This window comes from Eschscholzia californica, unplaced genomic scaffold (genome assembly GCF_041429995.1).
Source record: "Eschscholzia californica isolate CP2 unplaced genomic scaffold, dmEscCali1.0.p SCAF_1, whole genome shotgun sequence".
Taxonomy (NCBI): Eukaryota; Viridiplantae; Streptophyta; class Magnoliopsida; order Ranunculales; family Papaveraceae; genus Eschscholzia; species Eschscholzia californica.
The window spans coordinates 56,941,566-57,013,175 of NW_028238198.1; the positions used below are offsets into that span (position 1 = coordinate 56,941,566).

Here is a 71,610-nt window from a genome sequence, read left to right on the forward strand (position 1 = left end):
AATTAGAGTCACAAAAGTAGAGTTTACCTCTTTGAGAAGTTTTCCTGAGCTGAAGAACCTCTGGATAGCTTCCACAAAATCATCTCCCACGATGTCCCAACACGCCTTAAAAAAATGGGAAGAGAACCCATCCGGCCCCGGCGATTGATCAGAACCAATAGTCTGTAAAGCAGCAAAAATCTCATCTCTAGTCACCCTCGTGATAAGAAGAGCTCCTTCAGCTTCCGTAAGCGGGCGTGAGAACTCCACATTAGGTATGGGATCTAATGATCCATTATCCTCGTCCTCCCAACCAAATAAGTCTCGATAGAAGTCCACACACATATTAGCTATCTCCGCTGGATCCTCAGCCACCGAACCATCCTCCCTGGTGAGTCTAGTAATAGCATTCCTAGACTTCCGCTCTTTGATAGAGTTGTGAAAGTAAGCTGTATTGCTGTCATCAAGAGTAAGCCATTCAACTTTAGCACGTTGTCGGAGCATTGCCGTTTAAGCCCGAACAACGTTACTATATTTTCAGTAGCTTCTCTCTCTTGCCTCCGTAAAACCGGGTTTGCTGGATCACCCTGCAATTGGACCTGCACTGAATGTAAAAAATTACCGTTAATGGTTACCTGATTCGTCACCCCATTGAACCGATCTTTCTTCCATTCATTTAACCGAGCATTCAAAGCCTTGAGCTTTGTCACCATTCAAAATATCTGGTTACCCCGTACTGACTCCTTGTATACATCAGCAACAAGAGCTTTAAACGTGGGAACCTCCGTCCAGGCATTAAAGAACCGAAACGGAGTTCGCCGGTGTATGTTAGGTGCAACGAGCAGTATAATAATAGGTGAGTGTTCTGAGTCCCCTGCCGGTAGAAAGTCTGTTTTAGCTAGAGGAAAACAAGTCAGCCACCCACTATTAATAAGTGCCTGATCAATCTTGGAACTGATGTTCGCAACTCCCATCTGCCTGTTAGACCAAGTATAAAAACAACCTGTATACGAGCAGTCGAACAATCCCAAATCGGTTACACAGTCAAACATCTCATTAGAACCTTGAGATGGCGAGGTATTACCACCTCTTTTCTCAGTAGCCAAGATCGTGGTATTAAAGTCACCTAGCACCAACCAAGGAGCCTCGGAGCCCATCATAAGAAGCTCAAGGTCCCTCCATAGCTCCCGGTGATGAACAGTAGTACTATTACTTCCGTACACCACTGCCAAACGAAAACCCGAGCCATCTGTGAACCGAACACCACCTGCAATAACTTGCCCTCTAACACAGAACACAGTAAAATCGACCCTAAAAGGGTCCCAACCAATCCAAATCCGGCCTCCCGAAACAGCCGTATAGTTATCAATAAAAGTCCAGTTGGAATTAAGACTTCGCTGAATACGAGTCTTATTAACCTCCTGAACATGAGTTTCTAGCAATCCACACAAACCAATTTTATTCAATCTCATAAAATCACGCACACTCTTCGTACGGAGAGCGTCATTAAGACCTCTCACGTTCCAACATGCAAGATTAATCATTTAACTATTGGGAGGTATCCTCGACCTCCGTAGAAGTCTTGGTAGTGTTATCCAGTCGCATACTAGTCAAATCGGGATTGGTTGCCTCATGTGTGTCATGTAAAGTGGGACTAGTTCCCTCATGATGGGAACGGTCATTTGCAGGTAACCTCCCCTCCGGCTCACCCTCATGTGCATCAATGTCTAAATTTCCAAAAGTGGAAAGAGCCGAGAAAGAATTACCTTCCTTGGTTGTTGATCAAGCTTTTCTGGTTGATCTCCACCGAGATAGAGCTTGCTGCCCTTAGATTTAACCACCGACCATCCTTCATTGTTATTTCTGTTATCCTCACGCGTTTGCTGAATTTCTCGAGCTGGGACCATTGCCGGACGTTTCCTCCCACCATTTTGACCACCCGAACCAAACCCCTTACTAGATTTAAAGTTCGTTTGCTTCCCATTAAACTTTCTCATTTGATTTGTTGTTACCGTACCTTGCTGGTTCGCCCGAGCCTTAGGGTTACCATCCGGTGCTCTGTCTTCTCTAAGTTGCTAGTTTTTGACGACTTGGCCTGTAACATTTTCAGCAAGTTTTGGTCGCTTAGGACACGTCGAGTCATCATGCCCAAACACATGACACATCATACACTTGCTGGGTTTCCATGAATATTCTACTTGCACCTTTACTATATGATCTGAATTACCATCTTAACTCGAACTTCAATCTCGTCGGGTAAACCCCTATTCACTTGAACTTCAACACACACCCGTGCAAAGGCCATTCGCTCCTTGGATTCCGTACGACTATCTTGCATAAGAGGAATACCCAACACACTAGCAATGTGTGAAATTCCTTTGGAATTCCAGAATAGAAGAGGAATATTTCTCAAGCTTACCCATATGGGTATCGTCTTCATTTCTTGGAGTTCCTGTTCAATGTGAAGCTTCCATGGCCTTACTATAAAGACCCGACCCGCGATAAAGATAGTTTCGTGTTCCAATGCTCGTTTCCTGTCTTCTAAAGATGAGAACTTAATAACATAAACTGAACTCCCATCTACTGTGAGTGTCATCTCACCCTTCGGTTGCCATTGTTTCACTAAGACACTCTTGTACCAAACCAAATCCCATTCTCTCGCCGACGAAACTACCAATGAGTATGTTGTCGAAGGACTGAAATTCGTTTACAAAATCTGAGGTATTCAATTCTGCCATGAAACGACCTTCTAAGACAGTGGGAGGGACATAGTTCAAAGCAGCTCGAGTGGGTTCTATTTTGTTGCTGAATAGTTCTGTCCAATGAGAACGAATTGGGGTACCCTCTCCCAGATTTCTGGAGGCACCCAGATTCATATGATCAGTTTCACGTGAATCTGTTCTTGCCGGAACCCTAGCAGCAGCCGGAAACCTAAAATCTGGTGTTGCCGTCGCCGGTTGCTGCCTTCCTGGATCTGCTATGTTTGTGTTAACCAACTCCATTGGATTACGAAGAATACTTGAAAACATGTTGTTTCTAATAGATTCAGCGAAAGTGTTAGTACCCATCATCTTCTTCTTGTTCGTCCCTGAACTTGTTCCAAGAGCCGTGCCTCCTTCAATATGAACAACATTCTTTGGAGTTGATTTATGGGGCTTAGGAACTCCTTTTGATAGGCTAGAAACCTGGTTTGCTGTTGCCTTGAAAATAATGGGGACAGAGACATGATCAGTCCTACCTATGCTCGGTTGTGTCTGTTTAGCCGCCATGGAAGCATCATCCTCCATTTCATCTTCTTCACCTTCACTGATGACACGGTTTCCAGTCAACAAGAACCGCCCCTCTCCTATCTCTCCATCATCTCTTAAGCTAGTATCTTTGCCGTGAGAAAGCTCCTTCATGGCCGGAAAATCCAACCAGCAGCCTTTCCGATCAGCAAAACCTTAGAAAAACCCTAAAAAATCACTTTTCACGTCACTTTCTCTCTCCTCACGGGATTTTCTCAGAAACCAGCAATGTTTCCATAAGGAAGGAGAAAAACACAGACAACCACCTAGTGTCGTCCTACCTTCACCACCATGAACTGAACTCTTTTTGAAGGTTACCATTAACTCGTGGAACACACCCCTCCTTTATAACTTTCGGTTTTGCTGTAGCTTTGAAACACAAACTAACAGAACCGAGATCATCTTTTGGTGATTCATTGATTGTGATCGGCTTTTTGTGTTGCAACACTATAGAAGTTTCGTCCATGTTTGCTGCAACCGAGTTACCCTCTATCATCTCATCTACTTCATCTTCACTTGGTATTCGGTTAGCAGCCAGCAGGAAACGACCTTCTCCTATCTCTCCTTCATCCCTTAAACTAGTATCTTTGCCGTGAGAAAGCTCCTTCATGGCCGGAAAATCCAACCAGCAGCCTTTCCGATCAGCAAAACCTTAGAAAAACCCTAAAAAATTACTTTTCACGTCACTTTCTCTCTCCTCACGGGTATTTCTCTCTCCTCTCCACTTTTCGCTCTGTTTTAAAAAAAATATTAGGGTCTCCAGTTTGGTGCAGTTTCATATTGCTACAGTTTCGTTTACAATTTGACGGGTCGATACAGTTTTGTTTACAATTTGAGGGGTCGAAATTGAGGTAAAAGTCCAAAAACATCATTTGGACTGGATTTTTAGGACATATGAAACATTTCCGATGATAGAAAACTACAACTCATGCAAAAAAAAAATTTGTTCCACAGTTTGGTGCAGTTTCATATTGCTACAGTTCCTTTTACAACTTTAGGAGTCGATACTGTTTTGTTTACAATTTGAGGGGTCGTAAAACCCAAAAAACATAAGATGCAATGGAATTTTAGGACATATGAAACATATTGGATGAAAAAAATCACAACACGTGCGAAAACATTTATTACACAGTTTAGTGCAATTTTTTTTTTTTTGATAATGATAAGCGGGAGGTGCCCGAACCGAATACAAAGGAACAAAAATTCAAAAAAACAGCAAAGAAATCAAAATTACATCAAATCATTAGCCCCACCCTTTCCTCATCCGCACTGTTCCTCTCGAGTCCGCATTAACAATATTGACTAATTACGCCGGTAGTTGACTAATATTCAAGTGAGTTACACCCGGTCCAAGCTTCATCTTCGACAAGAAATCAGGAGCCTGATTGGCTTCTCTATAGACATGAAAAACCCGAAAACTCCGAAATTGGCTCCGAAGCCTCTGAACTCTCTTCCACAACCGCCTTGCCCTCCATGGTAATCTCTGATGTGGTTTTGCAAGAAGTAACTTGATATTCATCGAGTCAAGACCAAGTTCAACGTCCTGCAGTCCGGCACTAAGTGCTAACTCCAATCCCAACTCAACACCCTGCAGCTCGTGTATGAAGATAGTCTGTCCATCAACCTGACCTGTGGCTGCTCTGACAACAATCCCCTCCGAATCTCGAATAATGGCTCCATACCCCCGCTTCCACCTCGTTCAGTGCACCATCAGTATTAATCATATATCTCCCTACCGTCGGCCGAGTCCATTTACATGGAGTGTAGACTGGCTTTTGGAGAGAGATGATAAGATTCCAGCGATCAATGGTTCTCCGATTCTCCTCTGTATCTTCAAACCGTTTGGTAGCAGTGTTCAGCTTGATCCTCACTTCATCACAGATAGTGTGTATAATCAGCCCCGGTGACATGACATTACTTCTAAATACCCTGTTATTCCGCTCCTTCCAAATATGATAGACATAGGCATTTAGAAGCAAACGACCCACTCAGGCAGCGATAGAGAGCCCACCAAAGTGATTGATACACCACAGTAGCTCCCCTTCCCAATCAGCGGCACATCTCTCTGAAAACCCATCTTGAGTAATAGCGATTCCCATATAATCTTTGTGACCGAACAACCAAAGAATAAGTGGAAATCCGTTTCTTCATCTCCCCCACAGAAAACACACGTAGTGTCTATAACCATACCCTAACTAGCCAGAAGCGATCTAGTTTTGAGGCGTCTTCGAAAAGCAAGCCACGTGATGAAGCAATGTTTGGGTATACCACCCGGTGACCATACTAATGAGGTCCAGCTCAATCGAGTTCCTCTAGGTCGAATTGCTTCATACGTCTCTTTGAGAGTAAACTCTCCATTCTGGCTAGGCATCCAGATCACCTCATCTCTGAAAGTACTATCTACCACAACCTCTCTAGCCTCGACTGCGATAGTCCCTAGCATGGCTGCAACATGAGTAGGGAAGACCCAACCTGACTGCCCAATAAACTGAGAAACCCGGGCATCCAAATTAAGGTGAGAATCATATCTGTGCGTCTCCTCAAAAGCATCAAGTAGAAGACCGCGAGGATGCCATAAATCAGTCCAGAATTTGGTATTATGACCATCCCCCAAAGAGGTAAAAATGAGTCTCTGAGATGTCGGCCTGCTGGCTAGAATCCGACGCCAACACCACGAACTTCTACTCGAAGCCGATAAAGTCCAGAAGTGTTGATCTTTGATGAGATTATTTCTCACCCATTCAGCCCACAAGGTCGTCTTACCACTAACCAGATCCCATACATGACGAAGGTTTGATGCTTCGAAGAGCATCTCGATATTGCGAAATCCAAGCCCTCCTTCGTCAGTTGGGTAACATAAGTTTTCCCAACCAATGGGAGCCCTCTTACACCCCATATCAGCACCTGACCAAAGGAACTTACTGAAGATGGAGTTGATGTCGTTCATAACCCCTTTGGGAATAACAAACACCGCTGCCCAATATAGTAACATGCTGTTCAAAACCACCTTAATGAGAAGGACACGCCCCGCAAACGATAAAAAGCGACTCTTCCAAGATTGGATTCGTCCCTTGATTTTATCGATTAACGGGATGCAATGACTATAGGTAAGACGAGAAGATATGAGGGGCAATCCCAGGTATCGAATAGGCAGAGAACCAGTACCAAATTCCAGGATAGTGGTGATATCACTTTGACCTTGAGCCGAAAGACCAGCAAAGAAGATAGTGTCTTAAGCACGTTGGCCTGCAACCCCGTTGCCCGATGAAAACCAATTAGCACACCTTTTAAAGCTTGAGCCGAACCCGTGTCTCCTCGAAAGAAAACCATGAGGTCGTCTGCAAAACAAAGGTGAGTAACCTTCGGGACTAGACACTGAGGGTGTAACAGGAACCGACCTGCCCTTTCCTCTCGATCAATAAGAACCGCAAATACCTCCATCATTAAAACAAACAAATATGGAGATATCGGACAGCCTTGCCGTAAGCCCCGTTTCCCATCAAAATAACCATGGGCTTCACCATTGACCAGAATAGAGAACTTAGATGTAGTAACACAAGCCCGTATCCATTCTATAAATATCCTTGGAAAATGAAACTTACCGAGGACTGAGAATAGTGAAGACCAACGGACTGTGTCATATGCCTTCTTAAGGTCAATCTTAACCGTACACCGAGCTGGACCTGTGGGTCGATGGTAATTCCGGACAATCTCATGGGCTAACATGATATTGTCCTGAATGGTACGGCCAGAAATAAAGGCTGACTGGTTCGGACTAATCATCGAATAAATAACTCCTTTCAGTCGTATAGTGAGTATCTTGGTAATGCATTTATACAACACATTACAACAAGATATAGGTCTAAAGTCTGAAATTGAAGAAGCATTATCGATTTTAGGAATAAGAGTCACAAAAGTAGAGTTTACCTCTTTGAGAAGTTTCCCAGAGCTGAAGAAGTTCTGAATAGCCTCCACAAAGTCATCTCCCACGATCGACCAACACGCCTTAAAAAAGTGAGAAGAGAACCCATCCGGCCCCGGCGATCGATCAGAACCGATAGTTTACAAAGCAGCATATATTTCATCTCTGGTCACCCTCATAATAAGAAGAGCTCCTTCAGCTTCCGTCAGCGGGCGTAAGAACTCCACATTAGATATGTGATCTAATGCTTCATTATCCTCATCCTCTCGACCGAATAAGTCCCGATAGAAATCCACACACATATTAGCTATTTCCACTGGATCCTCAGCCACCGAACCATCCTCTCTGGTGAGTCGAGTGATAGTGTTCCGTGACTTCCGCTCCTTAATAGAGTTGTGGAAATAAGCTGTATTGCTGTCATCGAGAGTGAGCCATTCAACTTTAGCACGTTGTCGGAGCATTGCTGTTTCAGCCCGTACAACGTTACTATAGTTTTCAGTAGCTACTCTCTCTTGCCTCCGTAGAACCGGGTTTGCTGGATCTCCCTGCAATCTGACCTGCACTGAATGTAAAAAATTCTGGTTAATGGTTACTTGGTTCGTCACCCCATTGAACCGATCTTTCTTCCATTCATTCAAACGAGCCTTAAGTTTAGTCACCATTCGAAACATCGGATTACCCCGTACTGACACCTTCCATACATCAGCAACAAGAGCTCGGAACGTGGAATCCTCCGTCCAGGCATTGAAGAACCGAAACGGAGTACGCCGGTGTATGTTTGGTGCAGCAAGAGGAATAATGATAGGTGATCTGAATCCCCAGGCGGTGGGAAATCTGCCTTAGCTAGAGGAAAACAGGTCAACCAACCACTATTAATGAGAGCCCGATCAATCTTGGTACTCACATTAGCAGCTCCCATCTGCCTGTTAGACCATGTGTAGAAACAACCTATAAACGGGCAATCGAACAATCCCAGGTCGGTAACACAATCAAACATCTCATTGGAGCCTTGAGACGGTGAGCAATTACCGCCTCTCTTCTCGTTGGCCAGCATCGTGGTGTTAAAGTCACCTAGCACTATCCACGGAGCCTCAGAACCCATCATAAGAAACTCAAGGTCCCTCCAAAGTTCCCGACGACGAACGGTGCTATTGCTTCCATACACCACTGCCAAGAGAAAACCCGAACCATCTGGAAACCGAACACCACCTGCAATAACTTGTCCCCCAACATGGGACACAGTGAAATCAACCCTACTCGGGTCCCATCTAATCCAAATCCGACCTCCCGGGACAGCCACATAGTTATCAATAAAAGTCCAGCTAGAATTAAGGCTTCGCTGAATGCGAGTCTTATTAATTTCCTGGACATGAGTTTCTAGAAATCCACATAAACCAATTCTATTCAATCGCATAAACATACGGAGAGTCATTAAGACCTCTCACGTTCCAACATGCAAGATTAATCATTAAAACTATTGGGAGGGCTTTTCGACCTCCGTGGAGGTCTCTAGGTTGTTGTCTTCTCTCGTAATACTCATGTGAGGGTCTAGTTCAGATTGTGAGCTATGCATCAAGTGATCTTCTTCATCATGAAAATTGTGATCTCTTCCCGAGGCCTCCCCCTCTGGCTCTCGGAGACGAGTTTCCGAGTCGGTATCATCTGAATTTGACAAGGCTAAGAAAGAATTACCTGATAAGATACCAGCCGAACCATGTTGTGCAATTGGAATCAACGCCTTCTTTGCCATCTTTCTACGTGGTTGATCTGACTTTTCCATTTGACCCGCACCTATAGTGAACTGATTTGATTTCGATGGAACCACCAACCAATCACCATTTTGTCTCGTCCCTCCTCCACACTATGTTGGCCTGATTCTCGGTTTGTTAATGTTGCTGGGCGTTTACGACCACCACCAGCTCGGTTTGCTGCAGCCCCATGGACGTTTTGAGTACCTTGTTGCCTCTCAATTAAGTTATTGTTACTCTTCCCCGAGGATATCAAAACCCGTTGGTCAGATTGTTGCTTATGAGAACTTGTTGTTCGGTTATCACCCTTTGGTTGGTTTGTATCGCTAGTAGGGACAGTAGGGTGACCAAAAGATTTTGGTTGTTTAGGACAATCTTAATCAGCATGACCGAATACTTGACACCCTTCACACCTATCCGGCTTCCATGAATACTCCACTTGCACTTTTACCATGTAATCGGAAGACCCCTCTTTAACTCGAATGTTTACTTCATCCGGTAAACTCTTATCAACTTTTACCTCCAACACACACACGTGCGAGTGCCATCCTCTCTTTCGATTCCGTACGACTGTCTTGCATGAGAGGTACACCCACCACGCTAGCAATATAAGAGATTCCTTTCGTATTCCAAAGCAAAAGTGGAATGTTCCGAAAACAGACCCAAATAGGTATAGTTTTCAATTCTTGAAGCTCTTGTTCAACATTATGTTTCCATTGTCGAACTACAAAGAGTCTCCCCGCAATAAATATCGGCTCATGTTCCAATGCCCTTCGTCTATCATCCGACGAAGAAAACTTTATAACGTAAGCTGAATTACCATGCACAGTGAGCTTCATATCCCCTCTCGGTTTCCATTGTTTCAACAGCACACTATGCACCAATCCATACCCCAACCTTTCACCAACAAAGCTGCCAATAAGAATATCTTCGAAAGTTTTAATTTCATGTGTGAATTCAGTAGCATTCACTTCAGCAACTAGGTTTCCATCTCTCTCCTTAGGTGGGAAATAACTCAGTTCAGCACGTTTTAAGACTTGCTGTTTTGTAAATAGAGAACTCCAATTAACAGGTCCGTGTAAATCACCATGGATATTTTTAGAAGCACTCACCTGATCAGGCCCAACACCTTGTCGTCCCTCTCCATTGGAAAACCTAGTTTCTGCCAAAACCCTAATTCCCTCTGAGTTTTCAATCGGTGTTGCACATGGTGAGTATTCAGTCGAGTTTGTTATGATTCTGGTTGTTTCGCTTGTTGGATTCCGAAGAACTCCTGAGAACATGTTGTTACGTATAGCATTTGCTAGTGGACTATTACCCAAGACCATCTTCTTCCCCATTACTGTTCTTTTTTCTTTTGCACGAACAGGAGTTGTAGTTACTCCTTGCTGAACTTGTGATGTAGACCCATCATCATTCAGTTTTGATTTTGATGTTGCCTTAAAGAGAAGACCAACTGAATGAGTAGTATCCATGACTGTTTCTGGTTGTTCTTCACATGAAACCAGTGAGGTTTCCTCATTCATCTCTTCCTCTTCATCTTCACTTGGTAAACGGTTTGCAGCCAATAAAAACCTTCCTTCACCGATTTCTCCTTCATCCCTCATACTAGGATCAATTCCAATATGAGAATCAATCATTGCCGCAGAGAAACCAGACCAGAAATCAAGATTTCTGATCACAAAAACCTAGAAAACGTCCAAAAATCACCACTTTCTCTCTCCTCACGGGATTTTCTCTCTCCTCTCAGCTTGTTATTCAAAGAAGTATTATTGCTTTTTTAGGGAAGAATATCACAGCCATACTTAACAGCTAGAAGGAGCCCTCTTTCCACCCCCTGAAGCTCATGGTGCACTACAGACACAGGATCAGCAGCACCATGAGCAGCAGCAAGTACCTGACCTCTATGGTCCCTCATCACACAACCATAACCTGCTGAATCCCTGCAAAAGGAGCCATCAACATTGAGCATAACAAACCCAACAGCAGGCTTCTTCCATTCACACAATGTAACAGCAGCAACAGCAAACTCAAAAGTTAGATTAAAGTTGAGAGCAGTCCTCCTGCTCCTCTGATTATCTTTTGCCTTAACCTTCAACCCAGAACACTTCATCCTGATATCAGCTACAATTCTCCTCAAAACTTCCCTCTCTGATTCAGCTTTACCAGCAAAGACCCTTCTATTCCTCTCAAGCCAAATATGATAAACATAGGCATTAAAGGCCAATTTACCAACAAGAGCAACCATATCCTTTCCAGCAAATGGCTTGACTAACCAGGCCACTTCTTGAGTCCAATCAGACTTAGATATCTTAGAAACAGCAAGAAGTTCCAAAATAGATTTCCAAACAACACAAGAAAAGCTGCAAGAGAAAAGAAGATGAAAATCATCCTCCACATAACAAGCACATAATACACAAGTATTGTCAGGGATAACACCCCACTTATGAAGCTTATCCTTGGTCTTCAAGGCCCTTCTCATAGCTACCCAGGTGATAAAACTTTGCCTAGGTATGTTATGAGAAAACCACACAATAGCACTCCAAGGAACAACTTCTTCTTTTCTTCTAATGGCCTCATAAGTTTCTTTAAGAGTAAAGAAGCCAGATTGACCTGCTGTCCACACCCTCTCATCATCAAAACCAGCCTGAATACCCACCTCAGGTAATCTATCCAAAATCTCAACCAAAGCTCCTTGAAGCATATGAGGAACAATCCATTCACCATTAGAGATACAGACACTGACCTTAGCTGAAGCATTAAGCCTGCTATCAAGCCTAAAGAAAGAGTCCAAGAAAGGATAAAGAACACCCAAGGGGTGCCACACATCAAACCAAAAATCAGTGCTCTTACCATTGCCTATAAGAACCTTGGCAAGGTTAAGACCTTGTTCTCTGCAATTCAATATACATCTCCAACTCCATGAAGAGTCCCGAGGAACTTTCATGACCCAAAAATCATTCCCTGAAATCAAATTGGCCTTAACCCAGGAAACCCACAAAGTATCCTTACTAATGAACAACTCCCATATATGTCTCGGGGTAGTAGCAGTGTTAAGAGTCAATAAATCCCTAAGGTTCAAACCACCTTCTTTATAGGGCAGACACACCACACTCCTACTAATAGTAGCCCTCTTAGCTTTCAAATCAGTACCAACCCAAAGGAAGTTATGAATGATAGAGGAGAGCTCTTGAAAGACCCTCTTAGGCAGAACAAAAGAGCTAATCCAAAACATAACCATGCCATTGATAACAGAAGTAATAAGAGTAACTATACCAACATATGAAAGGAATTTAGACTTCCAAGATTGTACCTTCTTAAGCACCCTATCAAGCAAGGGCTGACAATCAGCATAGGTCAATCTAGAAGAGAGCAAGGGAACCCCAAGATATCTAACTGGCAAGGCAGCTACATCAAATCCCAACACAACCTTGATAACCTCAAGGGTGCCAGCATCCACACCACCAGCAAAGATAGAGCTCTTCATGTGATTAGCTTTCAATCCAGTGCATAAGGTGAAGCTCTCTAAAGCACCAGCCAAGGCATTAGCAGACTCCACATCCCCTTTAAGAAAGACCAAAAGATCATCTGCAAAACTAAGATGAGTAATAATAGGACTAGAACACTTAGGATGCAAATGAAAACTACCATCCCCAACCTTCTGCAGCAAGAAAACATTAAGGACCTCCATAACCATCACAAAAAGGTAAGGAGACATAGGACACCCCTGTCTCAAGCCCCTCTTCCCCCTGAAATAGACAAAAGAACTCCCATTCACCATAATAGAGAACCTGGAAGTAGAAACACAGATCCTAACCCAATGAACAAACTCCATAGGAAACCCAAAAAGCTGCATAATCTTGAATATAGCTTCCCATTCAACTGTGTCATAAGCTTTCTGAAGATCAATCTTCACAGCACACCTAGGAGGGCCTCTACCCCTGTGATGATTCCTGGTAAGCTCATGAGCTAAAAGGATGTTATCCTGTATAGCTCTTTCAGCAATAAAAGCAGACTGACAAGGACTTATCAACTCAAAAATCACCCTCTTCATCCTCAAAGTGAGAATCTTTGTAATACATTTATAAATAACATTACAACAAGATATAGGCCTAAAATCAGTTACCCTAGAAGCATTAGGAACCTTAGGAACCAAGGTAACTAAGGTAGAATTTACCTCACCAAGCAGCGTTCCAGAAGAGAAGACCCTAGCCACAGCCTCACAGAAGTCATCTCCCACAATATTCCAACAACACTTAAAGAAATAAGATGAAAATCCATCTGGCCCAGGGGCTTTATCTGACCCAATGGTGGAAAGAGCATAAACAATCTCTTCTCTAGTCACTTTATCAATCAAACCAGCAGCCTGGTCACTAGAAAGAACATGAGCAAACTTCACCCCCTCCAGCCTCTCAGGAAAATCAACATCAAGAGATACACCAAACATGTTCTGATAGAAATCCACACACTCAGTAGCCACCTCTTGACATAAAGATAATTTCTCACCAGCCCCATTAAAGAGAAAAGGAATATTATTCCTGGATCTTCTCTCTTTCATGGAACTATGAAAAAACTTGGTATTCCCATCCCCAAGCTGAATCTTCTAAACTCTAGACTTTTGCTTCATCATGGCTTCCTCAGTCCTTGCCAATCTAACATAAGTGCCAACAGCCTCCCTCTCAGCCTCCCTCACCTGGCTCAGAATGAAGGAGAGACTGCATCATATCCATAGACTCCCTAGCCTCCTGAACCTGCATAGAAAAGTTATGAAACCTAGCTCTCTTCCACTCATTCAAAACAGACTTAACCTTTTTCAGTTTGCACACCAGTCTATACATTGGGTTGCCCATCACTTCCATGCTCCAAGCATTCTTCACTAACTCCATAAACCCTTCCTCATCAACCCAACAGTTAAAGAATTTGAAGGGTCTAGGACCAGCACCACCCTTCTCAAGAAGAGACACAACACAAGGACAATGGTCTGAAACACCATGATTTAGAAACTCAGCCCTTGCATTAGGAAAGCCAGACACCCATTCAATATTAACCAATGCTCTATCTAGCTTTTCTCCTATATGCCCATCACCACTCTGTCCATTAGACCAAGTAAAAAAATTACCAGAATAAGGACAATCAAACAAATGAGCATCCCAAATACAGCCCCTGAAGTCAACAATATCACAAGGCCTAACAGCAGCCCCACCTATCTTATCTCCAGCCTCTAAAACTGAATTAAAATCACCCATGACTATCCAGGCCAGATCATAATTCCTAGCTACCATTCTTATCTCATTCCAAAGTCTTCTCCTGGAACTCCCATCATTATGGCCATACACAATACTCAGAAGAAAAGACCTACCATCCTTCATAGTTAACATAGCAGTAACCATCTGGTCAGATAAAGAAATAACATATAACCCTATCTGAGAACCATCCCATAAGAGCCAAATCCTGCCTGTCCTATCCCATTCATAATTAGCAACCCAATTCCAAGTAGGCAACAATCTTCTTCTAACAACATCCTTATTATCCATATCAACATGAGTTTCAATCACACCACAAACACACACATTATTAGTCCTAATAAGATGAATGATTTCTCTAGTCTTCAAGGCATCATTCAAACCTCTAATATTCCAGCAAGCTAAATTATCCATGAGAGTCACTAGGAAAGGAAGATTTACCTCTACCTCTATTAGCTCTCTTACCACCACCAGCTTTTCCTTCAAACACTCTAATACCACTGCCTACTGGACCAACCAAAAGAGGAGCAGCAACAGCCAAGGGTTCCTTGATTACATCAGACCCCTCAAAGTGAATACTTCTATCTTCTGCATCCCCATCTGCCTCATTGCTAGATAATGGTACCAATGCCAGAGAACCAGCAGCAAACATACCACCACCACTACTCAACTCATCATTAAACCCTCTCATAGGACAACCATCAAAAACAAATTTCTTAGAATCAGAAGGACTAGCACCCCTAGTCATGGCCTTTCTCTTGCCAGAATGTCTACCTTTTACCTCAGTCCACTCTTCTTCTACCATAGCAGTATCATTATTCTCTTTACTACCAGAAGGCTCACCAGGCTCCTCACCCATCTTCTCAACAGTATCATCTCTAACCTCCTTAGGTTTCCACACCTGTTGAACAGGACTGGATACTTTGATACACTTAGCTGTGGAGTGTCCTAACACAGCACACTTAGAGCAAAAGAGAGGTTTCCAGTTATACTCCACTACAACATCCACATCTCTCACACCATTTAGAAACACAGGAATGACTTTAGATAATTCCTTATCAAGACTAACTTCAACACATACCCTGGCATAGGCCATCCTAGCCTGGGTAGTAGTAGGACCATCAAGGAATAGAGGTTTCCCAATTCAACTAGCCAATGACTGCAGTCCCTCCTCATCCCATAACACAATAGGTACATTCCTCAAATTGACCCAAATAGGGATAGTCTTAAAGCTAGCCATCTCCCTTTCAATATTAAGACTCCAAGGCCTCACTATAAAAATCCTTTTAGCAATAGTAATAGGCTCATGCTCCAAGATACGAATTCTGTCTTCCTCAAGATCAGGTTTAATAATAAAGACACTATCCCCATGAATAGTAATAGACACAGTGCCCTTTGGCCTCCAAACATTCATCAAATTCCTCCTAACAACCTCAAAAGACAATCGACCACCAATAAAACTACCCACAACCCACCTCTCACACTCACTGATCCGAGTCTGTAGATTAGGAGTAACAAAACGTACACCTCTCACACCATTAATATCAGTAGGGGGAACATAAGATAAAGGTTTCCTACCTGGAACATTGTGTCGAGCAAACAAACTAGCCCAGTTAGTAGTAGAATGCTCATTGTCACCAACACCTCTCTGGTTTGAAGGGAGTTCTGTTTGAGGTCTTTCATCAAACACCTTGCGAGCACCAAACCTAAAAGAAGAACCCATACCAGAAGCACCAGAAGGAAGATTCGTAGGATTACCAAGAGCAGGATTAACCACCCTCATAGGTCCTCTCAACTTACTCAGGCCACCAACTCCATCAGACGAAGCAGCAGAAGAGCTCATCGATTCAAACATTACTGACTTCCCCTCACTCACCCCCTGTTTTGATCGATCCCCAGAACCAGGTTCAGGAGATCCATCACCAGAGGAAAGAAGGGGAACCTTCGTCTCCCTTTTCGCCAGATCCACTCAAGAGAGAAGATCCAGGAAGAAGGGAAGCAATCAGTAAGAAAAGAGAGAGAAGAACGATGAAAAAAAACAGAGAAAATGAACTTCAAACCAGTGGCCAATCAATAATGAACACTCGCCGGAAAATAGGACCGCCGCCACTCCAAGAAACTAGGGAAGTCGCTCAGCCCGAGAGATTCTCTCTCCTCGGCATCAATTTTGGGAGAATTGAAGTTGTGCCAGAGAACACTAGTCTTTTGCTTAGATTGAACATTACTAAGTTTATGATGTCTAAATGTGTGAAGGGGTTCAAATGGAAGGCTCCTACTGCAGGTTCAATATTGATAAATATTGATGGAGCCTATGATAAGGATTATGCAGGTTATGGAGCAATTCTCAGGGATGAATTTGGTAAAGTAATTGCAGCTGGGGCCGGGAGAGCTGATCCTAGTAGTGTGCTTGCTGGTCTGTGAGTTGCAAGGGGTCTTGTTGGGTCTGAAACTAGCTTGTGCTAGAGGTCTTAAAATGGCGACTCTTGCTACTGATTCAACAAATGCGGTTGTTGTGCTAAAATCTGATGGAGAGAAGCCCCCTTGGACTGCTTGGAGTTTGTGGCAGGAGATTAGAAGCTTGATGATGTAGTTTGAGCAATGTGTGGTGCACCATATTTTTCGTGAACTTAACCAGGCTGCAGACTTTCTGTCGCGTCTTAGTAGTAATGGAGTTATCCACTTGGATGTGGAGCATCTCCCAAGCAAGCTGACTTCTATAATGGATCAAGACAAGATAGGTGTGGTTCGCATTCGTAGATTTTGGCCAACTGAGAGTTGAGTGTTGTTCTGTTGTTTTCTTTGAGTTATTTTTTTTTTTGGAACATTGTGGCTTGCTATGATGTGGGACCTTTTGTATTAGCTTTTTTGTTTAATGGTTAGGGTCAGGGTCCCTATAATCCCTGTTGAATTGTTAAAAAAAAACTGCACCAAACTGTGACACGAACTTTTTCGCACGAATTGTGAGTTTTGTCATCCAATATGTTTCATATGCCTTAAGACTCCATTACATAGCGTACGAATCTAAAAAACCCTAGAGAGGGGAGAGAAGGTCCCCCGGCTGGTGCGATTTTGGCGGCGGCGGTTTTCTTTTTTCCGACAGTGGTAGTTAGTGTTTCTTCTTGGCCGGCATCGATTTTTACTGGGTTTTTTCTCCTTCTTTCTCGGATTAAGGCTACTTTTGTTCGAATTCAAGTTTCTCCTCCTCACTATTAGCTCCTTGGAGCTACAGTTTGTGGTGGTGGAGACCAAGGGTTCCCTCCAAGCTCCTGGCAATGGTTCTCCTGGTCTTGAGGGATCAGATAAACTGTCAAAACAGGCTAGTGTTGTTGAGGGGATGGTGAATTCAGTGGCTTCTAGTGGTGGGGTTAGGGTTTTGCATGCTCCAATGAGATTTCCAGTTACTACTCATTTTGATGGTGGATTTGTTGATGGTGATAGGTCAGAGCTTCCTTCTACCTATTCCTCTGTGTCTCAGGAGAAAGGTATGCATACTTCTCTGGATTGGGCTAAGCTTTTTGCTAAAAATCGAAGCTCTGGTAGGAGATCTTTAGAATTTTGTGATCGTATTTTAGTTAATGGTCGGACTGTTATCTTTTCCTCGAATTATCAGGAGCAGATTGAGGACTGTAGAAAATTGATTATTGAAATGTTTTTGGTAGTAAGCTTCCATTTATGGTTGTTAAGAGATCTTTGTTAGATATTTGGAAATCTAATGGGGATGTTTCATGATTTTGTGTATGTCATAAGAGCTTCTTTGGAGGAGGATAGATTAATGATATTGGAGCATGAACCTATCTTTGTGGCTAACAGAATTTTTATTGCTCGACCATGAACTCCTTTTCTTGAAAAGGAAGTTATGAGACTCAAGTCTATTTCCATTCGGGTTAAACTTAAGGGTGTTCCTATCCATCCGTGGCATGAAGAAGGGTTAGCTGATATTGTTAGCTCTCTTGGTAAGCCTTTGTTTCTGGATGGTCCTACCTCTTCTGGGTTGAGAATGGCCTATGTCAGGGTTTGTGTGGAGATTCCTATGGACAGGGAATTACCTCATGTGTTGGAACTGTGTGTGGATGGTGAAGATTTGGATATTGAAATTGAGTATGCTTGGAGGTCAAGGTATTGTGTTTATTATTGTGAATTAGGTCACAATTCTGGTTCCTGTCTTAAGTCTGCCAAGTTCAAGAAGAATACTGATGCTCAGGAAATGCATGATCCCGTGGAAAGTGAAAAAGTTGGTGAGCCTGTTGCTAGGAATGTTCCCTTAGCTGATACAGTGGTGCCTATGGAGGGTATTAATGTTGCTGGTGAGGGTTGGACTGAGGTGAAGTATAAAGGGAGTATGAAGAGGAAAGAAAGGGAATTAGGTGGCTTTGACGGTGGTGATAGTGGAGCTGGTAAGAAAGTTGTGGCTGGTGCTCATGAGGGTAGGAGGGAGTTAGGTGGTGTTGCTGGTAAATTGTCTAGCCAGGAACCTGTTAATAACTCTAAGCAGATTAATCTTGGTGGGAAGGAGAGGTCTCTGCTTATGAGGCCCAGCATGGTGGTTGAGGAAGGTGTGTGTTTTCCTGGTGAGGGGACATCTCATCACACAGTTGTTGAAAGTGGTAAGTTGTCTTGTTCTTAATCTAATCTTGTTGGTGACAATGTTTTGGTCTTTGAGACCAAGATTTTGAATGAGGCTAAAGACCCTAAGCCTAGGAAGGGGTCTTCTCATGCTATTAAATGATTAATATTGGAGGTTGGAATGTGAGGGGAATGAATATTCCTTCTAGAGCTGTGGAGGTTACTAAATTTATTAGGAACAATAATTTGTGTTTGTGTAGTCTTTTTGAGACTCATATTGATGTTGGTAGGAGTGAAGTGGTTAGGAGTGAAGTGGTTAGGAGGAGGCTGCTTCCCACTTAGAATTGGGTGAATAATTATGATTTTGATAGTGCAGGCAGAATATGGGTCTTTTGGGACTCTTCTGTTGTGAGTATGCAAGTTATTTTTTTGCATTGATGAGCAGGGTTTAAGGGGCCCGAAACAAAGAAACAAGCAAAAAGCAAAAAAAAAAAACTATACAATCATTACCAATGCTTCCTTAATCTAACTTTGCCTCGCAAGTCATCCTGCACAATCACACTCAAACCAGGAGGCAAGGCAATGGGATCAAGCTCAATCTCTGCAACAGGCTTCATCTTAGCTAAAAAATCAGCAGCCTGGTTTATCCCTCTAACAACATGCTTCACTTTACAAAATCTGAAATCAGCCCAGAGACTCTTTATACTCAACCAAACCTTCCAGGCAGTCCAGGGAGGCAATCCGTCAAAATTTGATAAGAGAAGACACACAGTCATGGAATCACTAGCAATAAGAACTTGGTCACAAAAGTGCTTCTTAGCTAACTTGAGACCAAGTTCAATGCCCTGCAGCTCATGAACCACAATGGACTGGCAAGGGGAAGAACCAGCACCCAGAGCAACCACTGTTCCTGTAGCATCCCTTATAATGGCACCATAGCCAGCATCATCATCATCAAGAGACCCATCAGTATTAAGAAGGAACCATCCTAAAGGAGGCCTCTCCCACTTATGACCTATGAGCTTAGGTTTAAAGAGACTCACATTTAAGTTCCAGCAGCTATCAAAAGTGGAATTTGGCTCATTATCCTCAATCCTACAGGTCCAAGGAGAAACCCTGATTCTGACTTCATTGACAATAAGGGAATACACATCAGTCACAAGGAGAGCTTTACCTCTGAACACTCTAGAATTCCTTTCAACCCAAACATGGTAGAGGAAAGCATTAAAAAAACCAGCTTACCCACTCTAGCCATTAGGGGCTCACCCTTGAAATGAGCAATGCACCAATCTATCTCAGCTTCCAAAGAGCCCAAGCATTGCCTATGAAAGCCAAGAGCATTTAACAGCCTCAGCCAGAGCTCTTGAGAAAAGGAACACTCAAAAAAGAGATGGAACTCAGCTTCAGTACTAGTGCCACACAGACCACAAGCAACCCCAATATCCATTCCCCATTGCTGGGAGTATGCAAGTTATTGACATGAATGCTCAACATATTTCTGTGATGGCTACCTTTGTTGATGGTAAGGCTTCTTTGTTTAGCTTTGTGTATGCTAGCAATGATGCTGTGACTAGAAGGGTTCTTTGGAGCTCTTTGAACAATCTAATAGAGTTATATCACTGTCTTTGGGTGGTGATGGGAGACTTTAATACTATTCTAGAGGTTAAAGATAAAGTAGGGGGTGCTGCTGTAAGGGAAGGGGGATTGGCTGCTTTCAGGAACTTTGTTCATGGAGCCAATCTCTTTGATTGTGCCTATTCTGGGTGTGAATTTACCTGGTCCAATAAACAAATTGGTGAGGGTGTTGTGGCTGAGAAACTGGATAGAGTCCTTCTTAACATTGAATGGGTTAGTTTGTGCCCCAATGCTACGACAGAGTTTTTTAATCCTCTAGTCTCCGATCACTCTTCTTTTGTGCTTTCTTTATTTGAGGGGATGGGTACAGGTCCTAGACCTTTCAAATTCTTTAATGCTTGGACTCAAGGTGAAGAGTTTATAGAGATTGTTAAGAAGGCTTGCCAGTATGTGGGATCCTATGTTTCAAGTTGTGTGCAGGTTAAAGAATGTAAAGAAGGCTTTGGTGAAGTGGAAAAAGCCAAATTTTGCTGGGTTTGGCTCTCAGGTACATCAAGCTAAGCAGGTTGTCGAGCTTTTTCAGACCAGACTGCAATTGGATCCTCTTGATGCAGCTACTAGGAGTCAGGAGAGGGTAGATGTAGCTTCTTATACTAAGCTTGCTAATACGGAGGAGTCAATGATTAGACAGAAGTCCAGGGTGCAGAAGATTGACTTGGGGGATCAGAATACTAAATTATGAAAGAGAGGAGATTTAGGAATAACATTCCATTCCTTTATACTGAAGAGGGTGTCAAATTGGTGCTTAATCAGGATGTGGCTAATGAGTGTGTGGATTTCACACAAGACTATTTGGTACCTCTGATTTAAATAGAAATGGCCTAACTTTGCTTGATTCTGTTAATTTTGACAGGTTAATTTCTTCTGAGTAAGCTTATGCCTTTACTGCCCACTTCTTCAAGGATTGCTGGAAAATTGTGGGAGATGATGTGGTCAATGCTATATTTAGGTTCTTCAAAACTGGGAAGTTGCTTGGAGAGGTAAACTCTACTTTGGTCTCCTTGGTTCCTAAGACTGCTGGTGCCTCTAGAATGACTGATTTTAGACCTATCTCTTGCTGTAATGTCATTTACAAATGTATTACCAAGATTTTGACCCTGAGAATGAAGAATGTTATAAGCCATCTTGTTAGCCCTTTCCAATCTGCATTCATCTCTGGTAGAGCCATTCAAGATAACATCCTTTTGGCCCATTAACTCATTAGAAACTATCTTAGGACTAAGGGTCCTGCTAGGTGTGCAATCAAGATTGATTTGCAAAAAGCTTATGATACTATTAAGTGGCGTTCTCTTCTGAAAATTATGGCTAAGTTTGGATTTCCTAAGCAGTTTATTCAATGGGTTAAAGTTTGCATATCTTCTCCTAAATACTCTTTTATGATCAATGGGTGTTGTTATGGTTATATTAAGGGTCAGAGAGGTATTAGGCAAGGTTGTTGCCCTATGTCCCTTTACCTCTTTGTATTGGTTATGGAGGTCTTTAATGTGCTCTTGGTCACTGAGGCTGCTAAGGGTAGATTTTTGCTCCATCCTAAATGTAAGAACCCTATGATCACCCATTTGAGCTTCGCTGATGACCTTCTGGTGTTTATGAAGGGTGATTTAGGCTCAGCCAGAGCTCTCTCACACGTTTTGGACTTGTTTGCTGAGGGTACTGGGTTGAAAGTTAATAGGGCTAAAAGTTCTATGTTTTCTGCTGGTTTGACTGATGAGATGACTCATGAGTTAAGGGACTGCCTTGGGTTTGTTTGTGCCTCCCTCCCTGTTAGATACTTGGGGGTCCTCTCATTTCTTCTAGGCTTAGCTATTATGACTGTTAGCCTCTTATTGACAAAGTTTTGAGTAGAATTCAGTCGTGGAAGATGAGGTTCTTATCTTATGCAGGGAGAATGACTCTTATTAGAGCTGTGCTCAATGGTATGGTTTTGTTCTGGTTCAGTGTCTTTGTTCTGCCTAAGAGGGTGATTAATGAGCTAGATAGGATTTTTATGAGATTCCTTTGGGATGGGCCAGACATGTCTGCTCAGGGTGCTTCTGTTAGTTGGGTCACTATATGCCATCCATTTAGAGAAGGGGGTCTTAACCTGAGAGACTTAGCAACCTTGAATGTTGCCTGTACTTTGAGACATATCTGGGAGTTATTCATGAGCAAACCCACTCAGTGGGTCCAATGGGTTCAAATGTATCTGATTAAGGATAAATGCTTTTGGTTTTTGTCAGTGAAGTGTGATGCTTCCTGGTGCTGGCGCAGAATTTAGCAATATAGGCAACAGGGAGTGAGATTCTGCTCAGTTCTGATTGGGAATGGCAAGGACACTTGGTTTTGGAAGGATCCCTGGCACCCTATGAGAATTTTGCTTCCTTTCTTCTCTGAACAGCTTAGGCATGATAGTATTCTTCATCTTAATGCTAAGTTGAGTGACTGTATGGTTGATGGTAATTGGGCTTTATCTTACCTTCATTCTATCTACTTGGGTCCTGTTGCTAGCAATTTGCATAAGGTGGGTGTGGCTGAGGGCTATGAGGATTCTAGGAGCTGGATAGTTAATGATAAAGGTGATTTCACCTTGAAGAGTACATATGAGGCCTTGAGAGAGGTATCCCCTTCTGTTTCTTGGTCTTCTCTTGTTTGGTTTAGTCATAATATTCCAAGGCACAACTTTATTACTTGGGTTGTTTTGCATATAGCAGTGAAGACTAAATTGAAATTGTACAAATGGGGTCTCAATATTGATGTAACATGTAGCCTCTGCTCTAAAGAGGGGAGGGTGATACTCACTTATTCTTCAATTGTAGCTATTCTAGAGGCATTTGGAGGAAGTTACTCAAGATGTTGGTGCTTAGACATGTTCCTTGTACCTCCTGGGACTCTATGATAGATTGGTGTGTCAGGATGTTCAGTGGCAAAGACAAGATTGCTATTCTTGGCAAATTGACCTTTAATGCTTTCATTTATCACATTTGGTGTGAGAGGAACATAAGAGTTTTCTCTAGCACTGGTGATTCTCAGGAGGGTCTGCTGAGGAGAATAATGGAAGAAGTTAGAATGAAGATGACTTGTCTTAGTTGTAGCACTGTTAGCAGTCCTAGAATGGATGAAATTGCTGGGCTTTGGAACCTTCAGTTGATTGCCACTCCTCCTAAGCTCACTCCTTGTTCTTGGATTGTTCCTAAGCCTGGTTTTATCGTATTAACACTGATGGGTCTTATAGTGCAGACCAGGCTAGTTTTGGGTGTGTTTTGAGGGATTTTGCAGGTATATAGTATGTGATGATCAGGCAGGGGCTACTCCTGTTAGTGTTATTCACCATGAGCTGCAGCCTATTGTGGTGGGCCTGATTACTGCCTTGGCTTATGGGTTTGATAGAGTGCAAGTGGCTACTAACTCTAAGTGTGTTTGTGATTTGCTGAATAGACCTGATGCAGTCCCTCCTTGGAAGTCCTTGAAAGTGTGGAGACGTATCAAGTGCAACATGGCCAAATTCAGTGATTTCAGCCTTGAACATGCATTGGGTTGTTTTGCATAGAGCAGTGAAGACTAAATTGAAATTGTACAAATGGGGTCTCAATATTGATGTAACATGTAGCCTCTGCTCCAAAGAGGAGGAGGATGATACTCACTTATTCTTCAATTGCAGCTATTCTAGAGGCATTTGGAGGAAGTTACTCAAGATGTTGGTGCTTAGACAGGTCCTTGTACCTCCTGGGACTCTATGATAGATTGGTGTGTCAGGATGTTCAGTCCTAGAATGTTTGAGGCAGAAATGATTAGAGGTTTTTTTGTTGTGTTTTTTCCTCTCTTTTTTATAACTCAATGGTTGTAATTTTCTTATGGGATCATATGTTTCTTGTGGGCTGCTTGGGGCTTTGTTTGGGCCGGGTTTTAGGTTGATGGCTTGTCTGTTGTCGTCTCTTTCTTGTTTGGGTTCGGGTTTCCCTTAAAACTTGCTGATTAATGCAAAAAAAAAAAAAAACAATATTGACTAATTCCACCGGTAGTTGACCAATATTCAAGTGAGTTAACCCCTGGCCGAGCTTCATCTTCGACAGGAAATCAGCAGCCTGATTGGCTTCTCTATAGACATCAAAAACCCAAAAACTCCGAAATTGGCTCCGAAGCCTCTGAACTCTCTTCCACAAACGCCTCGCCCTCCATGGTAATTTCTGATGTGGTTTTGCAAGAAGTAACTTGATATTCATCGAGTCGAGACCAAGTTCAACTTCCTACAATCCGGCGCTAAGTGCTAACTCCAATCCCAACTCAACACCCTGAGCTCGTGTATGAAGATAGTATGTCCATCAACCTGACCTGTGGTTGCTCTCACAACAGTCCACTAAAATGGAAGGGTGAGTGAGCTTCCCCATTCCATTTTAGTGGTTATTTCCATTCTTTAGAGATTTTGTTATAAAACTTGTTATCCTCATTTGTTTTGTATGTGTTGAGTTTCACTTTATTCCATGCTCACACATTAGAGTGAACCATTATTATCTATTTTAGAGTGATTTCATGTTTCAGAGAGTGTGACCGTGAGGCTACAGTCGAGGCGAAATGTACTACGATAGGAATCGAGGTTTTGTAACTTTGGACTTAGATGATGCTCATTATGATTGGACACTTACATTTTAAGATGAGACTATTAGTGAGGAGACTTTTAGCATTTATATGCGTTTGTCGATTTTGATTCGCTTGTTTAGCATGCTTGAGTGTGTCATTTGTTGTCATTATCTTATTTACATCGATGTTGAACTCCTTTATGTCTTTGGAATCTTGACTTTTGTGGGTATATTCACTGGAAAACCTCACGAGATGCCACTCGTCCACTAGGGGTAACCTAGGGGTTTAACGGCTTGTTGCATAAGCTAAATGCAACCGGGATTCCTCCGATAGTGAGTTAGGTTTTACTTTATTGTTTTGTTTTGTTTGTTTGCTCGAGGACTAGCAAATTCTAAGTTTGGGGATGTTTGATGTGGCGTTAAAATGCCACATTTTGATCACTTAACTTCGATGAGTTAGTTCATTTCGGGTTTTATTTCTAATAATTTATGTATTTTTCTGGTTAGGGAGCTTATTTGGAGTTTGATGTTAGATTCGGAATAAAACGGAGCATTTATCACATTTTCATCTCATGTGAAAGAGATCCGAAGGAAAGAGCACCAGGGGTATTTTGGTCATTTTGGTTAAAATTAGAGGTTAAATGGAAAGTGGAGTCAATAGTGAGTCTGACGGCGAAAACGGAAGTTGAATCAGAGTTTAGACGGAAAAGCTATGGAACAAAGAAGTCGAATGACAGTTTTGTCTTTTCTGAAAATTAGATGAAGTAGAGACAATTATGAAGGCACCCCTTGATTTCTAAATAGAACTAAAAATCCAAAGCCCAAGGGTCCAAGGAAGAAGACCAAAGAGACATGTTATGAGCACCTCAAAAGTTCAAGTCAAAGTTAAATGAAGTAGCCCAAGTCAAGTCAAGTCAAGTCAAGGGTTTCCATTTAGTTGAGTAGACAAAAGAAAAAGAAAATCTGATTGGACTTCATCTTCTCTATTAGAGTTCTAGGTTTGCAAAAGAGTTAGAGGGAGAAAGGCATAGAGGTTGCCGGCCAAAGCTTGGCCGGCCAACACTCAAGGCCGCCGGCCAAGTCTAGGTCGGCAGGGGTTGTCTTCAACGAACAACAGCAGCTCTAAGGCAACAGCAACTCGAGTCTATGGTTTGGAAAACTCGGTTTCCCCAAACTAGAACTCGTTTTTTTCTAAAGGAACACAGCAACTTGGGACGAAGGAGGCAACAGCACGGGGATCAGCAAGGAACATCAACTCAGACATAGAAGCAGCAAGACACAAGCTTGGGTTTGAGGAGAACTTCCATTGGAGCAGCTCCGGTTGCTTGTCTACAGCTAAGAGAGGGCACGGGAAGGAACCGAGAACAGCACAGCAGTAGCACCAGCTCGGAACCGGGCTTTTCTTGGCCGGATTTCACTTGTCTTCGCCAGACTTGCTTGTGGTGATTCCGGCCATTATTTTGGCCAGAAAGTTTAGGGGTTTTGCTCCCTTGATCATTACCTTGATTCCCTTGTTATCCTGTTGTGTTTTTGGTTAATATTTCTAGAGAGAGAAAACTTAACTGAAGCTTTCATGGTGGTTTAGTTTGGAGGAAGAAGAAAGTACTGTTTGCTAAGGGGAACCCTGGTTTTCACTGAGGGGACACCTAATATGTACTGTAAGGGGAAATCAGAACACTGCTAAGGGGAGATCGGCCACATATACATATTCATATTTTCCGACGATTCTAGCCTTGCGCCATCATCTAAAAAAGGGGGATTTCAACCTTAACTTTGTCTTACTTTATCTTCTTCTCGTTTATTATGTGTTCCACCATGTCTAACTAACTTTTGTAATCCGATATTCTTATATCTTTCCTCTTTTCTCCCTTCAAACAATTAAATATAATCTCCGTTATTCTTTTTAATATATTTTTATTACTTCAATATGTGTATAAGACCAATATATTCGATAATTTTGTATAACATAATAAAGAAATTTTCGTGCCCTACGGTCACGGGCTATACCCTAGTACATATATAAAGAAGTAGTAATGCAAGTATGCAACAAGAGATCAAAATCCGTACACCACTTTCAATACAAAAGCCAGGTTGAGGAACGCTTCAAGATTCAAATCCCTTCGGGCTTAAAGGAAAAACGAACTGCAAAGTGTAAACCTCATAAGACTGTAACAGTTAATATGGGTTGAAAGGAAAAACTAGTTCGTAAGTTACCAGTTCAGCAGTGTGATTGCCGTCTTAGAGGGACCCAACGTTGAAGAATCAACGTATCCTCTTCACTTAGACAAACCTCACATTCTGGTTTACAACTCACTCTCTCCTTGAAGTTTTCCTATCACAGTTACAATATGTCTAGTTAATTTGCAGACAAAGCGATTTCCATGCGTGTTTCAAACGACTTTGTGAAATAAGTGATCCACTTACGATAGAAAAAGCCGTTTTGGTGGCAAAAAATAGCAGATACTTTTACAAAAAACAATTAGAATAGAGACGCTTTCTTTGACAGAAAGTTATCACAGTTGAGTAATTTGGTACTATAAACAGTACGATATAAAGAGAATCTAAGTGAAAAATTATTTACTTGTTCCTCCAGTTGAGCAGCAATTGCGGAGGAACAAAGGAAAATGATATACCAATTCTTAGTAACCTTTGTGCCACATGTTCTGAAGCAGCAATACCACAACATCTCTCTGTGAAACAAAGCAAAGAAAAATAACTAGCGCGCCTTTTCTACCCAAATGAGGTAAATATCCATATGTGAAAAATATATTAGGGAGTTATGTGGATGAATCGCAGAAATCACACAAGCTCCTTAAATTTCATGCAAGAGCAAGTAAACGATTCACAAAGAAACATGCAAGAGCAAGTAAACGATTCACAAAGAAGCATGCAAGAAACATTCTTCAAGAAAGCTCCATCAATTTCTTGCCTTAAGCTCCATAAGCATGCTAAGTAACAGATTCCTTGATAGAAAACTTCAACAAGAGATGGTCGATGATTTCTAGAACTGTATGTAAGTTGCAACAATTTGCATTCCTTGTATGGGAAACAAGAATGTAATACTTATCTAATGAATAAAATTCCAAGAAGACACTCAAAATAGGAATGATATTTCTAAGTGTATATTCGAAAGGCACGAAAAAAGTTTACACAACTCGTAGTATTCAAAAGCAGCACATATACACTTCAAATAATTAGACTTCCGGTGGTATTAAGTACTGAGAAACACATTAATTACCAATATTGTACTAGAATATTAGAAGAAACGAAATGAAACTTGGGGAATCAACTTATATTAGAAGAAACGAAATGAAACTTGGGGAATCAACTTACCACCGAGCAGGAAGGGTGACATCTGTATTAACTTCAGTATCCATCTCATTCAACCTATATAACAGGAAAAAAAAAGGCAATTTAATCCTAATTTCACAAGAAGACCCACATTATCCCGTCATTTACAGAAAAGTGGATGCGTCGTTGATCACGGATTTTTACTGCATGGTTACATTTACATTTCTAACAGAAAGTGGATGTGTCGTTGAACTATTTTTTAAATAACAGACCCATTCATCAGCAATAGTACAAACTAAAATCTGTACCGTCAAGAGCTTCATCGATGAAGGCGTAGAATAAGTCAAAGAATTTGCAGAAAAAGCGATCTTCCTACTTGCTTCTAAAGAATTTGTACAGAAATTGATCCTCTTACATGCTTCTAGAATTGGTGCCACAACAACTGCAGATACTTTAATAATTAAAAAAAGTAAAGAGACGGATTCTCTGACAGAAAGTTATTGCAGCTGAGTAATTTGTTACTATAAATTACACTATAATAAAAAAATAAACTATGTGGAAAATGATATACATGTTCGTTCAGTTACGCTACAATTGCAGAGGGGAGTACAATAGCAGATTTTAAGTGAGTACAAGCAAAAACTTGTCTTCTAGCTAATGAGAACTCATTAGCTAATCAGAACTCATTGGCTAGAAGACAAGTTATCAAAAGGAGGAATCACACATTAACTAATAAGAACTTGGGCCCACTATAACTTTGAGTGAAAAATCAATATTAATTATATAGGAACCATACATTTTCTCTACGTAAAGAAGATGTACCATCACCTTAGGTGCAAACAAAGGAGGAAAAAAGAAAAAGCATAGTCCACCTACCTATTCTCATAAATCACCGTGCCACGTGCGACCACTTCTAAGTTCTAACATGTTCTAAAGCAACAAGACCACAGTACCTCTCTCCTAAACAAAGAACAGAAAAATGAATAGCATGCCTTTTCTACCAAAATGAAGGTAAATATGCATATGTGAAAAAGATGTAAGGGAGTTGTGGACGACTCACCAAAACGCTTAGAAGTAAATTTCTTGCAAGAGCAAATAAAGGATCACACCTAAACATGCAATAAAGCATTCTTCAGAATGTGCCTTAAACTTCTTTGACGATAATAATAAAAGTTGTTGTTTATTAAAGCTAAGAACCGAAGTCAAATATTTGTGTAAGACTTAGCTTAATGTATCGCATATATAATACTCTAAATGATCGCATATATTTGTGTAAGACTCAGCTCAATTTGAAATATGATTGCATTGACAGTGTCTAAAATATGAAAGAACACCTTTGACTTTAAGGACATGTAAAAATTTGATGGTTACATGCAATTAAACATATTGAGATGTTAAGTTTAGTCTTATCTGTGAGGCAATAAAATAAAGCATCTAACATAATTATCCATCATTGATTATGTTTTCACGATCTACTAACATAATTTTGAAACAAGTAAATGCCTTTGTCTGCGAGGTAGCACATATAAATCATAAATAACCAGCAAAATAAACTACATAAACGACATACAATTTACATACCCCTTTTGCACTGGTAGGACTGGACACTAGTTCTTGCTAATCATATTTGAGCAAAAACCCTCAAACCACAACCAAGGTTTCCTTGTTTTTCACACTTTACCTTCTATAGTCTAAGCTTATATCAGCTCATGAGATGCAAAAGGTTGATAGAAAGAGATGCATAACATGAAAATGTACAAGCTTTGATTTTAAAGACTTCTCCAGGAGCTATGACGTCATTCTTGTGGCAACCACTGAAATATTTTTTTTTGATAATGATAAGCGGGAGAAGCCCGAACCGAATACAAAGAAATAAGAAGTCAAAAAAACAGCAAGAAATCAAAATTACATCATATCATTAGCCCCACCCTTTCCTCATTTTCACTGTCCCTCTTGAATCCGCATTAACAATATTGACTAACTCCGCCGGCAGTTGACTAATATTCACGTGAGTTACTCCCGGTCCTAGCTTCATCTTTGACAAGTAATCAGCAGCTTGGTTTGCTTCCCTATAGACATGAAATACCCGAAAACTCCGAAATTGGCTCCGTAGCCTCTGAACTCTCTTCCATAAACGCCTCGCCCTCCATGGTAATTTCTGATGTGGTTTTGCAAGAAGTAACTTGATATTCATCGAATCAAGACCAAGTTCAACTTCCTGCAGCCAAGCACTAAGTGCTAACTCCAACCCCAACTCAACACCCTGCAGCTCATGTATAAAGATAGTCTGCCCATCAACCTGTCCAGTGGCTGCTCTAACAACAATCCCCTCTGAATCTCGAATAATGGCTCCATACCCCGCATCCACCTCGTTTAAAGCACCATCGGTATTAATCATATATCTCCCTGCCATCGGCCGAGTCCAATTACATGAAGTATAGACCGGCTTTTGCAGAGAGATAGTAAGATTTCAGCGATCGATGGTCCTCCGATTCTCCTCGGTATCTTCAAACCGTTTGGTAACGGTATTCAGCTTGATCTGCACTTCATCACAAATAGTGTGGACAATCAGCCCCGGTGACATGACATTACTTCTAAATACCCTGTTATTCTGCTCCTTCCAAATATGATAGACATAGGCATTTAAAAGCAGACGACCTACCCGGGCAGCAATAAAACCCCCTCCAAAGTGATTCAGACACCACTGTAACTCCTCTTCCCAATCGACAGCACATAACCTCTGAAATCCCATCTTGAGTAATAGCGATTCCCATATATTCTTCGTAGCCGAACAACCAAAGAATAGGTGGAAATCCGTTTCTTCATCTATCCCACAGAAAACACATGTAGTGTCTATAACCATACCCCAACAAGCCAGAAGAGATCTGGTTTTGAGGCGTCTTCGAAAGGCAAGCCACGTGATGAAGCAATGTTTGGGTATACCACCCGGTGACCATACTGAGGAAGTCCAGCTCAACCGAGTTCCTCTTGGTCGAATTGCTTCGTACGTCTCTTTGAGAGTAAACTCTCCATTCTGGCTGGGCATCCAGATCACCTCATCTCTAAGAGTACTATCTACCACCACCTCTCTAGCCTCAACCTCGATAGTCCCCAACATAGCTGCTATATGAGTAGGAAAAACCCATGCTGACTGCCCAATAAACTGAGAAACCCGTGCATTTAAGTGAAGATGAGAATTGTATCTATGTGTCTCCTCAAATGCATCAAAAAGAAGACCACGAGGATGCCATAAATCAGTCCAGAAATTAGTATCATGACCATCCCCCAGAGAAGTGCAAATGAGTCGCTGAGCCGTCGGCCAGCTGGCTAGAATCCGGCGCCAACACCAAGAACTTCTACTCGAAGCTGATAAAGTCCAGAAGTGCTGAGCTTTGATGAGATTATTTCTCACCCACTCAGCCCACAAAGTCGTCTTACCACTAACCAGCTCCCATATATGACGAAGATTTGACGCCTCGAACAACATCTCGATATTACGAAAACCAAGTCCCCCTTCGTCAGTGGGGTAGCAGAGACTTTCCCAGCCAATGGGGGCTCTCTTACACCCCATATCCACACCAGACCACAGAAACTTGCTAAAGATGGAGTTGATGTCATTTATTACTCTCTTGGGAATAACGAACACTGCTGCCCAATATAGTAACATACTATTCAAAACCACCTTTACGAGGAGAACCCGCCCCGCGAACGATAAAAAGCGACTCTTCCAAGATTGGATTCGTCCCTTGATTTTATCAATCAACGGAATACAGTGACTATAGGTGAGACGAGACGAAATGAGAGGCAAACCCAAGTATCGGATAGGAAGAGAACCAGTACCGAATTCCAGAATACTAGTGATATCTCTCTGACCTTGGACCGAAAGACCAGCAAAGAAAACTGTACTCTTAAGCACATTAGCTTGCAACCCCGTCGCCCGATTAAAACCAGTTAGCACACCTTTTAGAGATTGAGCCGAACCCGCGTCTCCTCGGAAGAAAACCATGAGATCGTCGACGAAATAAAGGTGGGTAACTTTCGAAACTCGACACTTAGGGTGTAGCAGAAACCGACCTGCTCTCTCCTCTCGATCAATAAGAACCGCGAATACCTCCATCATTAACACAAACAAATATGGAGAAATCGGGCAGCCTTGCCGTACACCTCGCTTCCCATCAAAATAACCATGGGCTTCACCATTAACCATAATCGAGAATTTAGACGTAGTCACACAGGCCCGTATCCATTCTATGAATATCCTTGGAAAATGAAACTTACCAAGGACTGAGAATAGAGAAGACCAACGAACTGTGTCATACGCCTTCTTAAGGTCAATCTTGACCGTACACCTAGCGGAGGTGTCTGGTCGGTGGTAATTCCGAACAATCTCATGGGCTAGCATGATATTGTCCTGAATAGTACGGCCAGAAATAAAGGCTAATTGGTTCGGACTAATCATCGAATAAATAACTTCCTTCAGCCGTATAGTAAGAATCTTGGCAATGCATTTATACAACACATTACAACAAGATATCGGTCTGAAATCTGACACTGAGGAAGCGTTATCTATTTTAGGAATAAGAGTAATGAAAGTAGAGTTTACCTCTTGGAGAAGCTTTCCTGAGCTGAAGAACCTCTGGATAGCTTCCACAAAATCATCTCTCACGATGTCCCAGCACGCCTTAAAAAAATGGGAAGAGAACCCATCCGGCCCCGGCGATCGATCAGAATCAATAGTCTGTAAAGCAGCAAAGATCTCATCTCTCGTCACCCTCGTAATGAGAAGGGCTCCTTCAGCTTCCGTCAGCGGGCATGAGAACTCCACATTAGATATGGGATCTAATGCTTCATTATCCTCATCATCTCGACCAAATAAATCCCGATAGAAGTCCACACACATATTAGCTATCTCCACTAGATCCTCGGCCACCGAACCATCCTCCCTGGTAAGTCGAGTAATAGCATTCCTTGACTTCCGCTCTTTAATAGAGTTGTGAAAATAAGCCGTATTGCTGTCATCAAGAGTAAGCCATTCAACTTTAGCACGTTGTCGGAGCATTGCCGTTTCAGCCCGAACAACGCTACTATAGTTTTCAGTAGCTACTCTCTCTTGCCTCCGTAAAGTCGGATTTTCTGGATCTCCCTACAATCGAACCTGCACTGAATGTAAGAAATTTCGATTAATGGTTACCTGATTCATCACCCCATTCAACCGAACTTTCTTCCAGTCATTCAACCGAACTTTCTTCCAGTCGTTCAACCGAAGCCTTGAGCTTTGTCACCATACGAAACATCGGGTTACCCCGTACTGACTCCTTCCATACATCAGCAACAAGAGCTCTAAACGTGGGAATCTCCGTCCAGGCATTAAAGAACCGAAACGGAGTTCTCCGGTGTATGTTAGGTGCAGCAAGCGGTATAATAATAGGAGAGCGATCTGAGTCCCAAGCCGGTAGAAAGTCTGCTTTAGCTAAAGGGAAACAGGTCAGCCACCCACTGTTAATAAGAGCCCGATCAATCTTAGAACTGATGTTCGCCACACCCATCTGCTTGTTAGACCAAGTATAGAAACAACTTGTATACGAACAGTCAAACATCTCATTCGAACCTTGAGATGGTGAGTTGTTACCCCCTCTCTTCTCATTAGCCAGCATCGTGGTGTTGAAGTCACCTAGCACCAGCCACGGAGCCTCAGAACCCGTCATGAGAAACTCAAGGTCCTTCCAAAGCTCCCGGCGATGAACAGTACTATTACTTCCGTACACCACTGCCAAATTAAAACCTGAACCATCGGTAAACTGAACACTACCTGCAATAACTTGCCCTCCAATATGGAACACAGTAAAGGCAACCCTACTCGGGTCCCATCCGATCCAAATCCGGCCTCCCGGAACAGCCACATAGTTATCAATAAAGGTCCAGTTAGAATTAAGACTTCGCTGAATACGAGTCATATTTACCTCCTGAACATGAGTTTCTAACAATCCACATAAGCCAATTCTATTCAATCTCATAAAATCACGTACAATCTTCATACGGAGAGCGTCATTAAGACCTCTCACATTCCAACAAGCAAGATTTATCATTAAACTAATGAGGGGTTGTTTGTAACTCCTTCCGATCTATCGGAGTTACACAATAACGGTTGCTGATCTTCCATTGGTTGGGTTATGTCCTCTTGAGGTTCCGACTCGCAGGAAGTATCATGGGTTTCATGCACATCATTCTCAAAAGTATCAATAGATAACAAAGCAGAAAAAGAGTTACCTATTTGGCTTCGGGTGCTCCCACTCTTGCTGGTTTGGTGTTGTAATGGTAACCTCTTTAATATCTTCCTTCTTTGCTGATCCACTCTTTCATTATGTCCCGAACCTGGCTGAAATTGCTTTGTTTTGTTTGTGACAATCGTCCACTCAGCATCGCCTTTGTTCTTCCCATTACGAGCAATCTGTGAATCTAGTCCTTCTCCCGTTTCTGGTCTTTTCCGCCCCCCTCTTGTGTCATATTAGGACCTCTTCTTACATTAGGTTGCTGGAATTGTGTATGTCTCGGGTTCTGTTGTTGTTGAGCTGCGGTTACTCCTCGGTTAGCCTCTTTGGTAGTGCGAAACGAACTATTATGTGTGTCTAGTGTTACATGCTGTTTTGGTTTAGTGGGACACCCCGTATCATCATGTCCGAACACTTTACACGTGGCACAACGGGCAGGCATCCATGAATATTCAACTGCCACTTTAACCACCTCATCTTGTGATCCGTCTTTGACACGAATGCTGAGTTCTTTTGGTAACTCCCATTCCGCATTAGCTTCAACACATACCCGAGCATAAGCCATCCTCTCTTGCGATTCAGTGTGACTATCTAGCATGATCGGCTTTCCAAGAATACTTGCAATACGACTAATACCATTGGGAGTCCAGAAAATAAGTGGAATATTGCATAGATTAACCCACATTGGTAATGTTTTCATATCCTGTAATTCCTTTTCAATGTGAAGACGCCATGGTCGGACGATGAAAGGTCTTCCGACAATGAAAATGGGCTCATGTTCCATTGCTCGTTGTCTATCTTCCATTGATGCAAATTTAATCACAAACGCCGAGGTTCCATGGATGGTTAGTTTCAGCCCACCCTTAGGATTCCATTTCTAGACCAAAACATTATGTACCAGGCCGTAACTCAGTCGCTCTCCAACAAAATTTCCAATCAAAATGTCATCAAATGACTTAACTCGATCACCAAAATCAGCAATATCAAACTCAGCTACCCTTTCTCCATTTACTTCTACAGGAGGAGTGTAAGACAGTTGAGTTGTATGTGGGGAGGTTACCTTGTTGAATAGCCGAGCCCAGTTAGAGTTCTGATTCTCTACATGGGATGCAACACTCCTAGCTTCCTGGCCCAATGACGGTAACTCCCTTTGGCCCGGCTCAACAGAAACCCTAGCAACTGACGGAACCCTAGGGTATGCCGGAAAACTGCTGCTATGTTTGTGTGTTTCTGTTGCCGCCGGGAATTGTTGGTGTAGGTCTGACTGAACTGTGTTCTTGATTAAGTCTTCACTCGGACGTCGAAGAACTCCGACAAACAAGTTATCACGTATAGCATTAGCATAAGAGTTATTGCCCATGACCTTATTTTTTACAGCAGCCACTTTGCTTCCATTAGCACGGACAGAAACTTGTGTTTGATTAGACTTTATACGTGATGCAGACTCATTCCCTAGGTTTGTTGTTTTTTCTGTTGCTTGAAACCTCATACCAACTAAACCATTAGTTGTTTGAACAGTGCTCAATTGATCCCCATGACCAACCAAAGAGTTTGCTTCTGCCATCTCATCCTCTTCCTCTTCAGTATGCACACGGTTCCCAGCAAGCAAAAAACGGCCTTCACCAATCTCTCCCTCATCCTTTAGACTTGTTTCTTTTTAGTGAAGAGGCTCCTCCATGGCAGGAGAACAGACCAAAACAGCAACTTTGTCGATCAGAAAACCTAGAAGACAAGCAGCAAAAACCCTTTCTTCTTCTCTTCCCTTTTCTCTCTCCTTACGTCACTACCAACCACTGGAATATTGCAGAACAATTCAAAGACGGTTGTAGCTTATTCAACTTGCAGTCAATTAGGCTATATGATCTTTACTTGTGGCATCTCTACCTATTTGTTTAGCGTCTACCAATACCGTTAAAAGGGAAAAAATATTGTGGCTGAAGTATATTTTAATTCCTTAAAAATCTCTTCATTTAAGTGCCAAGTTTTAAAAAATTGTGCAAAAAAATATGTTAATGACTGTTTAGTAGTTCTAAGTCTTGAAAAGTATTTGTTTTTGGTAAATAAAAAGAGTTTTAGTAGGCCTGTATCGTCCTCCATTGTTGGTTAGCTTCGCTTTCAAAACTGGACTATGGTGGTTTATTGCACCATCTCCACCATGAGTTGCACGGACAGTATTGTGTTACCTAACATTTTTCTAGTAATAACTTTTTGAGTTTCAAAGTGAAAAAAATGCTTATTAAATGAGTTTTTACTAATCAAAAGTGTTGAAAGTATCTACCTGTAAACAAAAAGTTTTTTTTATAGACCTGTATTTTCCTCCATTTTTTGTATTGTTAGATACGCTTTTGACACTGAACCATGGTGGTTGACTAGTTTATTGTACCATCTCCACCATGAGTTGCGCGAGCAGTATCATTTGCTAAGCTATTAGTAAATGAACAACGAGGGATTTTGTGGTTCCTGTATTTAGTTGTTTAATAATATATTTTCTTCGAGTTTGAAAATGAAAAAGTTCCTTCGCAAATAAGTTTCTACTTGAAAAGTATTTAGTTTTGGTTAACAAAAAAAATTCTTGTTAGGCCCATGTCGTCCTTCATTGTTGGTATTTTAGTTATGCTACCGACACTGAACTATGGTGTTGACTGGTTTATTGTGCCATCTCCACCACGAGTTGCGTGAGCACTATTTTTAGCTAAGCTATTGATGCTTAACCATGGGGGTTTTGTGTTTCTTACCGTTGGTTTTCTATCAATATTTTTCAGAGTTCATAAATAAAAAGTTGTTTATTGTATTAGTTGGGATCTTGCAAGATGTCTTAGAACTTGCTCGTAGTGAAAACGCAATAATTTTCCGCTGAACTTTTTTCAGTTGATATAATTTTGGGATGTAGTTGAATGGTTTTCTGCATGAATATCTCTTGTAACCAATCCCACTCGAGATTAATGCTGGAAATTGGTTTCTTTTTATGGTTAGCTCGTGTTTCGAATTCGACAGGTAATGTGCACGTCACAGTAAACTAGCGAGTTATGTAGGTGGATATTGGATCAGTTGAAGTCAAACTATTAGCAGTTGTGAGTTTTACTGCTTGATATCTGTTGAAAAAGGGTATGACACTGTCATATTGAGTATGAATTCAATGTTTGTGTTCTTGATAATCAAATTGCCTACTCCATAAAACTGAAAATAGTTCAAATGGTAGTCTTATTGCATATTTGATTCCTCAAGAAGTGAATTTCTTTGAAGATATGAAGTCCTTTATGTGGTAGACACGATGAAAGCGATGTTTCCTACCAAATGATTGACAATGTAACACATAAAAACTTACTATTTGGATAGTCCTGCTATAGGTAGAATTATTCACTTACGGGTTACAACTTATCTGCGTTGTCTTGCAATCATTTTTTCGAAAGGTTTGTTGAGAGTCTCTCACTATCATTTTCTTACCGCAAATGTGCATTCATTCACTCATGCAGACAAACATGTTAGTTGCACTGCATAGATTCGAAGTTCACTTTTATTGATCGACTAAATAGCAAAATCTATTTTTATTGATCGTCTCTGTAGCTTTGACAACCACTTGATTGCTATTGGTTTTGTTGATTCTATCGAAGCATGTTAACAGATCTGACTCCTTGCAGCTCTGGTTGAGAAGGTATGTTTTCACTTCGTGGAACTTTTATGGTGTGTAAAGTCTACAGTGCTTACATTATTAGATGTACTTTACTCAAAAAATACATTTCTTTGTACTTTTGTTCTGAAAGGTTTTTCATTACAAGGAAATAGGGTTTGAAAGTGCAAGCTCATCAAAGACGATTTTAGACCATGTTCTTGTGGTTTATTCTCTAATATGCTTAAACAGTCATTTTGAGCATGTTGAGTTGTATATCATATAGCTGTTGAATTCTGCTATTGTGTTATGTCTAGGAGATCCCTAGGACATTGTGAAGTGGTATGTTGATAATTCAAGAGACAAAAATCCATGAAAAGCCTGAAGCAACCATGTCTATCTAAAAAAACATTTCCTGCTCAATGAAGATGACGGATTGTGATGGGTAACTTAATATCTTTTGTTATTTAACAATCAGATGTTCACACATCCTTTAGGACAGTGGAATTCTTTCGTCATCTCTTTAGACACTGTCAATATGATCGTATTCTCGCATTACTGATAAAATATTATAATAACATTAATGCACCCTCTCTATAGGGAACTGATATGTCGATGATTCATGAATCCATGAAAAGTAAAAAAGTGAGCAAGTTTAACTTGTCTCATTCTACATAAATTGCTTGTAGAAGCTGGATAAGACTAAAGACACCAACAAACAATGTAAGCAGTTGGAGGAATTTACAGAGATAATGATAGTGTCGACAGGGTATGTTTAATCTACTTCAGTAGTGTGTGTTTTATTCCCTCCAATTACATTGGTGTTTATACATTTGGCATGCCTTGCGGGCTAGTTTCAACTTTCATTTAGTCCAGAAATCATGTTGTTGTATAGGAATTGTATAAACTTGTTATCTATCAAATAGTCCAAGCTTGTTGACAAATATATTTTTCTAGTGGCAACTGAATAAGTTAATAAAATTTTCAATCTTTCTCCTTTTTAGTTTGGTTGATCAAAGATTTTTATCCCCAAAGTGAAGATGAGGAAACTGGGAACTAGCCTGAGCTCTGGAAGAAAAAGCAGTCGTTGGTTAGTTGTTTAACTTGTTTAAATGAATGTTATCATTTCTTTTGGTTACCAGTACTTGTGTGACTAACCGAAAGTGCTAAATTCATATATTACCATAAGAAAAATGTAAGTTAAGTTCCACTCTTCTTGTTATCTTGGCCATGAAAGGAAAGTCGTGTGGCAACTAGAAGTAATTTGCCAGCAATGTTGTATCTTGTATGCCCTGGGATACCTCTTCATTTTATATCTACATGATGCTATTTTGGTATTGACTAGTTGTATATACGACATTATAAGATTTCCAATACGAGACATGTGAACTTGAACAAAAGCGGCTGCACTGATAGGAACATGTACAAGTTGGGATCCTTAATAAGGCCAGAGGAATTTTAGTTTCTTAGATTCATATATAAGGACTTACTTGGTTTGATGTTTTAAGCTTGTTAACCACGTGGGCTTCAATCATTCCATAAACCTCGCTCCAGCATAAGTACGTTTTATTGTTGCTATCTGTCATGACTTTGTGTACTTATTGTCCAACTTGCAGACTTTGCTTCTATTTAAATTTGGTCTACAGGTTCTGATCAATTTGGTGTTACTGCACATATACGGCTAACATTGACCTTAAGATAGTTAGCTCTTTGATATGGAGCGGAAGAAGTAGTGAACTTAGGGCCCAGGAAAATATTCAAATCGTATTAGATGAGACTTGATTTGTTACTTTCATGCCTATACATACCGAATAACAACCTCAAACATTTAGTGCCTGTTTTTTCATTCAATATTATTAGAAAGTTGGGATCTTTTAAGTATATTTATTTATTCTTTTTGCCATGTATAAATCATATAAAATAACAAAAGCAAAAAAGGACAGATTTTGACATTTTTAACATTTTTAACATTTTCATAAGAAGCCCATTGTTTGTTATATTCTATAGGAATGCTTACTACAACTTGGTTTATCCTCTTCAGGAGCAAAAAGGATTTGGGTAAGATAGATAACACTTGGATGCATTTGCTTTTAGGCAACACAAGCAACCCTTGAGCACAGATTTTGGCAACGAAGTTTAAGTCTTTCAACTCTAGTTAACTGAGTCAGACTTGATGCACTTTCTAGGATTCGGTTTAATTTGATGAAGTTGACTGCAAATAACAAAAGCAAAAAAGGACAGATTTTGACATTTTTAACATTTTAACATTTTCATAAGAAATCCATTGTGTTGGTTATATTCTAGAGGAATGCTTACTACAACTTGGTTTATCCTCTTCGAGAGCAAAAAGGATTTGGGTAAATATAACACTTGATGCATTTGCTTTTAAGCAACACAAGCAACCATTGAGCACAGATTTTGGCCACGAAGTTTAAGTCTTTCAACTTTAGTTTACTGAGTCAGACTTGATGCACTTTCTAGGATTCGGTTTAATTTGATGAAGTTGACTGCTGACTGGTTACTGTTTAGAGGACAATTTCAATTTCTTTCCTTTTTCCAGTTAAGTTGCCTTGCAATAAATAAGAGAGAGAACCCTAGACTGGCTCCTAGAGACTCTTTGTGCTTCACGAATGCATCATATTTTTGTCTTAATTATTTTTCAAGCAATGTCTAATAAAGAGCTTATCATTTGTGGGGAAAAGAAAATGGATGAGATGGATCAGGCTATTGGACGGCCAAAAAGTGGTATGAGTTAACTCAAAACTTTTCTTTCCTTAAAAATTGTCTGTTGTTATAACTAATGGGGCCTCACCTTGCAGGTTGTGGAACAAACATTTTTTTTAAAAAAATTTGAATTAATATATTAAGAAAGATAGCAAGAGCTGAAGTTAATACAATTCATAGAGGGCCAAATGAGTAGGTTAAAAGTATTGCCCATACCTTTCATTACAGCCACCACCTCGCTGGGTTCAACATTGAGGTTATACTCTAGAAGTCTTGCCCTGAGATGAGCATGGACCTTCTCGCCAGATCATCTGGATGTAGGATCTAAAGGTCTCCTGTTCTCCCTTGGATTCAGATGTCTTGGTGGGTACGGGTCTCTGTTGCTTCTGAGTTCTGGCCTACGATCAGGTCTCCTGGAGTGTCGATCACTAGATTGGTTGTCGTACGAATATCTCTTTTTTCGGTGGGTCTTGTCTTCTTCCCACCTTATGTCCAACCAGGCTTTGGACAGTAAATCATCGAGGGTCGTACAATTGAACTTGGTAAGCTCTTTGTACACCTCTCCATCATAAAGGAGCCCCTTCCTGAAGGCATCCACAACTGCTCAACAAAGGTATCAGTCAGTTGTGCGAAAGATGAAATGCAGTTGTTAGGAAGATTAGTATACCACTGCAAGGTTGGGCCAACGAGGCTAGAGTCGAAGCTCTTGCACGTGCAGGCTTCTCTTAGGTCTCTCCGTATAGCAACAGTAAACATACGTTGTTTGTAAGAAGCAATATGGTCAGCTAGGTCAGACGTACCATCGTACATCTTCATATTTGGGAAGGTAAACTTCCTTGGCATCTCAAATAAAGCGATGGCATCTACAAAAGGTGAGTCAGCATAACTTTGGGGCATACTCTTTTTAATAGAATCGGAACCCCAGGTATGCGTGTAAGCAAGGCTTCTAGGTCTGCTAGCCTTTTTGCCAAGCCCTGCTCAAGAGAATTATCTCTAGGAGAGTGCGGGTGTGTAGGGATGTAGGTCCCATTAGTCTATAATATAGGTACAGTAAATATAGAAGGAAGAGCAGAGGAGATAGGAGTAGCTGTGGTCTGTGTCATTGGGCGTTGGTTGTCATCCAGGTCTGGTCGAGTGACTGGTCGACTTGAGAGGCCGCCTGCTTCTGTCCTGGTTGACTATTCCGGGACTGTCGAACGAAGGATTGGCTGGTTAGGCATGTCTCTTGCTTCGGTTGTCCTTTCAACCCGCTCTTCAGGATTTGGCTCTGTCTGCCTAGGAGCAGCTGGTCTTCGAGATGATACGGCTACGGATAACTTCGTGATTTTTTTCCTTTAATAATTGATTCTCGGCTCTGACTAGGATGTTCTCCTCTTCCGAGGCTTTGAATCGTTGCGTGTTCTCTTGCATCTGAGTTGTTAACATTGCAGGCTGGGATGCTACGTCGAGTGAAGCGTTAGTCATCTCTTGTGCCATCGGGATAACTCAGTAATTAGTTGTCGAGGCGCTCCTTCTAGCGCCAAACAATGAGGGTACAAAATCGTGGGTCAAGAAGTCAATAGGACTGGGCCGTTGACCGGAAGTCAGACCTTCACCTATTAATATTTTTGCGGGCACCAACAACGTCTTTGGGCTTAACCTGTGACAAGAGACAAAAACACACGTGACCGTAAGATCCTAAGGGACACCGGGATGGTGCCGGCCTAAGGGGGCTCCGACGGTCAAGTTAGTGAACTTGGCAAATATTGAATACGAATTGTAAACCAGAGTTTGAGGTATTGAGTTAAATATGTTGTCTGAGCAAGTCACTTTTGGGACAAAAGGTGATACAACTGGGTGTATGCTTGCCTAATTTTCTACTCGTCGAGTAAAATAAAGTGCTTGCACCCCTTGGTTGTGTGGAGAGAGAAATATCAGTCGCCTTCCCTGATCAGGTGGTCGCCTTCCTTGATCAGGTGTTCGTCAGGAGAGAGAAATATCACTCATCAACTGTTTGATCAAGTGGTCGTCAGGAGAGAGAAATATTACTTGTCTTCCTTAATCAGGTGGTCGTCATGAGAGAGAAAGATCACTCGTCTTCCTTAATCAAGAGAGAGAAAGATAGGTGGTTAGTTGATTGTGGGTGGATTGGATGTCGGGTGTTGTTATCCGTGATTGGATGCCTTAGTCGATGACCAGATGATCCTTATATAATGTTTCGTGGTCAACTGTCTTTCTTGGTCAATTATCACCTGGTGGTGGGTTGTCGTCTTCAATGTGGTAACGCATGGAGCTGTCACCATTAATATGGATATCGTAACCCCTTAACGGGTATATTCAGGATATTGTCATCTTGAATGACTGTAACGCCTCCCCAGCGGATGTACGAAGGGAGGTCTGCTGAGGAGGTGACGACGAACCTCTTTATCCGGGGCTCGATGTACTTCCGTATTTAACGTTGTTTCGGGGTGCCCGAAGATAGGTCGGACCCATTAGCCATCAATGCATGGGCTTGGTCACTGTGTGAGCCCATTAATCGTGGATTGCTAGGGGCGCTCCTGGTTACGTATTTTGGCCCATACAAAGGGTTCTTGATATGAAAACCCGAGATGGAGAGTAAAGATTACATTCTAAAGAAGGCTATTATTTGAGGGTTTTTTCCCGCATAAATAACCAAAATAAGTAATATAGATGATAATATTGCGTAAGAAACAATAAAATTATTCTTTTCAAGATTTGAAACTTATCCCCTCCCCATTCTCTTTTGACTACGGTGTTGCATTTTGGAAATTATTATGGGCTGGAAAATGTCTCTACGTTTGGAGCTATCCCAGACTGAGTATGTGGTTGTTCAAGATTTATAGAGAGAAAATGTTTTAGTATCTCTTTATAGATTCTGTCTGAAGATATATCTCGACCGGATATCAAGAAGGATAAAAACACCATGGTTGTTAGGAGCAATTGTGCAAGCAAGGGTTGCCAACAACCCTTGGCTCAAGTGGTAAGAGGTAAGTCTTCCAACTTAGAGGTCAAGGGTTCGAGGCACACGCTTACCAATTCAAAAAAAAAAAAAAAAAAAAAAAAAAAAAATTGTGCAAGCAAGGGCAGAACTTTACAAAAATTTTAGGGATAGTTTAATTTAATTTACTCCCATAAAGTTAGTAACTTACGAAAAAAATTTCATCTATAAAGCTTTTGAAATACTCCTACAGAAAAATCATTCGTTAATAGCTTTAAATTTTTAGAACTCTGACTTTTGAAATCATCAATTATAGATAGAATTAGATAGATAACATATGTGTGAAAAGTATGATGGAAATATGCCATATTCACCACAATAAATTCTTTTAATGTGAGTTTGTAAATTGAGTGACTTGAAATCCTATGATTTCGTCTTTTAAGCGCAAATACACTCACATAATTTTATCTGCTCACGTCTTCTCTCTTTCCCACCCTCTCTTCGTAGATTTGTCTCTCTCGCTATAGATCTTTGTAGATCTCTTTAAGATTTTGTTGTCGGTCGACCATGAAAGGTATGTGGTTTGTCGACCACGAAACCCTCGAGGAGCGTTTCGTTGGAAACCCTCCTCGAGGTCTGGTTCCAGCGGAAGGAAGAGTTCCCTTCACTGGAACTGTGCCTCTGGGATGAGGAGAGAGCGAGATAGACGATGGAAGATTCTTGATGATCTTCGGATGATGATTTTGTGGAAGCTATCCAGAGGTTCTTCAGCTCAGGAAAACTTCTCAAAGAGGTAAATTCTACTTTTGTGACTCTTATTCCTAAAATAGATTACGCTTCTTTAGTGTCAGATTTCAGACCGATGTCTTGTTGTAATGTGTTGTATAAATGCATTACCAAGATTCTTACTGTACGGCTGAAGGGAGTTATTTACTCGATGATCAGTCCGAACCAATCAGCCTTTATATCTGGCTGTACTATTCAGGACAATACCATGTTAGCCCATGAGATTGTTCAGAATTAGATGTCTGACCAGACATCTCGGCTAGGTGTACGGTTAAGATTGACCTTAAGAAGGCGTATGACACAGTTCGTTGGTCTTCTTTATTCTCAGTCCTTGGTAAGTTTCATTTTCCACATATATTCGTAGAATGGATACGGGCCTGTGTTACTACGTCTAAGTTCTTGATTATGGTTAATGGTGAAGCCCATGGTTGTTTTGATGGGAATCGAGGTATACGGCAATGCTGTCTAATTTCTCCATATCTGTTTGTGTTAATGATGGAGGTATTCGCGGTTCTTATTGATCGAGAGGAAAGAGCATGTCGGTTTCTACTACACCCTAAGTGTCAAGTTCCGAAAGTTACTCACCTTTGTTTCACCGACGATCTCATGGTCTTCTTCCGAGGGGACGCGGGTTCGGCTCGATCTCTAAAAGGTGTGTTAACTGGTTTTCATCGAGCGACGGGGTTGCAGGCCAATGTGCTCAAGAGTACGGTTTTCTTTACTGGTCTTTCGACCCAAGGTCAGAGTGATATTACTGGTATTCTAGAATTCGGGACTGGTTCTCTGCCTATCTGTTACTTTGGTTTGCCTCTTATATCGTCTCACCTATAGTCACTATATTCCGCTGATTGATAAAATCAAGGGACGAATCCAATCTTGGAAGAGTCGATGTTCATCGTTCGCGCGGCGAGTTCTCCTCGTAAAGGTGGTTTTGAATAGTATGTTACTATATTGGGCAACAGTGTTCGTTATTCCCAAGAGAGTAATAAATGATATCAACTCCATCTTTAGCAAGTTCCTCTGGTCTGGCGTGGATATGGGGTGTAAGAGAGCTCCCATTGGCTGGGAAAGCCTTTGTTACCCCATTGATGAAGGGGGACTTGGTTTTCGTAATATTGAGGTGTTGTTCGAGGCGTCATATCTTCGCCATATATGGGATTTGATTAGTGGAAAGAGGACCTTGTGGGCTGATTGGGTGAGAAATAATCTTATCAAAGATTAGCATTTCTGGACTCTTTCAGCCCCGAGTAATAGATATGATTCTCACCTACATTTAGATGCACGGGTCTCTCAGTTTATTGGGCAGTTGGGCTGGATTTTTCCTACTCATATTGCAGCTATGTTAGGGACTATCGTGGTCGAGGCCAGAGAGGTGGTGGTAGATAGTACACTCAGAGATGAGGTGATCTGGATGCCAAGCCAGAATGGAGAGTTTACTCTCAAAGAGACGTATGAAGCAATTCGACCAAGAGGAACCCAAACATTGTTTCATCACGTGGCTTGCTTTTCGAAGACGCCTCAAAATTAGATCTCTTCTAGCTAGTTGGGGTATGGTTATAGACACTACATGTGTTTTTTGTGGGGGAGAAGAAGAAACGGATTTCCACCTATTCTTTGGTTGTTCGGTTATAAAGAATATATCGGAATCGCTACAATGGTGTCTTAATCACTTTGATGGGATTTCCATTGCTGCCCGGGTGGGTCGTTTGCTCTTAAATGCCTATGTCTATCATATTTGGAAGGAACGAAACAACAAGGTATTTAGAGGCAATGTCATGTCACCAGGGCTGATTTTCACACTATCTGGGATGAAGTGTGGATTAAGCTGAATACCGTTACCAAACGGTTTGAAGATACTGAGGAGAATTGGAGGACCATCGATCGTTGGAATCTTACTATCTCTCTTCAAAAGCTGGTTTATACTCCATGTAAATGGACTCGGCCGATGGCAGGGAGATATATGACTAATACCGATGGTGCTCTGAACGAGGTGGATGCGGGGTATGGAGCCATTATTCGAGATTCAGAGCCAATTCATCAACAACCTAACTTATCAAAACCACTAACGTGGTCTACTTCACACAAAACACGCAAAAGCACACAAACCCATTAAAAAAAAAGAACAAAGAAAGAAAGAACCTAGGTTTTTCTTTTCATGGGGATTTTTACAGACGCCCCAATTTCCTGCCATTAGCACCCTATCCAGCCAACTTAGTGAAGGTTTATGAGATAAATGGCGGGTACAACAATAAGCAGGGGCGCCTTTAGAACCCCCTGCCTTTTCTTCTTTCTTTATCCTTTCCGAGAGATGTTCTCTCCCGCGAGAAACCCTTTAGGGTTGTACTGTCGCCGACTACCAAAACTAGGACTTTTAGTTCTCGTTAGAAAACAACCATTACTCACGAAAATACCATCGCTGGTGTATTCCGACTTACCCTCTATCTTCTCTGATGATGTTCTCCAAACCCGAAAACCATATTTCTGAAAGCTTTCTCTCTACAAACCTAATCATCACCGATCGATTCTTGGTCGAGTTTGATTGATCTGGACTATACCAATCATCGATTTAGAGTTTAATACACATTACAAATTATTTCTCTCGTTTAATTTTAATCCTAAATCGAGAAACCCTATAGAGGTATACCAGAAGAAGTTGATAGATTCAGCAAGACCGAAAATGGTTATAACAGAAAACAGAAGAAGTAGGTTGAACGTCCAAAGACATAACATCCGCAGCATCAACCATCTTCTTTAATACCTAATGCATCCCTATCCTTTTTCGCCCATTTTTGGCACTATCAAACAAATTGACAAAGAAGAGAGAGAAGACTGATTCTGTAATGATAAACGAAATGATGGTTTCTTCTCATTAATTTCACCTCATTTGAGATGCTAAAGACAGGAGATGAAACATCATTCGTTTAACCGTGGAGATTAAATGACTGCTTGGACCGTTGGTAACAGAAAGAATAGGGACAAAGCAGATTAATAGTTTTGTTTACATTCTTTCTTTGAGGGGTGAACTTTTTCTTTTTTCTTAAGTAGGTAATAGATCAAAGGGTAAAGATGCTCTAAAAAAATACACAGTGAACCGTTGAATTTATCTTTCGATTTGCCTAGTCAGCACTCGCCATCCTACGTTATATAATAGATGTTGTTCCAGATTGGACTGAATGTGGGATTTGAGCCCATTTTTAGGGTGTTTTATAAAAAAAATGAGTTAATTCCTATTTGGCCCCTACTTGTGGCCAGCTTCCTTTATGGCCCCCTGTTTTCCATAAATTCAAATATGGCCCCCTTTTTTACTGTAAATGTCATAACTGCCCTTCCTATAAAATATTTTTCAAAATAAAATTAAATAAAAGAGATGAATTCCACCTCACTTCCACCTCACATCTTTCTCCATCTTTCTCCACCTCAAATTTTTCAAAATAAAATCAAAATAAAATTAAATAAAAAAGAGAGAGATCAGATGCTTTTTTTAAAGTCGCCGCCGGCCGGAAGAAGAGAGAGGTTGAGTTGGAGAGAGAGAGATAGGTGAATTGGAGAGAGAGGTGAAGTTGAGAGAGAGAGATAGGTGAATTGGAGAGAGAGGTGAAGTTGAGAGAGATGTGAGGTGGAGAAAGAGGTGAGGTGGAATTCATCTTTTTTATTTAATTTATTTTGAAAAAATATTTTATAGGAAGGGCAGTTATGACATTTACATTAAAAAAAAAGGGGCTACATTTGAATTTATGGAAACAGGGGGTCATAAAGGAAGCTGGTCACAAAATAGGGAGCCAAATAGGAATTAACTCAAAAAAAAATTCCTTAAGAAACGGATACTTCGGTCAGCCCTACTTTTTTTTTTTTTGTTGAACTTGGTCAGCCCTATAAAGCTATCTAATGAGGCCTTAGTCCTCTGCCAAAGGGGGTGGTGGTGGTCAGGGTACAAGTGTAGATAAAGTTTCACTTCTTGATCCAAGTTTTTGGATCGAAGGCCACTTGGGGGAAGATCCAAGAGATCGACTCTCTCTCCACTTTCTCTCACTAACTACACTAGTAGTAGTAAATATTGGGTGTTATGGATCTAACTTAGACAAAGAAACTAGATCTAGGTTATCTGTTCTCCTGGAATCAGATCTTGGTTTTATTTTCTGGATATACAGCTTCGTTCAGTCGGAAGCAATGGCGAGTCATGCCTTAAAATGATTACAGTCGCTTTGTGTTGATGTTTTTCCTGGTTCTTTGTTCTCTAGTGGAGATCAATCTCGTTTGCTCTGCTGAATTTCTTGGTTCTTTGTTTACTTGAAGATCTAAAGTTCCCTGGATCTTAATCCATCTCCTTGACCTCCCTTGCCATGGATAGTTTGTATACTGCTTCTGTCTTCTTCATCTCTAGCCATGAGATAAAACCTCAACGAACTTGGCTATGGTGTTTCTATAGTACTGCTGTGCCTTTTGATCCGGGTGGGTGTTATGGATCTAACTTGATACACGATGATCTCCTCCTCTGGCACCATATCTCTGAGCCGGAACTTGTCGCCGGAAAACCATCATATTCAGCCGGCAAACCTTTACCTGAATGGTGCATGGTCAGGCCTATTCACAAGAGAGTGACACTTGCCCTCTCTCTCTTTACATGTGGTGAATCTAGATTCATCTTCCCCCTTGAGTTGGCAACCTATATGGGCTTGACTTTTACTTGGGCTCTTCTTCATTGGGCCCAATTTCTTAGTGCTTTGCCCGGTTACATCTTATCTGGTTGGGCCCAATCATATTATCTTAAGAGAACTCCTTTTAATCCAGGAGAACATATATGCTCTCCTTTCGACCCAGGAGAATCCAAGGGGGTCTGGATTTTATTGCTTCTAGGTCGGCCTTTTGACCCGGGCAAGAAAATTTCAAGTTTTTTGGAAATGTTTTGGGTTCCTCCTATTTCGGCTAGCACCGCTTTAGTAGCCTCTACTTTGACCTCAACTCTCAACAGATATGCTTCTCTGCCTCACCTTCCACCTTCTGCAGTTTGTCTGCATTTCTTTGCTGTCCTTGTTGAGTCTTTAGGCTCGGACTTCTTCAGCGGCCCTAATTACCAGGTGTTCAATCGCAATCTCTCCGATTTGTGGTGGGACATGACTTCTCTATCGAGAGAATACTGGGGGGTAATCCTGGAATCTGTTGATTCCGCCTTTAAGAAATCACTAGACTTCTTTGAAGCTCTGAATTTCTTTTTCCACTTGGTTCTTCGTGAGTGCTTTGAACTGAATTTGATTGTGAAGTGGTGGTCATGGGTTAGATTGTTAGTTAGTGGTTACTTGCAGCAATGGGAGTCACGTTCCTCCGACCGAGTCTCAATCTGGCCATTTTGTTGGGAAATGGTTAAGTTTCGTTGGTTATGGTTCGTTATATTCGTCTTTGAAGTACCTATCTTTTCCACTTACTATTGCGGAGAAAGATGTCAACGGTCAAAGACACAGAATGAAGAAAATGTGTTAATTTATAAATGTAATTTTGTTTCTTCATATCTGTATCCCAGCGTTTCAATGTTGTATCGTTTCATGTTTCATAAATAATACAACGATACCACTTGGTTAAAAAAACTTGGTCAGCCCTATTGAATAGAATGAATTTCTAAGACACAGTGGGTCGAGACTCGAAAACGAGCGAGAGAAAGGGTAGAGACTCGAGAACGAGCGACTCGCGACGGGCGAAGGGACGACGATTGACGCGCGACGGGCGACGAGCGATGGATGATAGAGACACCAAGAACTGCAATCTTGATTTGTTGATGAGAGAAGGGTATGATTCGTAACCCTAATAATTTTGCATTTATCCATAGTTGAACCCCTAATTGATGAATGTTTATGCTTGTTCTCGATATTTATTTTTGAAAACCCTAAAAAGAAACCGGATCTAGCTATTCTTTTCATGAAATTCTCCCTCTCTCCCTCTTTAGGTATTGCAACAAAAGGATTGCTAAATCTTGATATTATAAAACCCTATTTTCCTTGTGGTTCGATCAGAAATTTTTTGAATAAGCCAGAACATAAGGGAAACCTTGAAATCTCTTTGGGTTGACTCGCTATAGGGATGTATGACTGTTGGTTCTTTGTTGGTGGATATTGCTGCTAATTCTTTTCGCCATTCATTCTAGTCCACTTCATTCATTGAAGCTTGAAAATATATATGAGGAAGTAGATCTCATCTGGTCTATGCATCTCTTCATTAATCTGATCTCGTTGTTTTAAGCTGTAAGTATAACGGGTTTGGTGGCTAGGGTTCAATATGAGAATATTTTTTCTTGCTTTGCTTTCTGTCCCGCCAAGAATTATGGAACTTTATAAATATTAAGATCGGTGTAGTCTCTGTTTTTAACAGCAGTTGGGAATATTCTATCATTCAAGGATTCTGTTTTCTGTCGTTTTTATACAAAAGTTTGTACAATAAGTTAGTTTCTTATTTTACATCATGGTACAGTTTTTATGTGACATAAATAGGTGTTCCAGTCTCTTCTTGCACCATAGTATACCACCAATATACACCAGTTTCATCCTAGAATATCATTGGCGATAAGTTTAAGTTGGCGGTTAGACAGATGCTGCCATCTATTTTTTGGTAAGTTGGTTGGTATACAAACTGAAACAAGCTACCTAGAAATGTCGGTTGATGCGAGATTAAGCTGGAAATGGACTATATCTTAATTTCCGTAGGCGAAACTTGTATTTTGGTGGTTACTGATGTATGTAAAGACTCAATATTTACTGTCTTTTAAGTTTCATAAGTATCTCCATACATCATAGTATGACACCAAGAGATGTGGGTCCTATTCGAGATAACGTTAGTATCAATTTCACTACAAACAATTGGCTGACGGTTGGTTTAAGTTTATTGTTATACATACGATGTATGGATGGAGATAACGTTAGTCAGTTACCAAGTAATGTGGGGTAATGTGAGATCACTAACAATAATGGGTTTTGTCCGAGAATATCATCTTGCGATATGTAAAAATGGTGGTTCGACTTCGACATATGTTGAAATCTAATCTTAATAAGTTGGTATGCACATTACAACAAGTCACTTATAATGTGGCGAATGCGAGATTAAAGTTGGCAATGGACTCCGTTCAGGTGGCATTAGGCAATATTTTTGTACTTGTATCTTGGTGATTACTCTCGTTTGCAATGGCTTTTTTCTGTTATGTTATTTTTTAGTAACAATATTACCCATCTCGTAAGTTTCATAGGTATCTCCATACTTCATGGTAGGACACCAAGATATCTGGTCCTATTCGAGATAACGTTGGTGTCAGTTTAACTACGAACATTTGCTGGCTGTTGGTTTAAGTTTATGATTATACATATGATGTATGGGGATTCTACTTCTTTAAAATTGATTTTCTTATTTTTTTTTTAGTCTTATTACTCAAGTCTAAAACTTCAAGATTTTAAGACTATGGTTTGGATGATGTTATTCTTTTGGTGAATCTTTCTAATCTAACAAGTCATTGCACACATGGCAGTAAGTTACCAAGTAATGTGGGGTAGTGTGAGAACAGCAACAAAAGTGTGGGTTTTCATCGAGAATATCATTTGCGATGTGGGTTATGCGAGGCTAAGGTTGGCAATGGCCTCTATCGAGGTTGTTGTAGGCAGTATTTGTATCTTGGTGGCTACTAATGTGTGCAAAGACTTCTTTTTTCGGTATATAGTTATTTTATTTTTTAGTAACAGTATTTACTATTTCGTAAACTTCACAATCATAAGTGTCTCCATACATAATGGTACGGTACCAAGAGATGTGGGTCCTATTTGAGATGAAGGTTGGTATCCATTGATTACAAACGTTAGCTGGCAATGGGCTTAAGTTTATGAATGTACTGTATGTACATATTATGTATGGAGATGCTATTTTTGTTTTCTTTCATTTATTTTTGTTTCTTTCATTTATTTTTGTTTTCTTTCTTTTTATTTTGTTTAGTCTTATTACAGAAGTATCTCCATACATAATGGTATGACAGCAAATATGGTTTGGACGATATTATTTTTTTGGTGAACCTTTCTAATTTAACAAGTCGTTGCACACATCGCAGTAAGTTACCAAGTAATGTGGGGTAATGTGACACTAACAAAAGTGTGGGTTATGCGAGACTAAGTTGGCAATGGACTCTATCGAGGTTGCAGTAGGCAGTATTTGTATCTTGGTGGCTACTAATGTCTGCAAAGTCTTATTTTTTTCGATATATAGTTATTTTATTTTTTAGTAACAGTATTTACTATTTTGTAAGCTTCATAATCATAAATATCTCCATACATAATGGTACGGTACCAAGAGATGTGGGTCCTATTTGAGATAAAGGTTGGTATCTATTTATTATAAACGTTGGTTGGCAGTGGGCTTAAGTTTATGAATGTACAGTGTGTACATATTATGTATGGAGATGCTATTTTTGTTTTCTTTCATTTATATTTGTTTTCTTTCTTTCATTTTTTGTTTTCTTTCTTTTATTTTTGTTTAGTCTTATTACCGAAGTATCTCCATACATAGAGGTATGACTCCAAAGATGTGGGTCTTATTCGAGATTAAGGTTGGTATACATTTGAATACACACACTGACTGGCAGTTGGCTTGAGTTTATGGATATACATATTATGTATGGAGATTCTACTTTTGTAGTTGTTTTTATCTTTTATTTTATTTTATTTTATTTTATTTTATCTTTTCTGTTTTTGTTTTCGAAATTAAGGTTGGCATTGCTTTACAGTAGGTCACTTTTCTCGAAACAGTTATTAATGTGAGGCTCTAGGAAGCCGAAATATGATAGTTTATCTGGATTTTTTGGTTGCTTGTTAAATCTTGATATTGGTATTCACATAATTTTTTATTTTGGGTCTTTAAGCCTTTCGAGTTAGGAGTTTAAGCATGTATTTTTGTATATGGCTGTTGGAGAACCAAGTGTAACCGAAAGAAAAATCTAGGGTGATGTTTATCTTTTGAAATGTATATAACTGAATGAATTGAAGGGGGACGAGCTTAATGATTGAATTACAAGTCGCTTTTGTTGGATAAAGATTTCTTATATTTTGTACCAAACTGGTTGAATTACATGGTTACTAGCTAGTGCACCCTTTGCATCAAGCACAAATTTCTTTTGTTTGGAGAGAAAGTGTTATAGTCGGTGTATCTCATAGTTTGGAACAATTTACTTAACTGATGTGTTGAAATTTGTTAGTATGCAACAAATGATGTGTTGAAATTTGTTAGTATGAGGCAAATGATGTGTTGAAATTTGGTAGCATGCGACAAATGATGTGCTGAATTTTGGTAGCATGTGACAAATGATGTGCTGAAATTTGTTAGCATTGAACAAATGAGACTCAATCACGTCCCATTGAGCTGTTGGAAACTCATTTGGAGGGAAACAATACCCCCCCTCCCCGGCTGGCTGGATTTTTTTTTTTTGCTTAAAGAGAAGGTATTCATTTTGTTTAAAATGGTTAATATGCAACAAATGAGACTTAATTATGTGTCGATGAGCTGTTTGAAACTCATTTGGAGGGGAACAAATGCCCCCTTGGTGGTATTTTTTTTTGTATAAAGAGAAGGCATTATCATATTATCTCATAGTTTGGAACAATAGTGTTTGAAATTTGTTAGCTGTTGAGACTCAATTATGCGACGCTGGAAACTCTTTTGGAGGGAAACAAATCACGTCCCCTCTCCCTGCTGGATTTTTTGTGTTTAAAGAAAGCCACCATTGTTGGCACATATTATCCTTTGGAACAATTTACTGATTACTGTGTTGGAATCTGTCGCATGCGACAAATGAGACTCAATGAAATATTGGATTTGTTGACAGCATTGTCTCTTTAACTTGACATGAAACCCGCTGTGGTACTATCAAAGCGCATAGTTGTTGTCCAAAGAGAGATGGGTCTGCAAATCCTTTCTGATCCATCCTCGAAATCCCACTTTTTATACTCGGTGAAGCTGAGATTGAACATGAACAACTATGTATACTGGAACTCATTGTTTAGGTTGTAACTGAAAAGAGAAATGCAATATGTTGGCTCCTGCCTTCCACTGCCTATCTGCCAGTGACTAGAGCTCTTTGACAGCGGTGAAATAAACCATCTGTTTAATGTTATGGCGAACACATTTCTGACGTTCTCATTGTAAAGTAATTATGGTATTTTCCATCAGAGTTAATTGACGGATTCAGCCTTCATGTATTGAAGCTGGAAGCCTACTATCATGTGTTTGAAATGAATGGACGAATGGTGCACTCTAACAATAACGATGATGTAAGTAACTTACTAGAATACTTTCCTATGATACCTTGTTTTGAACTCTGGAAGTACACTTCTAATTCTATTACTTCATTCAATGGAAACATCTAATATAAGAGGAACAATACTTCCAAATTCAGTAAGGAACTTAAGCTTGCAATCTAAGACAGTCTAGCAGAACAAACAAAAATTTTTCAAAAGGACATTTGCTACTTGGAAGTTAGCTTTCTTGGGTGCGGTTTGCTACTAGGAGTTAAAGATGGACTAGTCCTTCTTACCATGTTTGAGGGTTTGATCAATCACTGATGAAACAGGTACAATGCTTACGATACGCCTCCCCCCACACCCACCCCCGACGGCTGCTGGTGCGCAATGAACCTGCATTTCACATTAGACCATGTATGTTCTACACAAACAAGAACTACACCCTTTATGGATTTAAAAATGATTTATTTGCTGCAGTTCGGTTAAAAATCCCATCTTGTAGGCTGATTTAGTACATTGAGATTGTGTTGGTTTAAAGATCAGAGTTTTTCGCCTTCTTAAATGTCTTATAATTATGTCAGGATGAAGTGTCGCATTGACGACTCCCTTGCCTTTTTCCCTCCTGTTATTCCTGTCTTCAGACTTTTTTGTTCAGTCCCAACTAATGATTTGGTCTAGAGTATAATATACTAACAATGACTGGTTGATTCATTATAAATGTTTGATAATGCATATTTGCTCTGGCATGTCCTCTTGCCTTTCAGCTCAGTATTTTGTTCAAAGCAGAGACACAATGCTCCTGTATCTCATCTTTTGGAACTACAAAGGAGATGTTAGAACTCTTCAGTCACTTAGTACCGATCTTGAGAAGTAGTTGAGTGGAAATGAACCTATTGTTGAACTGTCGAAGTGTATGTTGGTTGTTCAGAGATGTCACGGTCTGGAAATTGTACCCGAGCCATCGTTTTTCCTGGAGAGGTTGAAATACTTTTATGTTTGTCGTAGAGGTAATATATGAGACTCAGTTATGTGGTATCAAATTCTGGGAACTGTTCCCTCACTTTCTACTGATATAGAGAAGTACTGTAGTGGGAAGGAACCCATTATAAAACTGTCAAAGTGTTCACTGGTTGTCGGAAGAGAGCTGGGTCTGCAAGTCTTACTTGAGCTATCCTCGGCATTTTAGGAAGGAAACATTTTGGCACGTTAGTCCCTTAATGTGTCCTTAGACAGTGGGGAATTTTTTTGGTCACTTTTGGAGATCTTGGAAGTACTCCAGTCCAGTGCGAAGGAACCCAATGTTGAACTGTCAAAGTATATAATGCTTGGAGAGAGCCAGGTGTGCATTTCTTACCTGAGTGGGCCTCACAGTTTGAGGTTTTTTTTGTTACCGAAATGCGTTGGATTACTCTGCTGACCCTATTGTTGCAAACAGGTAAGATTTGAGTATTGTTTTTTGCCTCAGTTTGCTAGTGCTTTCTTTATTTTAGTGGGATTGGTTAAAACCAATATACATCAGTTTCATCCTAGAATATCATTGGCAGTAAGTTTAAGTTGGTGGTTAGACAGATGCTTCCATCTATTTTTTGATAGGTTGGTAGGTATACAAACTGAAACAAGCTACCTAGAAATGTCGGTTGGGTTGATGCGAGATTAAGGTGGAAATGACACTAAGAGACTTGTATTTTGGTGGTTATTGACGTATGTTAAGACTCAATATTTACTGTCTTTTAAGTTTCATAAGTATTTCCATATATCATAGTATGACACTAAGAGATGTGGGTCCCATTCGAGATAATGTTGGTATCAATTTCACTACAAACATTGGCTGGCGGTTGATTTAAGTTTATTGTTATACATATGATGTATGGGAATTCTACATTTTTTTCTCTAAATTGACTTTCCTATTTTTGTTAAGAATATGGTTTGGACAATATTTTTTTTTGTGAAGCTTTCTAATTTAACAAGTCATTGCACACATCGCAGTAAGTTACCAAGTATGTGGGGGTAATGTGAGAACACTAACAAAAGTGTGGGTTTCTATCGAGAATATTATTTGCGATGTGGGTCATGCGAGACTAAGGTTGGCAATGGCCTCTATCGAGGTTGCAGTCGTATCTTGGTGGCTATTAATATGTGCAAAGAATTCTCTTTTTTTTCAATATATAGTTATTTTATTTTTTAGTAAGAGTATTTACTATTTCGTAAGCTTCATAATCATAAGTATCTCCATACATAATGGTACGGTACCAAGAGATGTGGGTCTTGTTTGAGATAAAGGTTGGTATCCATTGATTACAAACGTTGGCTGGCATTGGGCTCAAGTTTATGAATGTACTGTATGTACATATTACGTATGGGATGCTATTTTTGTTTTCTTTCATTTATTTATTTTTTCTTTCTTTTATTTTTGTTTAGTCTTATTACAGAAGTATCTCTGTACATAATTGTATGACTCCAAAGATGTGGGTCCTATTCGAGATTAAGGTTGGTATACAATTGAATACACACATTGCCTGGCAGTTGGCTTGAGATTATGGATATACATATTATGTAGGGAGATTCTACTTTTGTGTTCTTTCATTTATTTTTATTTAAGTCTTATTTCACAAGTATCTCCATACATATGACACCAAAGATGTCGGTCCTATTCGAGATTAAGGTTGGATATACATACTATGTATGGAGATTCTATTTTTTTGTATTTTTTTTTTCCTTTTTTTTTGTTTGGCCTTATTACACAAGTATCTCCATACATCATGATATGACTATAAACATTGGTGGGCAGTTGGCTTAATTTCATGGATATACATATGATGTATGGAGATTCTATTTGTGTATTTGTTATTTTATTTTATTTTAAATTTGTTTTTATTTTCTATTTTTTATTTTTTTGTTTTCGAAATTAAGGTTGGCATTGCTTTACTTACATAAAGGCAATCAATTTATTTGCAGCAATTGTGCAGTAGGTCTCTTTTCTTGAAACAATTATTAATGTGAGGCTCTAGGAAGCCGAAATATGATAGTTTATGTGGACTTTTTGGTTGCTAGTTAATTCTTGATATTAGTATTCATATATTTTTTGATTTTGGGTCTTTAAGCCTATCGAGTTTGGAGTTTAAGCATGCATTTTTGTATATGGCTGTTGGAGAACCAAGTGTAACCGAAAGAAAAATCTAGGGTGATTTTTATCTTTTGAAATGTATATAACTGAATGAAGTGAAAGGGTGACGGGCTTAATGGTGGAATTATAAGTTACTTTGGTTGAATTACATGTTACTAGCTAATGCGCCCTTTGCATCAAGCACAAATTTCTTTTGTTTAGAGAAAGTGTTACCGTTGGTGTATTTCGTAGTTTGGAGCAATTTACTTGATTACAAATGATGTGCTGAAATTTGTTAGTATGCGACAAATGATGTTTTGAAATTTGTTAGTATGCGACAAAAGATGTGTGAAATTTGTTAGTATGAGACAAATGATGTGTTGAAATGTGGTAGCACATGACAAATCATGTGTTGAAATTTGTTAGCATGTGTGAGACTCAATCATGTCCCATTGAGCTGTTGGAAGCTCGTTTGGAGGGAACGATATCCCCTTTCCCCTGGTGGCTAGATTTTTTTTTTTTTTGCTTAAAGAGAAGGTATTCATTTTGTTTAAAATAGTTAACATGCAACATATGAGACTTAATTATGTGTCGTTGAGCTGTTTGAAACTCACTTGGTGGCATTTTTTTGGTTTAAAGAGAAGGCATTATCATTTTATCTCATAGTTTGGAACAACTGTGTTGAAATTTAGTAGCTGTTGAGACTCAATTATGCGACGCTGGAAACTCTTTTGGAGGGAAACAAATCACATCCCCTCTCCCTGCTGGAATTTTTTTGTTTAAAGAATTCCATCATTGTTGGCAACAATTGACTTCATACTGTGTTGGAATTTGTTAGCATGCGACAATTAAGACTCAATCATGTGTCATTTAGATGTTGGAAACACTTCCCGAGGGAAACAAATATTGGATTTGTTGACCGTATTGATGTCTGTTTAGTTTGACATGAAACCTGTTGTGGTACTATCAAAGCAATGTTGTCCAAAGAGAGATGGGTAGACGCAAATCCTGTCTGATCTATCACCGAAATCCCGCTTTTTCAATCACTGGTGAAACAGGTGCAATGCAATGCTTATTATACGACCCCCCCTCCTCTCCCCCTCCCCCCCCAACCCCCACCCAGCCACACCCTCCACTCCCCCGACGGCTGATGGTGCGCAATGAACGTGCATTTTAAACTTCAAGGAATAATAGATAGGTAGCTATTAAATACAAGCACTACGAAATTAAGGGTTATTTTCCTAATGGCCCTCTACTTTGTGACCAGCTTCTCGCCTGGCCCCCTACTTTACGAAAAATACCTATATGGCTCCCTTCCGTTATAACACCGTCACTCTCTCTCCTCCATCATGTTTTCTCTCTCTGCCAACTCACGCCACATCATCTGTTACGCCACCTCATCACCATCTCCGGCAGAGGTCGCCGGCCGGCCAAATTTCCGGCCGGCGACCATCTCCGGCAGAGGTCGCCGGCCGGCGACCTTCAAACTAATTTTTTTTTTTTTAGTTTGAAGGTCGCCGGCCGGAAATTTGGCCGGCCGGCGACCTCTGCCGGAGATGGTAATGAGGTGGCGTAACAGATGATGTGGCGTGAGTTGGCAGAGAGAGAAAACATGATGGAGGAGAGAGAGTGACGATGTTATAACGGAAGGGGGCCATATGGGTATTTTTCGTAAAGTAGGGGGCCAGGTGGGAAGCTGGTCACAAAGTAGGGGGCCATTAGGGAAATAACCCCGAAATTAATCTAGTTCACTTTCCATTTTATCAGTACGAAATATTAACTATTAATAAGGATACCGTTTCAAATAAATTAGACTTTCGAATTTTAAAAACTAGATTAACTTTCCATTTTTTTTTATCATTACTAAATACTAATCATTATTAGTAAGGATACCGTCCGACTTAATTTGGACTTTCTAATTTTAAAACTAGATTTACTTTCAGTTTTTTTATCATCACTAAATATTAACCAGTAATAAGGATCCCAATTAAATTAAGGTTTCTAATTTTAAAACTAGATTCACTTTCTGTTTTTTATTACTTAGAATTTTTTGGTTTAGATTCACTTGGATAAATTTACGTATTTATGACTTTGGGATACAACCAAGTAGTTTTAGATTTACCGACCTTACTCTATGTCTATAAATACATGCATGTAAACTTGACTTATTGTTTCAATGAGAAATTTCTATTTATCTCTTAGGTCTCGGTTATTCCCTCTGGGTCACCATACCATCCCTCCATTATTGGAACAATCAAGCTCGGGTATTTATATTCTACACCTCCTAAAAAGTACTTACTGTGATTTTATTACATGTCATTAGGAAGACTGGTACACCACATTAAAATTTCATTTCTTAAGCATCACAACCACAATTATATAATCCTTCCCCCGACTTTGATGGAATAATATACCACGTTAGAGTTATGTTTTTTAGGCATCACTACACAGGTATGTAAAATCTTTCCCTCGATTATTGATGGAAATATATGGGAAACCACATCAAAGTTCAATTTCTTAATCATCACAACTGACAAATGTATATTCTTTCCTAAAACTATTGATGAAACAATGTGTATACCATATTAAAGTTTCATTCCTTAGGCATCACAACCAACAAATGTATAAGCCTTCCCGAAAAATATTGATGGAGCAATGTGGTATTCCACATTAAATTTTCATTTGTTAGGCTCACAACCGACAAATATATGACCCTTCCCTCGATTACTGACTGATATCATGCTAGTCCATGAGATTGTTCGGAATTACCACCGACCAGATACCTCGGCTAGGTGTACGGTTAAGATTGACCTTAAGAAGGCGCATGACACAGTTCGTTGGTCTTCACTATTCTCAGTCCTTGGTAAGTTTCCCTTTCCAAGGATATTCATAGAATGGATACGGACCTATGTAACCACGTCTAAGTTCTCGTTTATGGTTAATGGTGAAGCCCATGGTTATTTTGATGGGAAGCGAGGTCTACGGCAAGGCTGCCCGATTTCTCCGTATCTGTTTGTCCTAATGATGGACGTATTCGCGGTTCTTATTGATCGAGAGGAAAGAGTAGGTCGGTTCCTGCTACACCCTAAGTGTCGCGTTTCGAAAGTTACTCACCTTTGTTTCGCCGACGATCTCATGGTCTTCTTTTGAGGAGACGGTGGTTCAGCTCAATCTCTAAAAGGTGTGTTAACAGGTTTTCATCGGACGACGGGGTTGCAGGCCAATGTGACGAAGAACACGGTTTTCTTTGCAGGTCTTTCGACCCAAGGTCAGAGTGATATTACTAGTATTCTGGAATTCGGTACTGGTTCTCTACCTATCCGTTATTTAGGTTTACCTCTTATATCCTCTCGTCTCACCTATAGTCATTGTCTTCCGCTGATTGATAAAATCAAGGGACGAATCCAATCTTGGAAGAGTCGATTTCTATCGTTCGTGGGGCGAGTTCTCCTCGTAAAGGTGGTTTTGAACAGTATGTTACTATATTGGGCAGCAGTGTTCGTTATTCCCAAGAGAGTAATAAATGACATCAACTCCATCTTTAGTAAGTTCTTGTGGTCTGGCGTGGATATGGGGTGTAAGAGAGCTCCCATTGACTGGGAAAGCCTTTGTTACCCCACTGATGAAGGGGAACTTGGTTTTCGTAATATCGAGGTGTTGTTCGAGGCGTCAAATCTTCGTCATATATGGGACCTGGTTAGTGGTAAGACGACTTTGTGGGCTGAGTGGGTGAGAAATAATCTCATCAAAGATCAACACTTCTGGACTTTCTCGGCTTCGAGTAGAAGTTCTTGGTGTTGGCGTCGGATTCTAGCCAGCAGGCCGACGGCTCGGCGACTCATTTGCACTTCTCTGGGGGATGGTCATGATACCAATTTTTGGACTGATCTATGGCATCCTCGGGGCCTTCTTTATGATGCTTTCGTGGAGGGGTATAGATATGATTCTCACCTACATTTAGATGCACGGGTATCTCAGTTTATTGGGCAGTCGGGCTGGGTTTTTCCTACTCATATCACAGCTTTGTTGGGGACTATCGCGGTCGAGGCAAGAGAGGTGGTGGTCGATAGTACTCTTAGAGACGAGGTGATCTAGATGCCCAGCCAGAATGAAGAGTTTACTCTCAAAGAGACGTATGAAGCAAATCGACTAAGAGGAACTCGTCGGAGCTGGACTTCTTTAGTATGGTCACCTGGTGGAATACCCAAACATTGTTTTATCACGTGGCTTGCCTTTGAAGACACCTCAAAACTAGATCCCTTCTGTCTAGTTGGGGTATGGTTATAGACATTACATGTGTTTTCTGTGGGGGGAGATGAAGAAACGGATTTCCATCTATTCTTTGGCTGTTCGGTTACAAAGAATATATGGGAATCACTATTACGCAAGATGGGATTTCAGAGATTATGTGATGTTGATTGGGAAGAGGAGTTACAGTGGTGTCTTAATCACTTTGGTGGGTTTTCCATTGCTGTCCGGGTGGGGCGTTTGCTTCTAAATGCCTATGTCTATCATATTTGGAAGGAGCGGAATAACAGGGTATTTATAGGCGATGTTATGTCCAAGGGTTGATTATTCATACTATTTGCCATGAAGTGCGGATCAAGCTGAATACTATTATCAAACGGTTTGAAGATACTGAGGAGAATCGGAGGACCATTGATCGATGGAATCTTACTATCTCTCTTCAAAAGCCGGTCTATACTTCATGTAAATGGACTCGGCCGATGACAGGGAGATATATGATTAATACCGATGGTGCTCTGAACGAGGTGGATGCGGGGTATGGAGCCATTATTCGAGATTCGGAGGGGATTGTTGTTAGAGCAGCCACAAGTCAGGTTGACGGACAAACATCTTTATACATGAGTTGCAGGGTGTTGAGTTGGGATTGGAGTTAGCACTTAGTGCTGGGCTGCAGGAAGTTGAACTTGGTCTTGATTACCATGGCGGGCGAGGCGTTTATGGAAGATAGTTCAGAGGCTTAAGAGCCAATTTCGGAGTTTTCGGGTGTTTCATGTCTATAGGGAAGCAAACCAAGCTGCTGATCACTTGTCAAAGATGAGGCTCAGACCTGGAGTAACTCACTTGAATGTTAGTCAACTCCCGGTGGAACTAGTCAACATTGTTAATGCGGACTCTAGAGGGACAGTGAGAATGAGGAAAGGGTGGGGCTAATGAAATGATGTAATTTGATTTCTTTGCTGTTTTATTTAGTTATATTTCATTGTATTCGGTTCGGGCTTCTCCCGCTTATCATTATAAAAAAAAGCTATTCAGAGATTCTTCAGCACAGGAAAACTTCTTAAAGAGGTAAACTCTACATTTATTACACTTATTCCTAAAATAGATAATGCTTCTTCGGTGTCAGATTTCAGACCGATATCTTGTTGTAATGTGTTGTATAAATGCATTACCAAGATTCTTACTATACGGCTGAAGGGAGTTATTAATTCGATGATCAGTACGAATCAATCATCCTTCATTTCTGGTCGTACTATTCAGGACAATATCATGCTAGCCCATGAGATTGTTCGAAATTACCACCCACCAGATGTCTCGGCTAGGTGCACGGTTAAGATTGACCTTAAGAAGGCGTATGACACAGTCCGTTGGTCTTCACTATTCTCAGTCCTTGGTAAGTTTCACTTTCCAAGGATATTCATAGAATGGATACGGGCATGTGTCACTACGTCCAAGTTCTCGATAATGGTTAATGGTGAATCCTATGGTTATTTTGATGGGAAACGAGGTCTACGACAAGGTTGTCCGATTTCTCCATATTTGTTCGTGTTAATGATGGAGGTATTCGCGGTTCTTATTGATCGAGAAGAAAGAGCAGGTCGGTTTCTGCTACACCCTAAGTGTCGAGTCCCGAAAGTTACTCACCTTTGCTTTGTCGACGATCTCATGGTCTTCTTCCGAGGAGACGCGGGTTCGGCTCAATCTCTAAAAGGTGTGTTAACTGGTTTTTATCGGGCGACGGGGTTGCAGGCCAATGTATTCAAGAGTACGATATTCTTTGCTGGTCTTTCGGCCCAAGGTCAGAGTGATATTACTAGTATCCTGGAATTCTGTACTGTTTCTCTCCCTATTCGATACTTGGGTTTGCCTCTTATATCGTATCGTCTTACCTATAGTCACTGTATTCCGCTGATCGATAAAATCAAGGGACGAATCCAATCTTGGAAGAGTCGGTTTTTATCATTCGCGGGGCGAGTTCTCCTCGTAAAGGTGGTTTTGAACAGTCAGTAGTGTTCGTTATTCCCAAGAGAGTAATAAATGACATCAACTCCATCTTCAGCAAGTTCTTATGGTCTGGTGCGGATATGGGGTGTAAGAGAGCCCCCATTGGCTGGGAAAGCCTCTGTTACCTCATGGATGAAGGGGGACTTGGTTTTCGTAATATCGAGGTGTTGTTCGAGGCATCAAATCTTCGTCATATATGGGACATGGTTAGTGGTAAGACGACTTTGTGGGCTGAAATCTCATCATTCAAACCATGTACAAAGCATACAATTGTCATCTCTTGTGGTTCTTGAATATCACAACGTAATTGCAGAAGATCAAACTCCCTTGTATATTCTTCTACAGTCTTCTTCTCTTGTTGCAAGTGTGTAAGCTTTAAGTACAAATCTTGCTTGTAATCTTCGGATAAGAATCTCCTCTTCATAAGTCGTTTTAGCTTCTCCCAAGACCTGATTCTAGTCTTGCCCTCTCTTAAACGTTTTTTTTTATAATGATAAGCAGGAGAAGCCCGAACCGAATACAATGAAATAAAACTAAATAAAACAGTAAAGAAATCAAATTACATCATTTCATTAGCCCCACCCTTTCCTCATTCTCACAGTCCCTCTAGAGTCCGCATTAACAATGTTGACTAGTTCCGCCGGCAGTTGACTAACATTCAAGTGAGTTACTACCGGTCCGAGCCTCATCTTTGACGATCAACAGCTTGGTTTACTTCCCTATAGACATGAAACATCCGAAAACTCCGAAATTGGCTCTTAAGCCTCTGAATTCTCTTTCATAAACGCCTCGCCCGCCATGGTAATTTCTGATCTGGTTTTGCAAGAAGTAACTTGATATTCATCGAATCAAGACCAAGTTCAACTTCCTGCAGTCCAGCACTAAGTGCTAACTCCAATCCCAACTCAACCCTGCAACTCATGTATAAAGATGTTTGTCCGTCAACCTGACTTGTGGCTGCTCTAACAACAATCCCCTCCGAATCTCGAATAATGGCTCCATACCCCGCATCCACCTCGTTCAGAGCACCATCGGTATTAATCATATATCTCCCTGTCATCGGCCGAGTCCATTTACATGAAGTATAGACCGGCTTTTGAAGAGAGATAGTAAGATTCCATCGATCAATGGTCCTCCGATTCTCCTCAGTATCTTCAAACCGTTTGGTAATAGTATTCAGCTTGATCCGCACTTCATTGCAAATAGTATGAATAATCAACCCTTGGACATAACATCGCCTATAAATACCCTGTTATTCCGCTCCTTCCAAATATGATAGACATAGGCATTTAGAAGCAAACGCCCCACCCGGACAGCAATGGAAAACCCACCAAAGTGATTAAGACACCACTGTAACTCCTCTTCCCAATCAACATCACATAATCTCTGAAATCCCATCTTGCGTAATAGTGATTCCCATATATTCTTTGTAACCGAACAGCCAAAGAATAGATGGAAATCCGTTTCTTCATCTCCCCCCACAGAAAACACATGTAATGTCTATAACCATACCCCAACTAGACAGAAGGGATCTAGTTTTGAGGCGTCTTCGAAAGGCAAGCCACGTGCTGAAACAATGTTTGGGTATTCCACCCGGTGACCATACTAAAGAAGTCGAGCTCCGTCGAGTTCCTCTGGGTCGAATTGCTTCATACGTCTCTTTGAGAGTAAACTCTCCATTCTGGTTGGGCATCCAGATCACCTCGTCTGTGAGAGTACTATCCACCACCACCTCTCTAGCCTCGACCGCGATAGTCCCTAACATAGCTGTGATATGAGTAGGAAAAACCCAGACCGACTGCCCAATAAACTTAGATACCCGTGCATCTAGATGTACGTGAGAATCACATCTATACCCCTCCGCGAAATCATCATAAAGAAGACCCGGAGGATGCCATAGATCAGTCCAAAAATGGGTATCATGACCATCCCCCAGAGAAGTGCAAATGAGTCGCTGAGCCGTCGGCCTGTTGGCGAGAATCCGACACCAACACCAAGAACTTCTACTCGAAGCCGATGAAGTCCAGAAGTGCTGATCTTTGATGAGATTATTTATTTTTATTTTTTGCATTGATGAGCTTAGGATTAAAGGGCCATACCCTGAACAGCAAAAACAAAGCTAAAAAGCAACAAAGGAACTAAAAAGGAAACAACAACTATTAAGTCCATGACTTTCTCATTCTAATTCTACCCTCTCTATCTTCTTTGATAAGATTCTCTAACTCAGGAGGCATGCTATTGGCATACAGGATTAACTCAGCAGCAGGCTTCATCTTAGCAAGGAAGTCTGCACTCTGATTCACTTCCCTGACTACATGCTTCACATGACATTCCTTGAACCCAAACCACAGCTTCTTAATGCTCATCCACACAGGCCAAGCTATCCAAGGAGGCAACTTCTCAAAATCAGAAAGCAGAGAGACCACAACCAAAGAATCAGTTGCCACCCACACATAATCACTATGCACTTGCTTAGCCAACCTCAGCCCCAACTCAATTCCTTGAAGCTCATGAACAAGAATGGAAGTTGGGACAACAGCAGGAGCTCCCATTAGAAGAGCAACACCCAAGTCATTCCTCACAATAGCTCCAAACCCAGCTGAACCAGCATCAAGGGATCCATCTGAACTTACTAGAACCCAACCAGGGGGAGGAGGAGACCATTTATAACCCCTGACTTTAGGCTTAGATAAGCTAACATTCAAATTCAGCCTCTCAACAGCAGCAAAATTCTGCATATTGTCTTCTATCCTCCCCTTCCAAGCAGTAGATTTGATTCTAACTTCATCCCAAATAATAGTAGCTAAGGCAGCAGGACAGAGAGACTTCTGCCTGAACACTCTATTGTTCCTTTCTTGCCAAATATGGTAAATGATTGCATTAAACACCAGCCTACCAACTTTAGCCAGGACAAACTCACCATGAAAGTGTCTACTTCACCAATGAACTGCATCCTGAAAAGAAGTAAACCCAGCCCAAACAAACCCAAGATCAGCAAGGAGCCTGTGCCAGAGGTCTTGAGCAAAGCTGCAGCTGGAAAATAGATGGCTTTCAGTCTCAATGCTAAGGCCACATATATACCACAAGAATCATCAATCTGCATTCCCCAAGAGCTAAATCTGCCCTAGTTTTCAGCCCATTATTGAGAGCAAGCCAAGCAATGAAGCTATGCTTAGGCACATATTGAGAATACCAAACAATATAGTGCCAACCTACAGTTTGGCTCCTAGGCCTAATAGCTTCATAGGTATACTTAAGAGTGTAAACCCCATGAGAGCTCACTCTCCAAACCTTCCTATCCTGATTCAAGCTGTGCACAGCCACCTCATGAAGTCTAGAGAACACTGTATTAAGATCAGGCTGAAGGAACCCAAGCACATACCAAGCTCCATCCCTAAGAAACCCTGCAACTTTAGTGTTGATGCTGAGGAAAGAACTATATCTGTGCTGCTCTTAAAAAAAACTCATATAACACCCCAAGAGGATGCCAGTGATCAGTCCAGAACAGAGTGTCTTCACCATTCCCAAATAATATGGAGCAAAAAAAATCTGAGCCTTAGACCTACCAGCAAGAATTTTCCTCCAGCACCAAGAACAATCTTTTGGTGCATCCATGGTCCAAAAGGCTTTATCTCTAATAAGATGCTTTTGGACCCACTGAACCCAAAGAGTGTTCTTGTTGGTGACAACCTCCCAAATATGCCTCATGTTTATGGCCTGATTAAGCACTTCAATATTTCTCACCCCAAGACCACCTTCAATCTTAGGCAAACAGACCAACTTCCAATTGACATTGGCTCTTTTAGAGCCTAAGTCAATCCCAGTCCAAAGGAATTTACTAAAAATTTTATTGTTTTCATTGTAAACCCTTTTAGGTAAGACAAACACAGAGAGCCAGAATATCATCATACTGTTCAAAACCACATTCACCAAAAGAAGTCTGCCAGCAAAGGTTAAAACCCTAGCTTTCCAGGATTGAACCCTTCTTAATATCCTCTGAATCAAGGGTAAACAATCAGTGTAAGACAACCTAGTGGACAGAAGAGGCAAGCCAAGATACCTGATAGGCAGAGCCCCTTCCTGGAACCCTAAGATCCCCAGCAAATCCACCTTTAGCTGCTCCCCTACTCCAGCCAAAAAGACAGAGCTTTTATTACAGTTGGCAGCCAACCCAGTGCCCAAGAGCAAGCCATCCAGAACTCTTTTCAGAGCAACTGCAGAAGTAGCATCTCCCTTCATGAAAACCATAAGGTCATCTGCAAAACAAAGATGAGTAACAACAAGATTTTTACATTTAGGATGCAATTGAAATTCACCAACCACCCTCTCTTTATGAATAAGAGCAGCAAACACTTCCATCACCATCACAAACAAGTAAGGTGAGAGAGGACAGCCTTGTCTTAGCCCTCTGTGACCTTCAAAGTACCCATTAGCAGCCCCATTCACAATGATAGAGAACTTAGGTGTGGTAACACAAGCTTCTACCCACTGAATGAACACCTCAGGAAGCTTGAACTTCTTAAGGATCTTCAAAAGAGCTGACCACCTAACTGTATCATAGGCCTTCTGAAGATCAATTTTAACTGCACCCCTAGGAGGACCATCCTTCCTACCATATGCCCTTACTAGCTCATGAGCTAGCATGATATTATCTTGAATGGTCTCCCAGAGATAAAGGCAGATTGATTGCCACTCGCTAAAGTATCAACCACCTTCTTAAGCCTAACAGTAAGAATCTTAGTTATGGTCTTATATATCACATTGCAGCAAGCTATAGGTCTAAAATCACCCATAGAGTTCACATTTGGTACTTTAGGCACCAGAGAAACAAAAGTAGCATTCACTTCTCCCAACAATTTGCTAGACTTGAAGAAGCTGCTAATGGCTTTAGAGAAATCATTACCTACTATAGCCCAGCACCTCTTAAAGAAATAGGAGGAGAAGCCATCAGGCCCAGGAGCCTTGTCTGACCCAATAGTAGAAAGAGCAAACACTATTCATCCCTAGTGACAGGCCCAGCTAAGTCCTGCTCACAATCAGGAAGAAGAATGTTAGCAAACTCAAGGGAATCCAAAATATCATCCTCTCTCTCCCCCCCTTCTGAGTAGCCAAAGAAGGATTGATAGAAACCCACACATTCCTGCACAATATCATGCTGATCCTCAAGGACCACACCCTCACCATTAGTCAATTTAAAGATACTATTCTTGGCCTTCCTTTCTCTAATAGTGCTGTGAAAGAACTTGGTATTAGCATCATCATCATTCAACCATTGAACCCTAGCCTTTTGCCTTAACATGAAAGCCTCAGCCCCTGCCAGATGGGTATAAGAAGCAACAGCCTGCCTCTCAAGTCTTCTAATTTCAACACTCTGAGGTTGGTCATGGAGCTGGTCCTGAAACTACTCTACAACTTTCTTAGCTGATGCAACCTGACCAGCCATATTAGAGAACTTGGCTACTGGTAGGCCTATTCCCGCAAGTATACGAGGTCAAGTTATAGTATGTTAGTAAATCGGGAAATCGTCCCAAGGAATAAGTAGGTAACTTCGAATATTGACGGCGAGTTTAGCCCAATAATCAAAATGTCAATAACTACTTAGACTAAAACACACACACACACCCCACTCATAAATTTGATAATTGATTTGCAAGAAATAAGAAAATAAATAAAACTAAACTATCTAAGAGAGGTGAGAAGATATCTAAGATTATAAAATCCACCGCACAATTTCACTTTATAAAACAAGCACTTAATTACTTAAATCTCTTTTGTATTTACTCGGGATGATATTCTAGATAAAGCAATTTTATAATTACTAATTCTAATTGTCTACCTTATAGAGATTCGAATTGCTTAACTATTATTCATCATCTAAAAAGCATACTCCATTTAACAACTTAACGAAAGTATGGAATATTTAATTATGAGGCATGAGTAATGGAAAGAAAATCCAATCCATATAGATAAACAATCAATAGACATTAAAGCACATCAAAGGATTTAATTAATCAAGACAAGTATTAGAAAGATCCAAAATGGGTTTCATTTATAACCTTAGATTGCTAAGTTAACTATACATGGAATCTAGAGTAACATTCATTGACATTGCAAAATAAATGAAAATACTAAGAAATTAATGGAAAGAAATCACCAAGAATGTTCAAATTCCATATTCCCATGTATCTTCATTTTATCAGAGATTTGCTCCATTTGTGCTCAAGAATTTTACTCCAAGAAATCCAAGTAATAGCTATTTTATTGCACCCAAATAAGAAAAAGAAAGAGAAAGATGAAATTAGATGTAGAAAGAAATTGGAAAGAGGAGATGAAAGGGGATAAAGATGATAGAAGAATATGGAAGAAAGGAGGAGATGACTACTAATGGAAGAATAATAGTGGTAGAGAGAAAGTAGTAGTAATAGTAGAGAAAGATGGAAAAAGAATGGAAAAAATGGATTTGGTAGAAGAGAAAATAGGTTGGAGAAAAAAATAGGTTCTTGGAGATTGAGAGGATGATTTTAGGGTTAGAGAAAGAAAAGTAGAGAAAGAGAAGGTAAGGGAATAGAGAAGAGGGATTGAGAGGGTTTTCAAGTTTAAGTTTTAATGGAGGAGCAAGTGCTATTATATAGGGTTAGGACTTTGGTTGGGTTAAATGGTAAAAAGGATTAAAGAGAAGGTTATATTTGGAATTATGGGGGTTTAAAATATAAAAAACCCTAAAGCACTAATGACCCGGCGGCTAGGGTTTGCTGGGTTCGAATTCAGATGCTAGGGTGTAAAAGGGATCATGATATAAAGTTGAGAGAGACACAGCAGCCGTCGGATGGAGGATCTCACGGATCTGGAGTGTTCCAGGAGAGACACGTGTAAGGAGCATGTTTTCTAAGTTGCTTCGGGCAGCACGGGACAGGAATAACGGAAGGGACACACAGCAACCGTTAGATCTTGATAACGCGGGAGCGAGCCGTCAGGATTAAAACGTTGGATCGGGACTATGAGACTAAATTGCTACGCGCTACACTGGATCCGGCCTATAAGGTTCATTTCGCTGCTGAGCGTGAATACGAATATTGGATGATCCAACCTCCGTACCACGACACGTGTCTGTCGGTATACCGGGCGACAGAGTTCTTCCCGACAGTGTCCCGAAACTTGACCAAATGTCCACCAAATGTTGACCTGACTTTGACTTTGCATTTTTCACTCATCCGGACTCCGAATTGACTTCCGTTTTCTCCTAAAGACTCGTCTCGACCTCTACTTTTCAACCACGCACTGACCTTGGCCAAATTACCAGAATGTCTTTCACTCCAAATGACCAAAATACCCTTCATGCATCTTTTCCTCGTTTTTAACCGTTTTTCACACCTAACTCTCCAAAAGACACCTAATCAAGAAAACCAACCATTTTATTATTATAAAGACTCGAAACGAACTAACTCGAATAAATTAAACGA

General features: G+C 40.7%; 5 protein-coding genes and 2 long non-coding RNA genes across 8 annotated transcripts; 3 read left to right on the forward strand and 4 right to left on the reverse strand.

The window, feature by feature from the left end:
• Window positions 1–692: 692 nt before the first annotated feature.
• On the reverse strand, window positions 693–1,523 carry LOC147567765 (uncharacterized). The gene has a single exon (XM_086658015.1). The coding sequence runs from the start codon at window positions 1,521–1,523 to the stop codon at window positions 693–695; it is 831 nt and encodes a 276-aa protein (XP_086514141.1).
• A 12,092-nt stretch (window positions 1,524–13,615) lies between these two features.
• On the reverse strand, window positions 13,616–14,470 carry LOC147567766 (uncharacterized). The gene has a single exon (XM_086658026.1). The coding sequence runs from the start codon at window positions 14,468–14,470 to the stop codon at window positions 13,616–13,618; it is 855 nt and encodes a 284-aa protein (XP_086514152.1).
• Window positions 14,471–19,248: 4,778 nt separating this feature from the next.
• On the reverse strand, window positions 19,249–20,189 carry LOC147567767 (uncharacterized). Its single transcript, XM_086658035.1, has 2 exons — window positions 19,985–20,189; window positions 19,249–19,868 (listed from the first exon to the last, which is right to left on the reverse strand). Exons 1-2 carry the CDS (start codon window positions 20,187–20,189, stop codon window positions 19,249–19,251), a joined length of 825 nt encoding a protein of 274 aa, XP_086514161.1.
• Window positions 20,190–20,221: 32 nt separating this feature from the next.
• Window positions 20,222–23,252, forward strand: LOC147567768 (uncharacterized). The gene is made up of 7 exons (XM_086658036.1): window positions 20,222–20,733; window positions 20,798–21,017; window positions 21,131–21,172; window positions 21,280–21,357; window positions 21,787–22,118; window positions 22,223–22,412; window positions 22,755–23,252. Exons 1-7 carry the CDS (start codon window positions 20,222–20,224, stop codon window positions 23,250–23,252), a joined length of 1,872 nt encoding a protein of 623 aa, XP_086514162.1.
• A 14,789-nt stretch (window positions 23,253–38,041) lies between these two features.
• On the forward strand, window positions 38,042–39,291 carry LOC147567769 (uncharacterized). The gene is made up of 4 exons (XR_015237911.1): window positions 38,042–38,142; window positions 38,415–38,542; window positions 38,698–38,866; window positions 39,102–39,291. It is a non-coding gene; the product is annotated as an uncharacterized LOC147567769 (long non-coding RNA).
• Window positions 39,292–50,134: 10,843 nt separating this feature from the next.
• LOC147567770 (uncharacterized) lies at window positions 50,135–55,359 on the forward strand. Of its 2 annotated transcripts, XR_015230845.1 has the most exons (3): window positions 50,135–50,323; window positions 51,002–54,828; window positions 55,128–55,359. It is a non-coding gene; the product is annotated as an uncharacterized LOC147567770 (long non-coding RNA). The 2 variants fall into 2 exon arrangements; XR_015230844.1 differs by having other exon boundaries at window positions 51,002–55,359.
• Window positions 55,360–66,309: 10,950 nt separating this feature from the next.
• LOC147567771 (uncharacterized) lies at window positions 66,310–68,794 on the reverse strand. The gene is made up of 4 exons (XM_086658037.1): window positions 67,717–68,794; window positions 67,367–67,602; window positions 67,071–67,247; window positions 66,310–66,906 (listed from the first exon to the last, which is right to left on the reverse strand). The coding sequence occupies exons 1-4, from the start codon at window positions 68,792–68,794 to the stop codon at window positions 66,310–66,312; spliced, it is 2,088 nt and encodes a 695-aa protein (XP_086514163.1).
• Window positions 68,795–71,610: the final 2,816 nt, after the last annotated feature.

Bases quoted from the DNA above. Each gene is read 5' to 3' on its own strand.
- LOC147567765 (XM_086658015.1), bottom strand. From the start codon at position 1,523: ATGATTAATCTTGCATGTTGGAACGTGAGAGGTCTTAATGACGCTCTC.
- LOC147567766 (XM_086658026.1), bottom strand. From the start codon at position 14,470: ATGGATAATAAGGATGTTGTTAGAAGAAGATTGTTGCCTACTTGGAAT.
- LOC147567767 (XM_086658035.1), bottom strand. From the start codon at position 20,189: ATGGATATTGGGGTTGCTTGTGGTCTGTGTGGCACTAGTACTGAAGCT. The intron at 19,869-19,984 runs GTAAGCTGGTTT...TTGTCAATGAAG, and splicing joins GCCCCTAATGGCTAGAGTGG to TCAGAATCAGGGTTTCTCCT.
- LOC147567768 (XM_086658036.1), top strand. From the start codon at position 20,222: ATGAATGCTCAACATATTTCTGTGATGGCTACCTTTGTTGATGGTAAG. The intron at 20,734-20,797 runs GTTTATAGAGAT...AGTTGTGTGCAG, and splicing joins GCTTGGACTCAAGGTGAAGA to GTTAAAGAATGTAAAGAAGG. The intron at 22,119-22,222 runs GTTTGTTTGTGC...AGTTTTGAGTAG, and splicing joins GAGTTAAGGGACTGCCTTGG to AATTCAGTCGTGGAAGATGA.
- LOC147567771 (XM_086658037.1), bottom strand. From the start codon at position 68,794: ATGCTAGCTCATGAGCTAGTAAGGGCATATGGTAGGAAGGATGGTCCT. The intron at 67,603-67,716 runs GTAGGTCTAAGG...GTTTTTTTTAAG, and splicing joins CTGGAGGAAAATTCTTGCTG to AGCAGCACAGATATAGTTCT. The intron at 67,248-67,366 runs GTAGGTTGGCAC...TGGGGAATGCAG, and splicing joins TTAGGCCTAGGAGCCAAACT to ATTGATGATTCTTGTGGTAT.